This window comes from Babylonia areolata, chromosome 25 (genome assembly GCF_041734735.1).
Source record: "Babylonia areolata isolate BAREFJ2019XMU chromosome 25, ASM4173473v1, whole genome shotgun sequence".
In the NCBI taxonomy this organism is placed as follows: domain Eukaryota; kingdom Metazoa; phylum Mollusca; class Gastropoda; order Neogastropoda; family Buccinidae; genus Babylonia; species Babylonia areolata.
In genome coordinates, this window is record NC_134900.1 from 28,254,413 (window position 1) to 28,326,014 (window position 71,602).

Sequence of the window (71,602 nt, forward strand, 5' to 3'; positions counted from 1 at the left end):
ATGCACGCACGCATGTATGATAGAAAAGCTTCACTGAGAGCCCAACATAAGCTACCGAGAGCCCAGCATAAGCTACAGACGCAGGTTCAGGAGATGACTGGCTGTTTCAGCCCAAGTCCCCGGACCTGGCAGTGCTGACCCAGGCCAACTCCACCTTCCAGATGAAGCACGGCAACAGCCAGGTGGCTGCCCAGATGTTGGAGGACCAGAGGAAGTGGGTACCGCACAGTGACGCTTATCGGAATGCGAATGCAAATGTTGGAAAGCACTTTCATTTGTCTCTGCACAAGATTCAGGGGAGAAAAACAGGGCACTAGTCAGGGTGGCAAAGGGGAGGTTACCTACTTCCGGGAGGTTATCGGCCGTAGCTACTGTCGTTTTCTCCGCATAGGCAGATAGTAGTTTGCACAGGACAGGAATGTCAGACCCCTGCTGGAGTCTGCACTAGTGGGTCACGGTAAGTGTGTTAGATAAACGTAATTTTAGGAAGAAAATTTCCTTTATTATTATTGTTATTCTTTTGTTCAGAATTGTTATTATTATTATTTTGTTCAGAATAGGCTTATGGTGTTTTTAGAGACTTGAAAGTGAACTTAAGAGTCGTATGTGCCAGACTTATGGAGAGAAAGAGTGTGAATACTGCTTTTGGAATGCGAGCAAAAGTGTGTGTATGTGAGAGAGAATATGTTTATATATATGTGGAGTTGTAGTGTGTGGAAAGTTTTGAAATGTTTGTGTGTGTGTCTTGCATGCACGCAAGTGTGCATATATATCAGTGTGCGGCTGTGTGTGTCTGAGAAGTTCATACTCATCATTTTCTCTAAACAGTTGCAGCTATCAATGTTTGTCCTTTGTAATTCTGGCCCATGGAAACTGCAAAATACCATTCACTGGAAGTCATTTGTCCATGTCTTAACAAAGGAAAGTTTCTGGTCTTTTATTGTTCAGCAGAGATTGGCACATTTCTGATGAAAGTGTGTGAAAATTTCTTGTATGTATATTAACAGCACGTCATTTGAGTCATTCAGATTGTAAATTCATTGTTTGTTCAGTTCAGTTCATTGTTTGTGATTTGTGTTGTTAAGATTTTTGTGTTGTTTGAATGTGTATTTTAATATTATTGTGTTGTCTGAATGTGTGTCTCTCTCTATATTTTTTAATCTGATGTGTATTTGTGGTTTTGCAGACGTAATCCCAAAGATCCACTGATATTGGCCCAGCTCATTTCTGCATATTCCCAGTTTGACACTGCCAAGGCGAAAGAGTATCCTTGAAGATAACTGCTGTTGCATCTGTGTGTGTGTGTGTGTGTGTATGTGTGTGTGTGTGTATGTGTGTGCGTGTGTGTGTGTGTGTGCCTTAGTGTACAGTCTTATTGTGTGTATATGTTTTTTTAAACATTGTGCTGTCAAGACACGCTCTTCAGTTCAGCGGCCTCTGGATCTGAGCCACAAACTTTTCAGTGTTAACAACAACAACAAAAAAAACCAACCCATTCAGGCATCAATGTATGAGTGGATGTTAGCTCTCCTTGACTGTGACCACTCAGGCATCAATGTATGAGTGGATGTTAGCTCTCCTAGAGTCTGTGACCACTCAGGCATCAGTGTATGAGTGGATGTTAGCTCTCCTTGACAGACCACTCAGGCATCAGTGTATGAGTGGGTGTTAGCTCTCCTAGTGTCTGTGACCACTCAGACATCAATGTATGAGTGGATGTTAGCTCTCCTAGTGTCTGTGACCACTCAGACATTAATGTATGAGTGGATGTTAGCTCTCCTAGTGTCTGTGACCACTCAGGCATCAATGTATGAGTGGATGTTAGCTCTCCTAGACTGTGACCACTCAGGCATCAATGTATGAGTGGATGTTAGCTCTCCTTGACTGTGACCACTCAGGCATCAATGTATGAGTGGATGTTAGCTCTCCTAGTGTCTGTGACCACTCAGACATCAATTTATGAGTGGATGTTAGCTCTCCTAGTGTCTGTGACCACTCAGACATCAATGTATGAGTGGATGTTAGCTCTCCTTGACTGTGACCAGTCAGACATTAATGTATGAGTGGATGTTAGCTCTCCTTGACTGTGACCACTCAGGCATCAGTGTATGAGTGGATGTTAGCTCTCCTAGTGTCTGTGACCACTCAGACATCAATGTATGAGTGGATGTTAGCTCTCCTAGTGTCTGTGACCACTCAGACATCAATGTATGAGTGGATGTTAGCTCTCCTAGACTGTGACCACTCAGACATCAATGTATGAGTGGATGTTAGCTCTCCTAGTGTCTGTGACCACTCAGACATCAATGTATGAGTGGATGTTAGCTCTCCTAGACTGTGACCACTCAGACATCAATGTAGGAGTGGATGTTAGCTCTCTGTTTAGTTGAAGTTTCAGTTTCTCAAGGAGGCGTCACTGCATTCGCACAAATCCACACACATTACACCACATCTACAAAACAGATGGCTGACCGCCAGCATAACCCAGTGCAGTGTGTCAGTCTGTCAGTATGCATTGATATTTGAGTGGATGTTAGCTGTCCTTGACACTGTGCCCAGAATCAGCAAGGACCTGCCGCCAGTGTCTGAGATAGCTCAGGGGGTGGACGTGGACAGCCTGGAGAGCACCTTCAGCACCCTGGGCCCCAAGTACATGAAGAAGACTCAGAAAGGGGAGGCCTCCCCAGGACCGTCAGTATTTTTGTCCAGTTTTGTTTTATTGTTATTTTTATTTACATGTGTGACACTTCTGATAAAAAAAGATAGAAAAATGAAAAGAAACAAAAGATAAGATTTTACTCAGACACAGAGAAGAAGAAAAAGGAACTGAAATGCTCTGTCAGTATTCATTCCTTGAAATCGGAGCTGTGCAAGTGTATATGCAAAAAAAAGTTTTGGTGTCATATACTGTACCATGTCAAAGTGATGCAAACTAGGCCTATCAGTTTGCTCTGCTTGGCCAAATTTCACGTGGCTATTTGTTAGATGTTTTTATTTATACATATTAATGTGCAGCAATTTATTGTCTTTAAGTGTGTGTGTGTGTGTCTGTGTTGTATGTGTGTCTGTGTCTGTGTGTGTCTGTGGCTTGTTTTAGTCTGTAGACAGTTGTTGTGAATGTTCCTTTTTTTCTTATAATCTCTATTGATTGTGTGCTTGATCAGATTTTGTTTGAGTTTATGATGAGCCAGTCATTGCACAAATTAATTTCCATGTGGATTAGTAAAGTGTTTTTGTCTGATTGAAGATATTGCAAGGGGAGAAGGGGAGTGGGTGGGGAAGAAGTGAGGGGACTAGTGCAGATTATGAGCCATGGTGTGTGACATTTGTGGTGAAATGGGTTTTCAGCTCTGGAGATGTTCCACTCAAGAAGAAGAAGAAGAAGGGTGAGTTTGACACATTTTCTGTTTTTTTTCTTCTGGCATATACATTCAAGATATATATATATATATATACAGCAAGTTTTCTTAGCCAGAATGTTTCTCTAGAAACAAAAAAGATCTTTTGATACTAACAAGCACCAAAGCATAAATTCATTGTTGCATTCAACCTATAAGTGAAGACAAGATACCAGTGTGTTAGATACATAGAAAAAAAAAAAGAGAAGAAAAAAACAAAACTTGCCAATTCAGTATTCTCTGCAGCTTGTTCTTCTTTAGGACATCAGTTTGAAGCTTGTGTACATGGCAGGTAAACTTCCCAAGAGCAACATTGAAGTCGGGGATTTGGATCCTGAGAGATGGCTGCCACGGAGAGAAAGGTCCTATTTCCGTGGGAAGCGGAAAGACAAGAGGAAAGATATTGGTAAGTTGTTTCCTGGGCATTTTGTCAACCAGGGCATCATTCTGAAGTTAAGGTTATAGTGAATCCATTTCACAACAACATTCATATTTTTCTTGAATTTATATGTGGTTCAAAGTATTTCTTTATTGTGTGTGTTTCTTTAATTATTGTTTAACTTTTGATAAAGTAATGAACTGTTTTTGGTGAATGAACTTATTATCATTTACAGTTTAGACTATAAAAAGATCCTTTCTTTTTTGGCAAGAATAAGAGAGAGAAAAAAGCATTAGCACACAAATACACATGGGCACAGATATACCTGCCTATCCAAAAATGCGGGATGAATAACCGAGGACCTCAAAACTAAAACATCGCTCTGCATGAAAAACAGAAACGTGTTGTTTCCAAACACCCTGCATTGTATGGACCCTACTCATGATAGTTCTACACATGGTAGAAGTGTGTACTATTCTTTGAAAATACAGTGTGAGAACAGAAGAGAGTTTTTCAAAATTAAACCTCAACAAGTATGTAACATGTATTTATTTCTTCTGGTTTTATTTGCAGGCAAAGGCACCCAAGGATCAGGAATGGTGTCGGCTGATCTGTAAGTTGTATTTAAAACAAACATACAGTCATACACCAATCATACAGTAAAACACTAACAACAGCGGCAGTGCCCCATGCTGAACAATCATGAAATACATCAAACTAAAGAGTGTCTTGCTAGCCTTTGTGGAGCTTTATGCAGAGACTGGCATTCTCTGTTCTGTTTTCTTCTCCAGGCATATAATTTCAGTGGGGTGTTGGTCTTGATCCTGGTCTTGGTTTGTCAAATAAAACTGGTAAAAAGATGCCCCAGACTGATGAGTTTGAATGGTTATCCATGTGCAATCATAGTCTTGAATGTTTAAGGGAAATAATTCTTTTTTTCTCAAATAATGATCTTGGGTTATGTAATGACAGCGGAAAATATGTTGATGAATATTGAATTGCGGGTACATCTGCCTGTCAAACTGTTTAAATTAAGAGGCCGTGCTTGCTGAAACAACTGAAAAGTGAATGATAAAGGTATGTAGCTAGACTTCCTTGGTATGTTTTTATTTTTTGTTGCTTGCCACATGTTCATGAGAAAGATGGGAAACAAAGACGTTAATGTTTGAAGTTACTGTTTGCAAATAAAAATGATATTCCTGACTACTTTTTTAGTCAGTGTGTGTCAACATGTCAGTTTAAAATGCTAAGTATTGAGTGGAAAAAAAAAAAGTAACAGTAAAATGAAAAGAAAAAAAAGCAAAAAGACGTTAACACATGCATTGCTCTGTTTCCCCCACAGCGACGCCAGCAAACCGTCGCCAGGGGGTGGTGGCGGCAGCGACACCTCCTCTCCCCGGCCAGGCTCGGCCACCTCCTCCACCTCCACCCCCTCTGCCGCAGCTGCGGCGGCTGCCTCGACGTCCCCTCAGGCCGCGGGCCCACGCCAGCAGAAACCGGCACAGGCGCAGAAAAAGAAGAAAAAGAAGGGGTCCAAGTGGTAGTGGACTCCCCGATTTTCAAGGACACGTCACGGGTGTCAGGGGAGCTAAGCAGGGTGTTTGGGGGAGGGAGGGGCTAGGGGGGGAGGGAGGAGGGAGCAGGGAGAGAGCTAGTTTTGTTGTTATTCTGAATCTGTCATGTTGAATGAGAGGAAGAGTTGGGGTTTTTTTGTTTTGTTTTTTGATTAAATGTTATCAAGTCAGAAAATGTGTTGCAATAGTGGAGAAAGGAGAAGAGAAAGATTTATTGATAATTTTTTTATCAGTTCAAAGTGAACAGGTTTTTTTATATATATTCTGATTCTGTCGAGGAGAGAGGGAGAGATTAGGTTTTATTTATTTATTTTTTTAACTGATTAAATGTTATCGAGTCAGAGAATGTGTTGTAATCGTGAAGAAGCAGAAAAATACATGTTTATTAAATTTTACCTTCGAAAGATTTGTTGCAGTTCAGGATCATTTTTGATTGTTTATTTGTTTTGTTTTTTGTGTATGTTATTTTTTCTTTTTTTCCCCTTTATTTTGATTAAAGTTTGTTTTCTCTGACTACTCGAGAGGAGTATTTTGACTGAAAGTTTTTCACAGAAATCAAAAGATGCTGCCTTTTTGTTCTGTCTGAATTTTTTGAAAATTTGAAATTAGTTTTCTGTTAGTTATATGTAAGATCAGATAAAATGTGCTGTAATGTTTTTAGAAATAAGTGGAAATTTTGGTCCAGACTTGTTTGATACAGCATAGCTGACAGTTTCTGAGTTTGTGAATTTGGACCACACGTTGGTTGTCACATTAGCTGTGAAAACAAGGCTTATTTGGCAAGGAACAAGAAAGCAAAATTTTTAAAATTGTATCAAACTAGCAACATGTCACTGGGGTATGTTGAGTGTATGTTGTAATTTTTTTTCCTGTTTTTCCTCTTCCATTTAGATGAAATCACTTTAAAAGAAAAAAGTAAAAGGCCTCTTGATAGTAGTTAGTAATCATTTTCTGATTTTTGTGGCAATAACACCAGTGATGTATGTCAGTTTTGTAATGTGAGTTGAAAACAGATACTGTTGAGGATGTGGGTTTTTATTAAGTTATGTCATGTGATATATTGACTGCAATTAAAATGTGGTGATGTGTTTACTCTTGGTTTTTGTGTTGTTTACTTGGTTAAAGAGGGTGATTGGTGTTCTTTGAGTGATCGTGTTAGTCATGAGATTCTCCACCCAAAATACTCTGAACAGTAAGTTTGATCACAAATAATATATTCTGTATCTGGATCTTAAAGTGTGTGTGTGTGTGTGTGTGTGTGTGAGAGAGAGAGAGAGAGAGATTAACATCTGACATAAAACGTTTCTCTCCACATTGGATTATAATATATTCTTCCAGAAATTTTGTGATGTTTTCAATATAGAAATTTTAATGACAAAATTAGTATGCCTCAAAGGTGTCCAGATTGTAGTATTATCACCTGTCAGACATTGTGACATTTCAGCTGCACGTTTTCTTGACAAAATGTTAACACTGACTCATGTCAGTCTTTGTGATAATTTATTTGTCAGATAAAGGCTTCAAGCCAAAATATTGGAATTTAAAAATATATATTGTATGCCTTGTCAAAGGTATCATTGGACTTTAAATGTTTTGTATAAATGCAGGTTGATAAAAAATTTTTTACAAATTATAATAATAATGCAGTTTGGTGTCATATACTGTACCATGTCATACTGATGCAAACCAGGCCTATCTGTTTGCTCTTCTCAGCCAAAATTTATTGCGGCAACTCAGTGATAAACATCTCACCATTAGACCGCCGTCTGCTAGCCAGTGAAATGCCGTTTCCGGCAGTAGGTAAACAATCATTCTCAGTGGCCGCCATTTTTCAAATAAGTGACATCATCGATTTGCTTTGACTTTGCCAACCTTTTATGCATTAGAAATGTTATTTTCATGCATGTTTGTTGTTTGTTGTGGCTTTCCGGGACGTTTTTGTCTCTGGGTTCATGTATCTTACATCGTTTGTGTCTGTTTGTGACATTTTATTTGATGTTTTGTGAACTTGTCTTGCTCTCTGGGGGGGGGGGGGTGGGGGGGGGACAAATACACATACACACTCACACACACACTCTTAACAAAGACTTAACAAAGGATTAAACAGATTCAGGTAAAGTAGAATAGTCAACAGTGGTTTAATTCACAGTCACATGCAGAAGTTACTCTCCATTCCAAGCATTTAGCAACACAAATTTGCCTCAGTGAACACAGGGGGAATTACAAATGTAGCATGCAAAATAAGCTGCTTGGATTGCTAGCAAATAATCACAGAGAAATGTCTGGAGGCCTATGCTTTACCTCAAGGCTTCATAACATAATTAAGTTGCTGCATCATGAAAGTCGTCGGTTAAAGGTCCCATAGCCTTTTTACAGCGAATTCATAATCCACTGTGCCTGGGGCTCAGCATTGGAACATGGCACCCAGTCATTTTCATCCACTGTTTTAGCCTTCCCCAACTTAAGTCGGGTACCCATTCACACCTGGGTGGAGTGAGGAAAATCAGAGAAAAGTGCCTTTCCCAAGGACACAACACCATACCAAAATGGGGGACTCAAACCCTGAACAGAGGTGAACACTGGATCAGAAGACCAATGTGTCTGATTCTGCCACAGGGCCTCTTTCAAGAAATAATAATAAATAATAATTATATTTATATAGCGCTGAATCTTGTGCAGAGACAAATCAAAGCGCTTCCGCACCAGTCATTCACACGCATGCGCAACTCTAAAACTGGAAAAACTGAAGACAATGCACAATGAAGAGGCAGGGAAGAGAGGCTATTTTGGGAAGAGGTGGGCTTTGAGACCAGTCTGGGATCAGAAAAAAAGAATATGCAAGGGGACACCCAAATACAAAAAGCTAGTACTTGTTCCACCAGCCTTGTTTTAACAAACATACCAAAAAAAGTACTGTTATCCATAATAAGATTAACACTACTCATTTGTTGTTTAATATTGGCCAGGGGAGTGCTTAGCCTAGGGAGTACTTAGCCAGGGGAGTGCTTATTCAGGAGAGTACCTTGCCAGGGGAGCACTTAGCCAGGTGAGTGCTTTGCCAGGGGAGCGCCTAGGGGGGTTCTTAGCCAGGAGAGTACTTTGCCAGGGGAGCACTTAGCTTGTGGAGCGATTTGCCAGTATAAATCTTGGCCAGTGCAGTGATTTGCCACTGGAGCGCTTTGCTAGTGGACAACTTTGTCAGTGAAGTGTCAGTGAGTGTACCTCTCAGCCTCGTACATTGCAAGAACACCCTGCACCTTCCTCTCTTCCACTGTGACTGCTGTGTACTGGTTTCAGTATTGTATGCATATCATCAGTCTTACACTTCGTTTTGGCAGCCATATTGTGTTTTGGGGGGAACAATGTATGTCAGGCATGCTTGTGTTTTCTGACTGAACACTGAAATTCATTTTCTGAATTTAAAAAAAAATGCATAAAGCTGGTTGCAATTCCACTTAGCCAATTCTTGTTGCACAGTTTCTAAAGCATGACACCCTCTCCCAAAATTTCTTTTAGCATTTTGAATTAAGGGATTTATTTATTTATTATTTTTTTAAAGGAAGATTCAGGAATAATTTTCATAACTGGTAAGCCCCCATGCACTGAAGAGAGCTGGCAGTTATATAAATTGTTAACATTTTTGGGCTTTTGTAGATTTTTCAAATGAATGATTCATAACATAACTTTTAACTTGTATGGTACCCTTGGTTGTTTTGTGTTACTTAGGTTGATTGCTATTTGCATTAAGGACATGCAAACAATTTACGCTGGCTCCCTAAACACCAGGTTCTGAAAGTGCATGAGCTCTACTTTATTAAATAAGCCCATCATATTATTCCGACACCTTCTTGCCACCATTGTTTTACACTTGTATAATTTGCTGGCTTTGATCCACTAAAGTTGTAGACATATAATCGGACAGGATCAGATGCCTGTGGCAAGCAGTGAGTGAAAAAAAAACCCCAGTGTTTATGGCAGTATTGTCAGGATTTTCCTAAGGGCACCTCTTCCCTAAGCATCAGAATAATTGTGAACAGATTATTAACAATGGTGATGATGATGATTATGATGATGATAATAATATTATTAATCAACAATAATATCAGTAATAATCAGATGCTTAATAATGCCCGTAATAATGGTGATGATGATGATTACGATGATCATAATATTATATATCAACAATAATATCAGTAGTTGTAACAATAATTTATTAATAAAAGCATGTACCAGAAATACCTGTACACTTAACAATTAAAAGCAGCACTTCATCAATCTTCTTGTGCATCATTTACACAGATACATACATCAGTGGCATAACAGTTTCACAACCAAATCAACTTCCAAATAACATAATATATAAATACACACAGATGCACACACCACCAGCAACAAACCAATACAACATCTGCATAATTTTACAGTAAAATGTAAAGAAAATAAATATCGTCAAGACTGCCAGGGCCTTAGTTGCACACACCCTTTTCACTTTCCGAATGTGATCCATACTGCGGACATTTCGCATGTCGGATGCTTCTTTCTTTCTTCAATGACTGATCTCTTGTGCTTGACTTCTTTGTTTTTGCTAATTCTTAATTTGTGGCCCATACTTTGTGTCAGTTTTTATCAAACCTCGCTGACACTGCCCTGAATTGAAGGCCTGATGACCTGTATCCAGTTAACACTGGTATCATTTTCTTTAAGAATTTGGTCAGACTGCAGATGACTAAAAAGACTGCAACTAATCTGTCCACTGAATTCTATGACGCGTGCAAACGCTACAGCACACAAAGAGAACAAATACTGTTTTTAAGAGGTAAAACCATGAGATTTGAACTTGGTGAAGTATATAAAATGAAATCAATTACAGTCTAGCATGCTTTGCTATAATATGGAAAATCATGTTTTCAAGCACACATTGCTGTGCAGTTAAGTTATGAAGGAATGAGGGAAGAATGCCCAAGCCATGGAAATATATACACAAAACACATTTCTTCGATACTGTCCACATGATGCATGCAAAATTGTAAATAAAATAAAACATGCCTACCAGCCGCCGTGGCGAAGTGGTTAGCGTCGCGGACTGACGGCTGGGAGGACGCGGGTTCGAATCCCAGCGGAGGTGGGTTTTTCGGCCCGTGGCCGGCTCCTACCCAGAGTTGAGTGTGCTGTGGGCTTAAATGGGGAGACTGGGACCACACAGTCGAGTGTCATCCACTTCAAGGATGCGTCTTTGGGTGTGTTGCTCTAATTACCTGACCAACACTGCAAGTGTCTGTATCTCTCGGGCCTGGTTAACGCCGGGATATCATTATGACAGGAAGCGTAGAGTACAGTCTTGTCACGTAGTCCCAAACCAAAATGGACCTCCATAGCAACATCGTCATCCTCCTTCTCCTTCATCGTCATCAATATAAACAAAATAGTCTCAAAGTCTGTGGCCTTTCATGCCCTGCTCTCATGGTGACCTCAGTTTCGATACCCCTCCACTTCTGTGCTTGGGGTGAGTCCTGTTAATGTCGTCAGTGTCGGCAAATTCATGGGGGGGCTGTTGTTTGAGGGACGTGGTGGCGGTCTCCACTCTGGGAGAGACGCTCACTCAGTCTGGCTCCGCGACTAAGCCATTATTGTCGTTAGTAGGGGGCTTAGTAGGTGGTGTCCTAAGTACGTTAAAACAGAACAGGCACCACTGAACACCACCGAAGTGACTCAGCAGCAGTGCAGGGTCTCCTCTGGTGTGTGGCCTCCAGGCGACCTAACATCGATGGTTCCCTGTGGACTGCCGACGCTGGAACTGCGACGGACGAACCCGGGTGTGGCCGTGTATGGGGGAATCTAAATGAGCGGCGTGGGAGTAATGCCACTGAAACGGCGCAGATTATGGGGCAGCAAAAAAAAAATAAAAAAAAAAAAAAATAAAAAAATAAAACATGCCTCTTCAACTGAGTACAATCATGCAATTCAGTGGATTCATAAGTTTCACAAATTGCAGCATCACTAAATGGAATGGAAAACATTTAAACTCTGCTTCCCTGTAGCAAATTTTTTCCCCAAAGGTCACAATCACAGCAAAATCAGTTTCAGTAATTCCTATTGGAATCATTCAACATGTAAATTTACCCTTGTATGGTTAAATCTGTTGGCATACATACTCCAAGATGTATTTAAGAATAAAAAATGATAAAGTCATACACACACACACACACATAAAAGTTCAAAAGTAAATGCAGACATCTGTTTGCTGCAATAATAATAATAATAACAACAACACTAACTAATTCAATAATCAAGTCGTATACTTTCTTTTCAGTTAAAAACCAAGCAAAGAATATCTGTTGACTGCTGTGAATAACACCATGATATCATAAGATAGACTTTTAAGATAAGAATCAAGATAAACACTTTTAAGATACGACTTTTCTTTCCAGTTTGAAGGTAAAAACAGAATATCTTTTTTTTTTTTACTGCTCAGTTTAAACATAACAATAAAGAAAGTGAAGCCACATCATTTTTTTTTTTTAGTTTGAAATTAAACACAGAATATTAGCAGCTATAACAACAGTGTCAGTCTACAAGTGATCGTCAGTTCTTGGAAGGTAATTTCTGAAACACCTTGGTAAATGTTCTCAATAATGTATGAATTTGTGACAAGGAAATGTTATCGATAATGTATAACTTTTGTGACAAGGAAAACAATTCTCTGACCCATCTGTGCGACCAGCAAAGCCAGAACAATACGCAGACAACCACTGACCAGAATATCCTCTGTTAGTGCTACCTTTTCCTTTGACTGGCATTGCCATTCATCATTTCTTTTTTTTTTCTTTTTTTCTTAGCAATTAATAATATGACATCACACTGACTTTCACCAAAGTCTGTTTCTAATTTCAACACCATGCTGAAGCAGGGCCTGAAACCCTGATTACACTGGATCAGAAGTCACCTAACCGAATCTGTCATAGCTCATAAAAACACAACAAAAAAACTTCTCTTTTTTTTAAAACAGCTGTTCTTATTGTGTTTGCATGATGATCTTTAACCACAATCAATGTCAAAATGCCATTTTCAATAGATTTCCAAATTTGTACTGCAGTTACTGGTCCCACGAAATTAGAAATCGTTTCATAATTTGCACAGAATTTTCAATGAAAGAAGGGGTACAGGGTGAAACGAGACTTGCTGCCTAGTGTATTTATCATTTTCTCCCCTTAAAAAAAAAAAAGAAGGGAAAAACAAGGAAACTATATTACTAATTCAAGAAATAAACAAGACTTATTTCTTTAATCCTGAATTCACACCATCCGTGAGGTTTGGAAAAGTCTTGGGAAAATGACATGACAACTCTCATTACAGGAAATGTCTTGGGAATAGCATTTCCAGAACCTGGAAAAGTCTTGGGGGAGTGGGTGGGGTGTGTGTGGGGGGTGGGGTGGGGGGTTGGGGGGATGCAGGGGCAAGGGGGGAGTTTTGCCCTAAAGATGTCTGATGAAATCTTAGAATTTTCATTAAACCATTGACCAATCCTATTCTGTAACATTTTCTTAATGTATTGAAGAAAGCGCTCATAACAGAAGAGAGATCACAAATATCAATGCAAAGTTTAAAGGTTACAATGAAATATAGCACCACAATTGAAAAACTGGTCTGCTAGTCAAGCTTATAGTTAACCCACAACAAGTATAAATACTGACTGCAGTGTGTTTTGATGGGATTCGAATGTGGAGCATGTTTTGATACATGCTCACGTTGATTAATCCTGATGGAATATTCTCTCTTACTTCATTCTCTCTTTCTCGCTGTATAAAACCATAGATGGGACAGTGCTTAAGTTTTAAGATGTCTTAGATTTCAAACAATGAACATTCAGGGTTATAGTAGTTAATCTGGTCATAATGGAAGGTGTTTGCTTTTTGAAGTATTATGCATCATGATGCACGGTTCTGTAGTGACTAAGTACACATGCATGCACATGTGTGTGTGTGTGTGTGTGTGTGTGTGTGTGTGTGTGTGTGTGTGTGTGTGAGAGAGACAGGCATTTAATAGTAATAATACTATCATACAATAACAGTAATAACCCATAATCATAATCAACTGATGGGTATGTATGAGTGTATAACTGTGGTTCAGGGACAGAAAAAAAGATGTGGCCAGGCCTTTTTTTTCTGTCATTGTAACTGTTAAACTTGTTCTCGGAATGTAATGATTAAAGAGTAATTATGATGATTGGTTTGTTTCGGTGGGATTTTTTTTGTTGTTGTTATTTTTTGTTTTTGGTGGGTGGGTAGGTTTGATTTTTGTTTCATGTTTTTAACTCAAAACTTCTGGTAACTATATGTATATCAACTAATTTTTCCTAAATTACAAGATCATTAAGTTTCACTACACTCTCCACAATGTTCTAGACATGAAAGGCTAAGCTGCTAACAATATCTTTATTGTTTAATCATTTTAAAACTGAAAAGAATAAAATTTTAAAAAAAACGTGTAAAACTCTGTTCAACATTTTAAGAGACGTTGAAATCTCCAAATTAGTACTTAAAAACAAACAAAGAGGCAATATTGGAAAACTCCATTTAAAAAATCACATGCAGTTGTAGGAAAATAAGGGCAACAATGAATTATGCAGCAGGTGCATAAAAACAAAAAAATCCTTTCAAGAATCATGTGCTGTAATACAAAAGCATATATAATGTATTCATCATGTCATGTACGAAACTAAATCATTCAAGAATCCCATGCAAAAACAAAAATAATATAATAATAACAATCATGCATAATATTTTCAAAACAATCAAACGAACAAATACTCAGGAATTGCATACAAAAAACAGAATGACAATGACAACAACCATGTACAGACCTTGTAACCTTCAAGAGAAGTGACATATCCAGAGCAGTCATCACCCATTCACTTTCACATCATTGTTTTTTTGTTTTTCTAGCTGTTCTTGGTGTTTTTTGCTATTACTTTTCATGTCTTACTGTTCTTTGTTATCTCTGAGTGTATGTGTCTGCTTGAACTTCACTGATGCTCATCTGTACAGGCTGCTTATAATTCTGGATCCCTGCTGTCCTGAGCGTGAGTGCACTGTGCTGATGTTTCAAATCCACTGTACAAGCTTCCTTCTTCACCACCAGTGCTGTGTTCAGCCATTTCATCGTTTTCCTTCTCCTCCATCATCTGCGCTTCGAGAAGAAGTGACAGCAGCGTCTCGTCAGCATCGCCACCATCTTCCGGTCCTTTCTCTTCAGAAGAACTTGGGTGGCTTTGAGTCTGAAGTGTGTGCTTTGTTGGAGAGTTGGGGATGGAACTGCCGCTGGTGTTCTCCAAACTGTCGTCACTGATGGAAAGGATGCTCGCTGATTCCAGGTTTGATGACACACCTTCCACCAGTGCTGCAGAGAAGGGCTGCTCTGTGTCTGGCGTAGCTTCTGCCTGGCTGTCCATGTGAGCCGTGTGCAACGCCTTCCAGATGTTTGGAGGAGGAGGAGAAGGAGAGGAAAGAGAAAACAAAACTTTTTCATCATCAGCGGTGTCTAACTCAAGTTCCGGTCTTGTATGTGTCAAAGCGTATTGAGATGTGGGTGCTGTGGTAGTGTAAGAGGGAAAGTCATGATTGCCAGCTATTGGAGCATCTTGAGCGCTTGTGCCGGTGGTGGAGTTTTGTGATGAAGAACTTTCAAAGCCTGAAGATGAGGAGGACTTGTGTGACCCAGACACCGTGAAGGCTTTGGCAGCAAGAGGAAGAAAGGGCGGCATAAGTGGAAAAGAGGGAGACAACCCCTGGAACAGCGCCTGCGTCAGATCTTCCTTATCTCCCTCTTCTGCAGCCTGGAAAGGAATCTGTGTGACCTCCGCTGTGAGGTCACCCATCGGTGACACGTCAGAGGATTTCCTTTCTTCTGCATTGTTGTTGAAACCTTCCTTTGTCCAGCGCCGTTTCACTACAGGGACTGTCTGCAGCACACTTGGTAAACCTTCCTTGCCAGACTCTGACTGAGGAGAAGTGACAGCGTAGAGAGGACTGTTGTCACGACTGGGCACGTCGGACAATGCTTCCTCAGACTTTGCAGACACTGACGATGGACTGGCCATTTGCGGCAGAAAAAGTCTATGGTCTGCTTCTTGTTCCTCAGCATTGCGAAGCTTCTTCAAAAGGGGCTGGCTGCTTTTCGGCGCAGTTTTAAAGGAAGAATCCAGAAAAGACAAAGTAAAATCCATCTGTTCTGGTAATTTCTTAACAGACAAAGAAGTAAGGTTCAAATCTAAAGAAGCCAACCTGAGCAGTTCCGACAGTCGGATGTGGTGGTGGTATGGAGTGGTGTGGTCACATTTACCTAGCAAGTCCCTTGCCCAAGCCAGCACGGCAGCCTTGTCCAAAACGCCTCTCAGCAGTAAGGCTTGCACACACAGCACCACTTCATTCTTCAGTTCCACTGCCGGGTTATCACAGGTTAGCAACAATATGCATGCTGCCAAAAACTTCTCTGCTGGAAAAGACTTACACCCGGGCAGAGAAACGAACCTCAACATGTGGAAACTAAACTTGACCGAAGGATCGCTTTTGCCTTCACAGTTGATGATGTTGTCCACCATAGTTGTAAACAGCAGGTCTGGAAACTGAGGCCAGCAAGAGTCCTGAGACGTTTTCAGAAAGAAACTCAGCATGCTGTCCACGATGGAAGAAAGCCGCGCTTGATCCAAGCGCCACGATAGGAGGGGGAAAATGGTGCGGAGGTACCAGTCAGGGTCAGTGTTCAGCCGATGACTGATGTCGACCACCATGTCAATGACATCTGCCTCGTTGCTCAGGTTGCCTTGCTGGAGATGCTTGAGCATGGTGGCACACACAGCCTTGAAGTTGTCCGGCACGGCCATGCGGTGCAGCAAGCTGAGCGTCTGTCTGCGAACAATGAGGTCAGGGTCATTGAGGCAGGTCACAACCTTGTCCCTGTGAGGCACAGCCAGCTCCACGCTGACGGACACCAGCTGGGTCAGGACCTTGACCCCGATGTAGCGCAGGTTGGGCAGGTCCGCTCCCAGGAAGCTGGCAACGCACCTGGACGTGTCTTCCAGCAACGGCTTCCACTGGGACATCCTCCGATCACTGTCTTCTGCGCATTTCCTTCTCCGTTCATCCTTCTCTGCCTTGCCCCATGCTGAATTGTCCTCACCAAAACCATGATACAGATCACCAGATGCGTCCTCTTCTCGTGACGGGCTGCTATCACTGGAAGGAGGCTGCACCTTTGCTGATGCTTCGCTCCCTTCTTTCTCGGCACCCTGTTGCCTTGCTTCCCTCCCTTCTTTCTCTGTGCCCTGAGGCTCTTTGGGATTTCCCGCTGCTCTGGCCAAGGCAGCAATGGTCATGAGGCATTCCTCCAGAATGGCCAGAGACATCATCTCTTTGCCCACTGTGTCTCTGAGGACAAGGGAAAGGAGAGGGATGACGGCAGAGGTCATGCTGTCGTCCAGGGGGGCAAGGTAGGTCAGAATCTTCAGCAATTTGACCTGCAGCCATGGTAACGGTAACCCGTGGTAACAGAAGTGAGCGGGGAACTTGTAAGCTCGTATCTGTAAACAAAAACATATCCACATGATATTACATTATGAGCTTGCAAGCCCATACCTGTTGGAAAAATCCAGCGATAATACATTGAGAAATACAATCCAATCCTAAATGGAAAAAAAAAGACGTGATTTTCAACAAAATATATCAGTTTGTTGGATTTTTTGTTTAATTTTCATATGAACAATTATTATGATAAAAAACTGTGGTGTAGTTTTTGTCCATCTGAGCATGACAAGGAGGTAAGACAAGACAAGGCAAGGCAAGGCAAGGGAAGGCAATGTTGCCTGTCCTGCTGTGCTCTTTACACTGTATTCAAAACTGTTAAGTTGAAAATTCACTTCACAGTGATGCAAGCACATGTGCATCTTGAATGGCACATACTGATTAAGTGACCAAAAAGAAACCACAGAAAGATGATTTGAATCAGCAAAATTACAATATCTAAAACTCACACTGTGGCATGATTCTAGTTATTGAAATACAATTTACTACATAATACTTAAATAATTTGTTTACTTCAAAATAACAAAAATAACTATCATACTTTTGCCCCCCACCCCCACCCCCCCCAGACCCCCCCAAAAAAAAAAGAAAAAAAGAAAGACTGCCATTCTTTCCCTGATTATCAGAACTGGTTCATGCGTGCGTGCCTGCATAATGACCTTGGAACTGCTGATCCTATGGCTCGAGCGCCGTGCGAGCAGAGAGAGAGAAAGAGAGAGAGAACGAAGCAGCAGCAGAATTTCGTACTTTGATACACGTGCTTTAACACGAAGAGACTGAACACTAAATTGTTGCGTTCGTGTCCATTTGTTGAACGCTGCAGGTCACTTAACTCATAGTGCATTTATTTATTCACTTGTTTTTGTTGTATATTTGATAGATACTTTTGACTTCATGCACCCCCTTGGCATTAGAACTTTGAAGTTAATGTCAATAAAATGTCAAAGTGTCAAAAAGTGCTTGTAAGAATTTCATTACATTTAGGTTAAATACAAACAGGTGCCAATGTAAGATCATGAGACTGTCAATAACCACAGTAAATACCATAGGGTCTGTTATTCTAAACAACATTTCAGTACAAGTACTTTAAACAGCTTGGTAAAACAATTGCTCTGTACAAATTATCAGGATGAAAACTTTGTTCAACTTAACCAATACTTGGGTTTTGATACTGAAGAAAATTCTTATGACAAACAATAAGAATAAGATATCATTAGTAGTAACAACTGGGTTTTGACACCAAAGGGCATACAAATGATTCACTAGGAAATCACAAAAATACTGTCAACCCCACAAAGATACTGTCAACCCCACAAAGATACTGTCAACTCCTACCTGCTGCAGTATGCTGATCAGAGCAGGGCCCAGAGCCAAGAACTCCTCTCTGCTTCGCTCCACCAAAGACTCCACAGTCGTCACCACGGCCATGAGCACCCCGGGGTCCCGGTCTCCCAGCATGCCCTTGACTTCCGGCACGTGGTTCTGCATCATGGCCGGGGCTCGGCGGAAGAAAGCGTGCATGCAGTGGACTGCTCTGGCTCTCACCATGGCTTGACGGTGCCGCAGAAGCTTCACAACAGGGGGCAGCACTGCAGAAATGATGCAAAACATTCATGACACACAACTCTTTCCGCAGCAAGAAATGAAGCATTTGTTACACATTTTGTACATGACATGTGGAGGTGCTGTTACAGAAGAATCATTTAGATGCTGGACTTGTGATCCAGCGTTCACCAGTGTTAAGGTTCATGGCCCTTTGAGGTGTTGGACTTGTGATCCAGCATTTACCAGTGTTCAAGGTTTAAGGCCCTTTGAGGTGTTGGACTTTTGATCCTGTGTTCACCAGTGTTCAAGGTTTGAGGCCCTTTGAGGTGTTGGACTTTTGATCCTGTGTTCAAGGTTTGAGGCCCTTTGAGGTGTTGGACTTGTGATCCTGTGTTCACCAGTGTTCAAGGTTCGAGGCCCTAGACATGTTGTGTCCTTGGGGAAATGCACTTTACTCCGAGTTGCCTCACTGCACCCAGGTGTGAGTGGGTACCTGATTTCTGTTGCGGGACATTTAAATGGCTGAAGGAGAGGATTGGGCCCCACCTTCCCATGCCCATCCCTAGACACAAAGGATAATGAATTCACAACCCCAGTGGCTGTAAAAGGCAATGGGACTAAAATGATAATACAGTTAATGCTCACTTTTAAAATGATGAAACAGTTAAGGCTTGCTTTTAAAATGATAATACAGTTAAGGCTTTCTACATTGCATGGCTCTGTTTTTAGCACTTTGGGGTTATTGTGTGCAAAGGGAAAGATCAAGAAGGAAAACAGTGCACTAACAGCATGAAGAAAAAAACAGGAGAAACACTATGAAGTGAGTCTGAATAAGAAATGCTGCTTTAGAAGTACCCAAAGGTATGAAAATAGGAGAAAAAGGGTGGGGGAAAAAAAAAAGGGACGACAAACAAAAGAATATTTTCCTCAGAATCAAAAAAGGGACGACAAATAACAGAATATTTTCCTCATAATTCATGACAGGCTAGGTCAGACTCTGTACCCCGAGTACTGATTTGTCGGTAACAAGATGCTTCCCTTGGACCAAGCACGGGTATTTCCATTCTGCAGTGGGCATGATCAGTTTTGCTTTCTTAATCAGCTCCATTCTCACAGTGTTTTTAGCTTGTTGGCTTCAGCCTCTATTTTCCCAGTGTTTTCAAGGTAACTGAGCATGTTTTTGATGACTTGCACATTCTTTGCATGAAGTATGGCTTTGTCAGTGCACTCAGCTGTTTGCAAGGCTGATCCACAGAAACTGCAGTGCAGCTGCACTGATGAGGTACAGAGTGTTTAAGCAAGAAAAAACACGGAGAAAAAAATGACAGAAAGAAGTTTCAGTTTCAAAGAGGTGTCCAAGCATGCAGATTGATCTATATTTTTGCTACAACACATCTGCTGTTAAAAAAAGAAAGAAAAAAAGCTGATGTCTAATCTTCATATAAATCCAGCTCACTTATCAGGCCATGAGAGCTTGAGAGAAAGAAGAAAAGATTGAACTCACTCATTGGAATATGCTCTGTTGCAATCAGTTCTGAGGCTGTGCTCAGGGCCATGAGGTTGTCCATCATGTTACTGCTCATTAGATCTCTGTGCAGGGTCCCTGTTGACAGAACAATGACCATGCCACTGCTGCTGGCACCATTCCTGTTATACATTTTGATGGGCGCAATAGCCGAGTGGTTAAAGCATTGGACTTTCAATCAGAGGGTCCCAGATTTGAATCTTGGTAACAGCACCTGGTGGGTAAAGTGGACATTTTTCTGATCTCCCATGCCAACATATGTGCAGACCTGCTTGTGCCTGAACCCCCTTCGTGTGTACATACACACAGAAGATCAAATACGCAAGTTAAAGATCCTGTAATCCATGTCAGCGTTTGGTGGATTATGGAAGCAAGAACATACCCAGCATGCACACCCCTGAAAACAAAGTATGGCTGCCTACATGGCGGGGTAAATAAACAAAACAGTCATACACATAAAACGTTACATGTCTGTCTGAGTGTGTATGTGTGCGTGCCTGAAATATGATTGAATGACACAGGAAATGAATGATGAGCACCCAATGGCAGCCATCAGTCAGCTCTACCCAGGTAGGCAGCCTGTTGTTCAAATGACCCCAAGTTTGTAAAGCGCTTCGAGCTTGGTCTGCAACCGAGGATATATGAGTATCCATATCATATCATATCATTTTTAGACTACTATCTCTTGTACTGAATTCTATATTGGTTACGGGAATGATGTTTTTGTTTTCATGCCGTGTGGGCAGGAATAATCATAGTAATCATCGTAATAATGATAACAATATTATTATTATTATCAATCAGCACTTACGTGGCACAAACTCCCAATATAATGGGCTTTAAGCACCTAACAGACTAACACTCAACAATAGATAGACAGTTTTGTTTATCAATCTATAATTCAAATTCCACCATTTGGTAAGACATTGTGACTTCATTGTTTAGTCAAAAGCATGATTAAACATTTAAAATTTTTTACACATACCAATATACATATATATTTCAGAATACATCAGTGGTTGTGGATGCAAAAAGATAAAGTTGATGGCAAGAGACAAAGTGATAAAAAAATTGTTGGATTTGAACTAAAAAATCAACTCGGACATGATCATATGTGTGCAGTATGGATGAGGCTGCACCCGCAATGTAAAGCAAAAGTTATCACATATGCCATGACACGGATATTCCAATAATTCAAAGTAAATAATCACCTGCCATATACATTAGAACACAAGCAGCAGCACACTGGAGCAATAATAAAGCCAGACTAATGTACACAGTCGTCAAAATTTCTTAGAACGCACGCAGCAAGACACAATGGGGCAATGGCTGCTCAGCCAGATAACAGGCAATGAGGGAAAGGTATGAGTAAATGTGCATGTGTTCATGAAAGATTAATATGGTACTGGAAAAAAAAGAAGAAAAAAAAGATATGGTACTGAAAAAAAAAAAAAAATCAAAGTAGAAACGAAAACAAACAGCAAAAGTCATTGCACATGCCATAAACAGTCATTGCACATGCCATGACACAGTATATTCCAATAATTCAAAATAGAAATAAGAAAAGAAACATGTCTGGGTACCTGTGATCAAGATGGCAATTTCGCAGGTAGGGTCCAGCAGTAAGCTGGCAGCCAGGTAGCCCACTCTCTTCTGTCCTCCCTTGCCATGTGCTGCCAGTTTCATCGCATAAATGTGACAGAAAGACACATCATAACCCAAGATGGAGCAGAAGATTATTTCTGGGAAGGATTCGCACCATTTGGCCACAGAAGCGTCTGGCTGTTCAAACTGCTGTTTGATCCGAGACAGCTCACTGTGCACCTGGAAACACAATTTCAGTTTCAGTTTCTCAAGGAGGTGTCACTGCAATCAAACAAATGCATTTTTTTCATTACATTGAAAAGAAAATAGCACTGCTTGATTCACAACAGTCAGAACATGAACAAAGTAAGTTCAACGAGGAAAAAACAATATATATCAATGTAAGTTTGTTGGTTTTTTATTTGTTTTTGTTTTTAATAATGTATATCTCACATTATTTCATTGCATTATCACCACATTTCACACACTTAAGACATTCTAAAACGAAAATGAGATTAAATTTTGTCTTACCCTATACATGAAATATCTCTCGGAATTTATTCCACCCAGTGAGAAATACACATCTCGGCAAGCCTTTTCATTGCCAACATATTTTGCTCCAGTGTATACTGAGACAATTTCCAGAAAAACAGAAGAAAAAGCTTGTGGTTGTAATTTCAGTTCAGTCATATAGATGTCCTAAACTACTGAAGATGATTGCATAAAAGTGTTCATCACCATGCCAGTTTAAATAATCTTTAATTGTTCAACAGTTCACATGATTACATTGCAAACAAAGGCAAAAGAGCATCAACAAGCTTAAAACTTATACTGTGCTGTGCTACATTCCTGAGACACATTCGGTATGGAAAAAGGAAACAAGTATTCATAACATTATTTTCTGCTTTGTTGAAGAGATTACTATCAGTACTGTCAGAAAGAATAATCTTTGAAACACACACACACACACACACTTGATCACAACGTATTCCCATAAATTTATTCACAACACACACACACACACACACACACACATACACAGAGAGAGAGAGAACAGGTCACAGTGCACCTTGTTCCTTTTGCTCAATCACTGTCATACACCCACACATACTTCACCACCTTTCAACACACAGAAGATCAAGGGAGTAAATTCTTGTCTTGCAGATGATTTTTCCGCTGCACTGAATGAAACAAAATATGTGGTATTTCAGTGTACTGGTGCATGTCAGCACACAAGCGATAAGCTTATAGGGGGAAAAAAAAAAAAAAAAATTTTTGCCAGGGCATAAACAACCGAAGACCGCAATGAATATGTGAACAATATGAAACAGACAGAAGTTGGAAACAGGGGCGTGCTCAAAGAACCCAGTAAAATCATTGCTAACAATATCACTGGTATTATAAGTATGAACAACCTCTAGTGCAGTCAACATGCGATACGATTCAGTTATTTTTAAACACAAACATCATTCATCCAACTGAAAAGACCAGCATAAATGGCATTCCTCCACCCTCACCAAAGCTGCTTGCTCTGAGTGTCCACGAGCACTGTCAACATTTCTGAGGAAATTCTGAAAGCTCTGCGAGGGCTGTGACTTTCTCGGAGTCTGCCCCCCTCTCCCTCCTCCCAGCAGAGTTGAGGACAGGAGGCGGGGAATGGAGGCCAGCGTCCGCTCCATGACATCACTCATGGCTGTCGGAGAGCGGGCATCACGCCACGTGGTGAGCTTCTCCCATGGTCATTACTTTAAAAAAAAGAAAAAAGAAAAATGAAAACTAAATACCCATCATGTCAGTGATTAAAGGTTAAAGGTCCCACTTTTTTACAGCCTTTAGGGCAGTGAATTCATATCCACAGTGTCCATGGCTTGGCATAAAAAGGAGGGGGCCAATCCTTTGATGTTAGTGATGATCTCCTCCAAAATTCTTCAACTTAAAATGTCTCTAATATCCTAAGGTCAGTATTCAAACTTTACAATACCAAGAATCAAGTAGTCTCAATGCTGAGGATCTGATGTATCATGGCAAAATCAGCAAGGCACTGCACTTCTGATCAAATCTTCACCAGTTATCAGGATTCACTGGACCATCAGATCTTTTTTGTTTGTTTGTTTGTATTTTGTATATATATTAGCACATGCTCATCTTCAGTTAAAAAGAAATATTATGACTTTAATGTTAGTCACTTAGTGTGTAGATGCTATCCACATGAACTGTAATTATCCTATCCTGACAAAAAACACTCACAAATAAACACACACACTAACACACAGCATGCTGCAGTAGATGTATACTCTGACACTGCATGGTACATTCTGTCCACGCAGTGTGACCACGCTGTCTTGTGTCCGATTTAACACATATTTTTTCATTTGTGATCCACAATAATTACGATAATGTTCACAATTATTGCTTTATAAGCTTTCACATCTCTTGTATCTTTTTACTGCTGATGTGATCACGGGCTGGTGTAAATCTAGAATTGATACAAACCTTGCACATCATAATGACTGCCTCGGATTGTTGGCCCATCGATTGACATTTTCTGGGTGAAGTTTTTGACAGTGGCCTCCCCTTGTACTTTCACTGTCGAAAATGTCTCGTGTCGTCTGCGACAACAATTCATTCAAAGAGTTTCGTAAGTTGTAACATCGTTGTTTTCAAAGGTAACCGAATGAATTTGTTTCATAGAATGTGAATCAACTGGGAACTGAACATGAAAGACAAGAGGTGAAAACCATTTTTGAAGAGGCAGTTTTCTCGTTTTTGCATCCAATGCACGACACCAGGTCCTGTTCAACAAACTGATATCAGCATCACGATGATTGAATGTATATTCTTCAGTGAATTCCATCACACAGCGGGGCCGAAAATAACTTGTCAGGTAAGCAAAATTGACAATGATAAGTTAATTCGGGGGTAGGTGACACTAGAAAATATGTACTGCTGTTTTATTCAGAAATAAAGAATAGTGTCCATTCCGTGTGTGTGTGTGTCATAATGTTTATGTGTACATATTCATGCATGCGCGTATGAGTGTATTGTGATAACATTCAGTTTATCAGAGTGTGTTTTTACAAAACCCTCTTGTATCATTTCACATCAGTGGATAGCAGCACTGTATTATTCCGGCTTTAAAAACAGCGAACTTCGTTTTCTGCCAGAGGTATGGAACCGCTCATTCTCGTGCTCACCGAGATTCTCCGTTATGTTTTGATTGGGGGGGAATGGCTGAGAACGCCAAAAAAGAGGCTTGAATAGAATTGCCCTTGACCTTTAAAATCTATTCCTGGGCCATGATAAAGTTGTATATATTTAGCAGAAAACTGGCTTGCGCCAGTTGGGGAACCTACGACGCCCAGAATGATCAGTCATTATCAGGAATCGTGCAGTCTTCCGTCTGCTGGGCGAGTAAAGTGTGATGTGGTCAGTGTCACGAACGTATAGGCCTACTTTTATTTTGTGAATCTGAGCAACTTGAGAAATCCTGTCAAGATGAAACGAGTGACAGTGTTTAGAAACGGTCGAACTGAAGGAGGGAGAATTATAGGCGTAAAGGATACTTTTTCGCTCTCAGATGTGTTATCTGAAGCAAGTAAAAAACTGATTTGTGAAGCGACAGAACTGTACACCTCAACAGGGGGGCTCGTTGATGAAGTGGATTTGATCAAAGATGATGAAGTTTTGTATGCATCATGTGGGGAGCCGTTTTTAAAGCCACAGCTGAAGCCAGTAGCCAGGCCAGTCGTAGCTAAAAGTTATGCAGAAGAACCTGCAGATCAGCAAATGCATGTCAGTCATCAGCAGGTGTGCACTCAGTCCGAATGGGTTCACCTGAATGTGGGAGGCAAACTGTTCACCACTACTGTCAGCACTCTGACAAGGACAGATGGTCACAGTATGTTGGCACGCATGTTCACCCATGGCGATGTGGAGTGGCAGAGTGCCGTTGATGAAACAGGGTGCATATCTCATTGACCGTAGCCCCCTTTATTTTGAACCCATATTGAACTACCTGCGCCATGGACAGCTTGTGTTGGACAAGTCTGTGAATCCTGAAGGGGTCCTGGAGGAAGCAAAGTTTTTTGGTATGACTTCGTTGATTGAACAGCTGGAAGATGTGATTGAGCGTGAACAGCCACCAGATGACAGTACACCCATAACACGACGTGAGCTTGTTATGGCTTTGATGGTGACGCCGACTAATAAAGAGCTTAGATGTCAGGTGGGTGCATCTAACTTTCCTTTGGGCCTAACATTCAGAGAATTATAAATAAAGCTAACCAAATGATTGGAATTATAAAGAGAGTTTTTACTTTTAAAAGATAAGGTTACCCATTTGAAATTATATAAGGCTTTTGTTAGACATCATTTGGAATATATGGGAATGTTGTGTGGTATCCTACATGGAAATATCAATCAATAGCTATTGAAAATGTTACAGGAGAGCTGCTAAAATGTTGGAGGAATGCCAGAATATGACATATGGAGAAAGACTAAAGTATTTAAATTTGCGCTCTCTGACGGGATGAAGGATTAGGGGAGATTTGATACAGGCTTACAAAATTATTAATAACATTGAGGACATTGATACTAACAAATTTTTTACTCTTCACCAATCAAGCAGAACAAGAAATTCTGAAGGAAAAATACTTGTTCAACCATTTTGCACTAACAAAAGAAAATATAACTTTCTATTCTTGTTGTAAACATGTGGAACTCACTACCACCTCTGTTAATTTTGCATAAGATACTAACAGTTTTAAGAACTTTCTGAACTGCGATCCAAAATTGGTAATAATTATGTTTTATGAATTGATGAATAATTGCATTGATATATCTAAAATTAAGCATGCAATGCAGACCAAAAAGAATCAAGATACTAATATTAATAGCAATACTAATAGACTAATACAAAGTGGGGGCGTTTATAGGACACGAGGCCTAAAGGCAAAAATGCCAGTCCCTATGACTACTACATCTAATTCATTATTTTGAGTGAACTGTTGTTTAGCTTGTTATTAAAATGTTAATTATATATTTAATGTATGTTTTACTTTCATACATGTATCTTTAGAAAGAAAGCAAATAACAGTAGATATCAGTCTATTTTCCTTACTTGTCCATGTCATGTCTCACATATGTGTGGGTATGGGCATGCCTGTATTACTGCCTTTTCACAGTATGTTTATGCAGATATGTGTGTCCTTGTTAAACTTTACCATCTGTTTCAGTGTTTGTGTTTTGTCAGGAAGTTCCTCTGTGTCAGTAAATAAAATTGTAGAGTTCTAAGTAAGTTTGGCAAGTTGACCAGTACATTGGCAGGTTACTGGTAAAGCCTTTTCGCATTAATCTAGCTCGGGTCATCACCTTCATGGAGACATCTGCAGTTCAAGCTATAATCAAGACCAAGGTCATAGTGGCATTGTACTATAAACTTAAATTTAGAAACATTGTACTTGTAGACTACATGATAGAGCTCAAGTCTTGCAGGTCATCAGGCTTGACACAGTGGTAGGCTCTTGTGAAAGTAAAAGCCCCATGGAAATTCAAGGGAAATGTCAAGGTCACATTGTAGTCTATTCGAAAAAGCTTGTCAAAAACAGAGTATGATAAGATTACTCAGGTTTTATATATCCAGTTTTTATCAATCTTTGTCAGTCACTCGGTCATTGCTTATCTTCAGGCCCTTTTTTTTTTTGGTTACTCCTCTTTCCCATACAACTTTTAAAATAGGTAGTGCGTGTACTTAAGTAGAAACTCACTTTGTACACATTCTATCATGCATTATTATAATTAAATTAATGATACTGTAATTTGTATGAGTATGAACATGGATCTGTAGGCTTAGGTCAACTACTACTGAACTACTCGTGTACTTATGAATGTATAGAGATTTATAAAAACAACATTGTTTGAAATGAAAGAAATACTTGTGTGAACACACATGTACAAAATAATGCTACAGTATATTTTTATGCAACTGTGCACTTTTATAGTATTATTGCAATTAAAACCAGTTGTCTGCACGAACTGTTCCTTCACCTTTACTGGCTATCTAGAAAGGGCAGGCTACAGGATTTTAGTTTAATAAATAAAAACAAACAAAAAAACCTATTATAATTAACTTTGGGGGAGTGGAGGAGGGTGGATTTCTTACTGAGTTGTTTCTTTATTTCATAACATAGCCAGTAATTGAAATGTACCCAGATTGTAGTACTAGTAGCATGGAAACATGAAATGTTCTTAAGTACATTAATGCAGGAGCAGGATCAGGATTTCTCAAGGCGTTGGTTACTGGCATAGGGCTGATTAATCAAACTTAAGTCTGAAATGACCCATTTTCTACAAGTACAAGACTCTAAAATCAGTGTATACTGTGTGCAAGATCTTGGATCTACTATCATCTAGGATGTCGGTCTCAGATCTGAGTGATAAAATTAATGTGAAATGTCTTTTTCTCCAGACTGGCATTTTTTTCTCCACACATTATGTGGTCAGATATGGTGGTGACTGTAAATTTATAGACATTTTGATAGTCACAGATTGCTTGCTTGATTGATATGGAAGGTTTTGTTTTGCTTTTTCTTGGACAGAAACCAGGCTCAAGCGTTTTATGAATGCGGAGCTTAAAGAAACATTTGGATTTCTTTTTTTCTGTTTTTTCTTCTTGATTTCGTATGCAAGCAAATTTAGCATTATTGTTTGATATACACAAATTACTGGGTTTTTTTATATTTTCATGGAAATTATGTAGCTAAGTTATGTAGTTACAACAGTGATTGTACATTGCTTGTACATGGTAACTCTTCATAATTACCTAAATTATATATAGTAACAGCGATTGTACATTTCTTGTACTTAATCAACAGCTCTGAATTATATATATGGTATGTCTTCTGCAGGGAGTCAACTTTTCTGGAGCCAACCTGTCCAAGCTGGACCTGCGCTACATCAACTTCAAGTATGCCATCCTGCGCAAGGCCAACCTTTCGGGCGCCAACCTCTCCTACTGCAACTTTGAGCGTGCCGACCTCTGCAGCGCCACGCTGGACTCAGCCAACCTGCTGGGGGTCAAGGTCCTCTGCGCGAACATGGAGGGTGCGTCCATGCGGGGCTGCAACTTCGAGGACCCCGCAGGCAGCCGGGCGAACATGGAGGGGGCGCTGATGAAGAATGTGGACCTGGAGGGTAGCCACATGGCTGGGGTCAACCTGAGGGTGGCCACCCTGAAGAACGCCAACCTGCAGAACTGCGACCTTCGCGGTGCGGTGCTGGCTGGGGCCGACCTTGAGAACTGTGACCTGTCGGGCTGTGACCTGCAGGAGGCCAACCTGAGGGGTGCCAACCTGAAAGGGGCCACCTTTGAGCTGATGCTGAACCCTCTCCACATGGCTCAGGCTGTGCGCTAGATAGTCGCCGCTGCTTGCGCAGAAAAGCTTGTTTATGTGGTTTCAGTTTCAGGTTCAGTTTCAAAGAGGCTTTGGAGCATGCAGACTGAGAGAGCTCTCGCTAATCCATATCTGCGGTTTAAAAAAAAAAAAAAAAAAAAAAAAATCCAGTCCTTCGCAATGAATCACAAACTCATGGTGCTGATCAAGCCTTGAGAGTCTATCCTAGGTTTGTGTAAAGCATTTGCATAAGAATTGATTAGAATAATAGGACAAAATAAATGATGAATAAGTTTATATATAAACTAAATGATATATATGTAAAAATAGTGGTGATGTGCACAGCGTCTGATTACTGTGCAAGTTGAAAATCATGAATATGATTTCTCACAAATGAAAAAATAAGTAACTCAAATACTATTTCGTACAAAGGAAAAAATAGGTAACTTTGAAAAATAATTTACTCCTTCAGGAGTGGATGAATGATAATGAGTTTTGTTGTAACATGTTTTATGAAAGTATTGAAATGAATTTGCTAGGGTTGAACTGGAATGTATACAAATATATTCGTTTGTGTATAAGCACATGGTAAGTGTGGGCATCTTTATTCTACATGTGTATGTAGACACATGCTTGCTGTGGGCAACTGTATGAATGTAGACATATTGTAATTTGAAATAGATGAGTTCAGGTTACTATCAGTTATATATTAATGTATTGCTTAACAGTGAAATAGAAAAAAAAAAAACCCAAAAAACACAATAAAACATTTTTTATATCTTTCTTAGATGTAAGATTTAAATACTGAACTTCATATATTTGGCTGAACATAACAGTTAAAAACCAGCCAAAAACAAAAAAACTAAATAAAAACAAACAAAACAGACTTCTTCTCTCCCCTTTCTTCTCTTTCCAGATGAGAATCATTATTTTTTTCCAACACCTGCCAAACCACTAAGAGCCACTCTCTTCTGAGTTGTGTGTTGATGTATGTGGTTATTTGTGTACAGTTTATTTTGTATAATTAGTAATTCCATGCATAGTTTTAATGCTCTTTTCTGCTTCCTCTTTTTTTCTTATCATTTATTTTGATGCGGTGTTTATGATAGATTTGATAGTGATAACATTGATAATAATGATCACAAGTTTACTTTCCGCCAAATCTAATGATTATGCTTCAAGGGCTTTACAACAGTTCCAATAAAATATTATCCATCAAAACACATTCTAAGTCAGCAAACACATGTGTATGCCTTCACACATATAATGATAAAAATGATAATGACTTAATCCATACATTTTCTATATATATGTATACAAAACATACTCAGCTGCACTGCACAACGTAAAGATCAACATGCAAAAGATGCATTCATACACCAAAACAACAATAAATAAAACCTTGCACAGACGTCAAAACCAAACACCAACAGTAATCTATACATGGACACGCACAAAAACATCACACACAACTGAAAACAACAACAACAACAATAACATATTAAACGAATTCAGAATTGTTAAGAATTGTTGAAGACATAAACAGACAACCGTCTCTTGTGAATCTCTCCAGACTAAGAAAGGTCAGGGTTTATTTTAGTTTATTGTAATTTATTTTCTTCCAGTTTTCTTTTTCTTGGATGTCATTCTGAGAATGCTGTATACTTCACAGATTTTCTTTCAGAATGGTGTGCATTACATTGGTTACTTTCATGCCATGCAAAAAAACAGCAACAAAAAACGAGTTCACATTGTACTTCACTACTTGTAAAGTTGTATTTCTCAGAATAGTGTCATGTATCACTCAGTAATAGTAATACTATAGAAAATTGCTATGCCAGTAATAGTTTGTTATTCATTCATTGTGTATGTGTATTATTAGTTTATAACTGTGTCCTTATAAGGACATATAGTTGGACTGCAATGCTTCCATCAGGTCCAGAATAGATAGCTCTGAATCCACATGTGATACTTTATGTGTTTTCATCATTATGGATGGAATAATTATAACAGCAACAACTATTGGTTAATGTTTTGTTTTGTTTTGAAAAAAATCTTTGATATTTTGTTGTATTACAAAACATTATTGATCTCATTATCATCCATTCAACAATAAATTGCTCTGTGAAAGATCTCACGGTGTGCTGTCTGATATCTTCAATAGAATGCTTCTTGTTGAGAGCATCACTAGAATTATCTTAGAGAGTGTAAGCCCTCTAGATTATGGAGGGCAAATGAAATCTTTAGTGGTGATTAATATTAATCCTGTAGTCTTTGAGTTTGATGAAGTCTTTTTCTGCCCGGTTGTACACTATGCATGTGCATTGGCTTTTAGTTTTACTGAGTATATGTTCGTTTTATCTACTGTTCCAGCTGCTGTCATATGCTTTGTTTTCAAGGATAGTGCATGAAGGATGATTTTTGTGTGACCCACTTAACATGCATTGGAGACTCTTGAATGTGCATATTTTTATCACTTGTTGAAGCACTGGCAGACTGACATGAAAGATGAGAAGAATCTCACCTCTCAGACCAGGTGGTGTCACCAGTGTCAGGGTTCACAATGAACACCTTCAGATTTGAAGTCAGATAACATGTGTGCTATCATTCCAGATGTGTAGTGCAGCGCAGCAGCGCAGGCTTAGCATATTTATAAGAACAAACCTCATTGTGCATAAGTTACGAACATCTAGGGAACAAGGATCTAGGGAGCTCATCCTTGTTTAATGCATGTGTGGTCTTTTTTTAACTGGATGAAATTATGCAGAAAAGGATGTGTGTGTAAAATGATAGGAGGAAAATAAAATAAGGTAGGAGAGGGGGGGGGGGGGGGGGGGGGGGGGTTGTGCCATGCACAAATAAATCTCCCACTCCAAATTGTTTGTTCTTTATGTAGATTTACACCTTTCACTGTAAAGTAAGAGTAACCAAATAGTACAAAAAGAAAGTTGTTTGATTTTTATAAAGCGATGAACTATTCTGTAACAGCACAGTGCAATATAAATATATTTTGGTTTTTGGTTCAATCGAGTGCAGTGCACTATGCTGCATTTGAATCTTGATACAAAACTGTACATAGCTGTCAATAGTGTGCACTTAATTTCAGTTCCTGGATAATGAAAATGAACGAAAAAAGTTGGACAGAGATGAATGAGGTTTAGTTGTTGGGTTTTTTTTTGTGTTTGTGCGTGTGTGTGTGCGTGCGTGTGTTATAAAAGGCAATTTGTTGGCAGTGCAGACTGACTTAGTTTCAGTTGTTTTGTTTCTCATAGATTTATTTTTATATTTCTCCTTCACAGCATCTTAAGTTTGTGCAGAAAAGGTCACTTTTTTGTGTTGTTATGATATATACAGAATTGTAACATTCCCCAAAGAGCAATTTTCAGGGCTTTGTTAATCATTAATGGAGGTTTTCTTTGTTGTTATGTTTGAACCAATGTACAGACTGATAACTGTGATCCATTGAATGGGAACAGTTTTGTTTGTATGTGTGTGTTTGTGTTTAAGACAATGATACATAGAGCTCTGGAAACTGATTTTATCAGGTCAATGTATGTGGGTTTTTTGTTTTTTTGGTGCATACATGTGTGTGTGTGTGTGTGTGTGTGAGAAAATAATTTCTTGAGCTCTGGAAACTGACTGTATCTGGATAATATTTGTGTCTATACTATATCTGTTGACAGTTCATATCTGGAAATTGACAATAAATAATACCTGAACATTCTCTCTTTCTCTCAATTCAATTCAAAATACTTTATTATCTGCTTCAACCAAAAACAGAAAATGTTCTTTAGGCTCACTTAAAATAAAATGCCCGTCAGCAAAAAAAAAACCAAACAAAAAACAAAAAAACAACAACTGACACACCCTTCACTTATCACCATGTACACATCAATTATTATGTAAAAAGTAAAACATGTGGGTAAGATACTATTACATTCAGAGTGCAACAACTGTGTGTGTGTTGCGTGTGTGCCCGCTCTCCTTCCCTTTCCCTTCCCATTCACCTGACACAGATGTCTGCTTTTTCCCCCCACATAAAATGATAACAAAACGTGTGCCAAGAGAGACTGTAAATCTCATTCAGACCTCAGGTTCAGGGGTGTACCCTTGGGGTGTGACCATTGTATATCCCCACTAAATTGATAGATCCAGTTTTCTGCCCTTCCTGATTCTGGAAAAGTTTTTCATTGCAGTGTGTGAGATAAATTGCGACATACTCTTTATCCTCTCCAACCTTCCTCTCCCTCCTCCTCCCCGCAAATGGTTACAACATGCAGAAAAGATGTAAGAAGACAGTGAAGACTAGCATTCCAGAGGTCTGAATCACAGTTGGAGAATAAAGGCCCTCCCAAGACTGACATTCCACAGCTGCAGAATAAGGACTGTCCCACATCCCTATTGAGAAATACTGTAACCGCATTTCTCCCTCTCCCTTCTCCCCTCTCTCTTTCTTTCTGTCCAGAAATATTTCTCTTTTCCTAATCTTCTCTCGTGTCCTCAGTTCCTCATTTACCATTACTTTGTTAATGGGTTTGTATACGATTATGATTATGGAGACAATACTTGAAGAAAGAGGAGAAAGGCACTTCTGTGTGGTATGACGACATGCGTGCAATGTTGACATGATTTATTCAGTTTGTTGTGCTGTGTGTTCATTGTGATGATAGAAAGCATGAGTTCGTGTTGTGTTGATTTTTGTTTTAATGTTGTTGAATTTGATATGTTAAAGCAACTATGCTGATTATCATTCAGGAAATCTTTGTATTGGAGTTCAGAAAGGTCATCTTCAGTGTTACATAGATTTTTGAAAAGCTTTTATCAGCTGTGCCAAATATTTTGATGTTCATGTATATAATTAGTTTGGGCCGTTGTGTGTGAGCAAAATAAATGTCAGTCATCGTTCTTACTTCAAAAATCCGTTTTGCACACTGGCCACATATATATGGCCATCACCGGAGATCTTAACTGCTGCTTGTCTTGTGCTGTCTTAGCTTTCCCCAGGTACAGCCATTCTCCTTCAGTTCTTTTTCAGCTGTTGGTTGGGGTGAGTTGAGATTTGTGACAAATATTTCCCTTTTATTATTTTACCTTTGTCCGAAAGATGTCTGAAATGGTGAGAAGCTAGTTTATTCACATTTATTTTTGAACACCAACTTTTGAATGGTCTTTAGCAGAGCATCCACCACCTCCACCCTCCACAAAATAAAAACAAAATAAGAAAGAAAAAAAAAGCTGTTTTTCTGAGTTTGCTGTCTGATTGTTTGGTTACACTAGATTCTGTTTGTACAGGAATAAAACAGGATTAGAATCATGTTTATTGATGATTTTGCAGGCCTTTGTCATGTTCCTCTGAATTGTTGGACTTCATGACTTGATTGAGAGATAAAAGTAAAACCTTTTATTAAAAGTTAAAAGTTTTAACCTTTTACTGGTACTTATGATAATCAGAGGTCAATCAATCAATCAGTCAGTCAGTCTATCTATCTATCAGTCTATCTCTCAGTCTCTCTCTCTATCTGTACGATAATTAAGTGTTTGTGTGTGTGTGTGTGTGAGAGAGAGAGAGAGAAAGTATTTTTAAATTTTCTATTTGGGATATGATTTTTTTTTCCCGTTGAAACTTATAGCAGTGTCAGTATGTGGCACATATCTGTGAAGATTTTGGTTATCTTCTGTGGTTTGATTAATGTTAAAAAAAAAAATTCATGGTCTGATGAATTTAGCATGAGTGGAAGCAAATGTAACAACACACACAAAAATTATGTAACATCAGATTTGTAACAGTAGAAGTTAAAAAGGATTTATGCATTCATGTGCACATATACATATGAACTTGGGCACATGCAGTGTATGCACACATATGCATGTGCGCACGCATTCACACACACACACACACACACACACACACACTTATATACACACACAGAAGTGTGCATGCAAATGCATAGAAACATACTGTTATTCTCATAATGTTCTTTGTTAAAATTTTTGTTTCTTTCATCATAAAACTTAGGCTTAAGTGTACTAAATATTAAACTTTGGCTTTAGTGTACCAAACATCTGTCAATTTCATCACCCCCCCCTCCCTCCCCCCCACCTCTCCCCCAATATCTGAATACACACTCTTTGTCACAGATGTTAATTTGGACTAACGATACACACCAACACTGATGTTTTGTCTCGAAAAAAAAAAGGGATGTTGTTGGACTTTCAGATTCATGGAATTTTCTGGTTTTGTAATGTTAAAATAGTTCCAAACAAACTTTGAGAAGAAAATATAACAAATATTTTGTTAAACAATTTATTTGCACCACAGTTGTTTATCCATTGTTATAACCATATGAACTGAAACTGAAACTTAACCATATGAGTTGGGCTTGTTAGGCTTTTTGACTTTAGGCTTTCAAAGTTCAGATGATCAGATTTATATTTAATAAACTATATACACTATACGTCAGTCCTCAGAACATGTTCTTTGACACTAATTAGTACCTTTGTTGACTTGTGAGTGACATTGGTTGTTTTGTTGTTGTTGTTTTTGCCAGCATCATGTGATTAAAGGTACAAATCATGTGGTTCTTGAGTTTATCATTGTATGTGTTTTGTATATATATGCTCACATGTGGGAGTACTCAGTAGGAATCATGTGGTTCTTGAGTTTGTCAGTGTATATGTTCTGTATATATGCTCATATGTGGGAGCTTGAATGAGTATATGTGAAAATCTACTTGTGCAGTTCAATAAATCGGCTTATTGTATTGATGACTGTTGTAGTGGTTTATTCAGTATGTTTGAATCATGAATGCCAGCATGCAGCATGCATGACATGAATGAGGATGCACACAAATGATGATAATGATAATTATATTTAATTTATATCGCCCTGAATCTTGTGCAAAGACAAATCAAAGCGCTTTAACACTTCTTTTATTTTTGTGCGCGCATGCACACACACACACACACACACAGAATGCATGCAAGTTCACTCAATGAATGTTAATCTTTCTCCTTCTCTATCACTTGTGTATTTATATCATTATATAAATTATTATTCATATATAATATTCCTGCTATTTGACACAACAATCATGTTGCTGTTTTTTTCCTTTTGAGGGTTGGATGAAAAGAAAGCATTGTCTTCCTTACTCTTTTACCCTCAGAAAATAAAATCTTTTCAGTTCAGTTTCAGTTTCATATATTCATTAGATCTGAGCATGCATGACATGGACAACAATGATGGGAAGACACCCCAGTGCATTCCAAAGAAAATCCATGAAAAAGTCATGGATCAGTTATGAATTGGAGCTCACTCAATGAGCTTCATATCACATTCAAAGATTGATTTAAAATGAAGCCAGTTATAGAAGAAAGTTTCCTTTACTCAGAATCAGAAGTTTGAATGGTGTACTTAAGTGGTTTCTCACCACCTGTATTACCGGTAGTTTTTCTGAGGAAGATGGTGTCAGGAACCATCAAAAAATACAAGTAAAGTAAGTTCAAACTGTCCATTATATGTAAAGAAAGCTTTCTTCTGTATGTATTGACTGGTGCAACAGCCGAATGGTTAAAGCACTGGACTTTCAATCGGAGAGTCCCGGGTTCAAATCCTGGTCACGGCGCCTGGTGGGTAAAGGGTGGACATTTTTTCAGTCTCCCAGGTCAACAGATTTTCAGACCTGCCAGTGTTTGCGCCCCCTTTGTGTGTATACATATGCAGAAGATAAATATGCACGTCCTGTAATCCATGTCACTATTCGTTGAGTTATGGAAACAAGATTAATGAAACAGTGTAAAAAAACAAGACAAACAAACAAGCATGAATTTACACACCCTGTGTACTGAAAACAAAAGTATACTCTTATGTAAACATCTGTTTTTGTGTGTGTTTTTTTAGCAAGTACTTGCTGGAAAACATGATCTGTGAGTCATTGTTTTCAGTCATTACCATCTGTTTAGATTTGTCAGCCCTCAAACACACACACGCACACACACACACACACACACACATTGCAGATACAACTGATCAAGAGCACAAACAGTGTATTGCATGTTGCTCAAAAGCAGTGGGTGGAGGTGTGTGTTTGCATGCATGCATAGGGTCAGGTATTTATGTGCATGCTCACACACTTAAGCGTGTGTTTTAAGGTTATGTGTGTGTATGCGTGCGCTGTGCGGATGCAACATTCCTGTATTTTAAAAAAAAGCACATAAGCGCAACTTGGCAGCAAACTGAGCCAGTTTAGTCAGCTGCATAAGAATTCTTGTAAAACAGAATTATTTGATTTGACTGCCACATTTGATTCCATCCATGGTACTTTGGCACAACACAACAAAGCGATAAGCATACCAGTGACTTATAGTTCATTAATCCTCTTTGAGCCCCGTGTCACACAGGGCCACTACTTGAAATCTCTACTCCTGCCCATCATGTGCTGTCCTGACTACCTTCTCGTGTGTAGCCCTTCTCCTTCGGTTCTGTTCAGTTCAGTTTCTCAAGGAGGGTTTACTGATGATAAATCCATACACAGTACACCACATCTGCTAAGCACATGGCTGTTCAGCAGCTTTATCCAACACACATTGGCCTTAAAATAAAGAAGGTAATTATAATAATGATAGATATAATATTTTCTGCGCCTCCCTTCATCTTCTTCACACTCTTTTTTTTTCTATCAGATGTCCAGTGAAGAGATATCCTTGGAACATGTAAATGTAATGCATTCAAAAATAGATATGTGCTCTTATAGATGAATTTTTTTTTTTTTTTTTTTTTAAGGGGGAGAGTACACACCCACAATATATGTTAAGACTTCAAATGGATCAATCCTGTACAAAAGGTATGGGTGAATGAACAACCATGATGTGTATTGTGCAAAGGTTGATGCATATAACAGGAAAATATTCTGTTGATCAATATCTACATATTATTTAAAGAAGTGTGATTTCTTTTGCTTTCATTTTTACATACATAACATGCATTAATCATTTCAGACACCTGATGATTTCCTGTCGAAAGAATCATTTGATGCAATACAGAACTTCATCATAACCAAGAGAGAGCTAGAGAGTCGTCTGATTACTGTGTAAGTATGATTATGAATGAAATATGTTTGGTTTTCTTTCAACACTTTTCTAGGGAGGGTTAATTGCTGCATTGTAGCTTATTCGGTTCTTTTTCGTTTCTGTGTGTCATTATTGTCTGTGTGTGTGTGTGTAGGTCTGGATGTCCATTTGCATGTCTTTCTCCTTTTTTTTTCTTCATCATTTGCCTTGTGTGTGTGTGTGTGGTGTGTGTGTGTGTGTGTGTGTGTGTGTGTGTGTGTGTGTGAATTTTAACATTGACATTTTCTGTTACTACAAATAGAATATGCCAATCAAATGCCTTTGGATGGTAGTTACAACTAAGACATTTCTGACATTGTGATGATGAGGTAAGCAGATAAGTCAATGGTTAAGGTCAACACTCAATAAAGAAGTGAAAAAAGTTTGATAGAAGTCATATCTTACATCCACTTGTCAGAAAAATTGGTAAAGTGACTTGCTAAATGACAACATTGTTTCCATTGTAATTCAAGGTCAAGAATACAGCACAGCTTAGAAAAAGCCTGAAGATATCAGAGAAAGGTTTTCCATCCAGTCTGAATCAAACATGGCACAGTTTTATTGGAACAAAATCATTCTTTTTTTTTTTTAACCTAGGTAAGGGCAAGGGTCAGAGTTGAAGCACACAACATGAAATAACAGGGGTGGGGGATTGGGAAAGGGTAGTATGATAAAGCTTGGATTTTTCATCCAGTTTTCATCAAACGTGGTGTTGTGAATGGTTATGGCCAGAACAGGAATTTGTTCTAAAGTCCAGGGCCAGATTGCTGTAGGCGATCTTTGCTGCGCTAAGTTTGCTTAGAGTTAAGAATGTTCTGAAGTATATGGAATTACTATGGAGTTAAGGACGTTCTTACTACTAAGCTAACTTACCGCTGCTAAGTTCTCTCATGCAACCCGTCCCCGGGTAAAAATCAAAGGCGAGGCTCACTACAGTGTGATTTAAAGTTGGTGAGATGGACTGTTTTGCAGTGCCCCTTTAGTTTTTTTTCTTTTTAATGTTTCCTGTGTTGATTGAGTTCACATCACATGTGAGCCTTGAAGACCTTGCCTCTCTTTGCGGCTGTGGTTCTTTCATTTAATGATACTCATGAACATGTAGGGTAGGCTTTCATGCCCTGACCAGTGCTTTGGGTTTATGCTAAGGTCAGGCATCTGTCCAGTTTTTTTCTTTCTTCAAAGATAAGGATCAGTCCGCACATTTTGACGCCAGAAATTGAAACTTGAGCATGTACATGGAATTTAGGCTTTAGTGTATCAAACTGACATGTCCAATTTGAGATAAGTATGTATGTGTTTTTATGTGTGTGTATATATATAATTATGTGTGTATATATATGTGTGTGTGTGTGCGTGCGCGCGTGCATGAGTGTGTGTGTGTGTGTGTGTGTGTGTGTGTGTGTGTGTGTGTGTACATGTCTCTCTCTCCCTCTCTCTCTTCAGCACTGCCTTTGGGAAGAAGTTTGTTGGGTGTCCGGTGTTCATCGATGATGCAAAGTATGAGCGGAATGCACTGATCTTCAACGTGTGCTTTGTATTTAATGAAGACGTGAACACGGGCAGCTATGGTCCAGTGGTCAAGAAACTGGCACACTACATGGTTCAGCTGGAGGTAATCACACACACACACACACACACACATAAATGCACATGCACATGCACACACACACACATACACACACACACACACGCATACACACACACATGCGTGTATGCATGCACATTCACATGCATGCTCATGGACACACACATGCATAGACTCACATGCACACACATACATACTTGGACACACACACACACACATGCATCAGGCACACACAAACACACACACACACACACACACACACACACACACACATATGGACGCACACACACATGCACGCAGGCACACATGCCTGCACGCACAAACACACGCATACACGCACACACTCACACTCACACACACACACACACACACATGGTCAGAGTTACAAATTTAAGATGTTTGGAAATTTTGTGTTGATGGATGTAGATATAGCATTAAAGGAAACCTTCTGTATTTTAGACACAAATTTGAAACGCAAGTATTAGAATGGCAGGGATGAGTGGGAGGGAACAAAATATTGACATTCATTGCAAGGGTCAGTGGGCATGGTAGCTGAGAAGTTGGAGCATTGCACTTCCACACCAAGTTCATTGAGGTTCTTACCAAGGGTCAGTGAGGTTCTGCAGTGAGGTCAATCCGGTTCTTTCTGAGGGTCATTCAAGTTCCACACTGAGGGTCTTGAGGTTCTTACTGAGGGTCATTGAGGTTCTTACTGAGGGTCATTGACTGATTGAGGTTCTTACTGATGGTCATTGAGGTTCTGCACCCAGGGTAATTGAGGTTCTGCACTGAGGGTCATTGAGATTCTGCACCGAGGGTCATTGGGGTTCCGCACTGAGGGTCATTGAGGTTCTTACTGAGTGTCATTGAGGTTCTCAACTGATGGTCATTGAGGTTTTTACTGAGTGTCGTTGAGGTTCTGCACTGAGGGTCATTGAGGTTTTTACTGAGTGTCATTGAGGTTCTCGACTGAGTGTCATTAAGGTTCTTACTGAGTGTCATTGAGGTTCTGCACTGAGGGTCATTGAGGTTTTTACTGAGGGTCATTGAGGTTCTGCACTGAGGGTCATTGAGGTTCTGCACTGAGGGTCATTGAGGTTTTTACTGAGTGTCATTGAGGTTCTGCACTGAGGGTCATTGAGGTTTTTACTGAGTGTCATTGAGGTTCTGCACTGAGGGTCAATGAGGTGGCACACCAAGGGTCACTGAGGTTCATGGTAGGAATCTTGGCAGTGCAAAATGGTTTGAGGATAGATATATTTTTCCAACCTGAAAGGTCAGCAGGTTTGCTGACTTCTTGTGTCTTGATCCGTGTTGTGTATGTATAATTGCAAGCACAAGATCTGGTTTAACCCCTTGGTTGCTGTTAACAAGCATGCTAGTCAGTAAATGGCTGTCACCTCAGTGAGATACGACAGCGCTTGCAGGTCAGGGTGTCAGTTACCTGTTTTTATCTGGACTTCTTCCTTTTTGGGGATGGCATTAATTTTGATCAACAAAATTAATGATGTTATTGATGAATACACAAAAAAGTAGTAACTGCTCTTCAAACTTGTGCCACACTGATCTCATTTCACCAAGGTTCAGCAGTGAAGGGGTTGGAAACACACGCTCTGTGTCAGCGACGTGTATGAGGTATGCATATGGAACATGCACTGTGTGTATTCATTCACCCCCCCAGAAGTGGAAAACAGCTGTCGAAATGGCTTGCTACAAGTTGTCAAGCAAGGCAGAAATGGACCATGTGTGCAGAAGAGGAAGAACTCATTACAAGCCGTGCAGAATCAGGACCCTGGACCTGTTTGTGGAACCTCTCTCAGAAAGACCTGCAAGATTTTGATGCTCATTATCAAAACTTTGTTAATGTAAACTTACGCTTGTATCATTCTCTCTTTCTATCATTTTTTGTTTCTTTCTCCTTTCTGTGTGCCTTCATTTTATGTTTTTAATTTGCATGAGTTTGTGTGTGTGTGTGTGTGTGTGTGTGTGTGTGTGTGTGTGTGTGTGTGTGTGTGTGCCTTCATTTTATATTTTTAATTTGTATGAGTTTGTGTGTATGTGTGTGTGTGCCTTAATTTTATATTTTTAATTCATATGAGTTTTGTGTGCATGTGTGTGTGTGTGTGTGTGTGTGTGTGTGTGTGTGTGTGACAGACGGGCTGCCAGTTCTTGTCTAGCAAGGACAAAGAGCCTCAGATTCTGCAGTTCTTGGAGCAAGTCAGGGATCGATTGAACCGACATGGCACCTGTCACCTTGATATGGGTAAGATATCAGTTTGTCTGATCAGCGTTTGCTGTCTGTTCTGATATTGCGCGACTGTTGGTATTTGTATTTTTCAAGTTTGAATGGGGAAATGATGGGGCACCTTAAGCAAGTGGTTTTAGAGCACTGGACTTGCAATCTGCGGAGTCTTGAGTTTTGATCCGAGCATTGGCACCTGGTGGATTAAGGGGTCAATGCAAGTTGCGACCTGCCAGTTCCTTAAAGTCAATCCTGTCTTCATACACTTACAAAAGATTGTATGTTACAATTGCAATGTAAAATACATTGCCCTGAAGTTTGGGTCATGGTGTAATGGACTTTGCCCTGAAGTTTGGGTCACGTTGTGAAAGACATTGCGCAGTCATTGGAGTCATTTTGTAAAATCTCGCGGTCATTTGGATGGTACAATAAACTGAGGTTCCATTTGTGGCATACACTTAGTGCACAGAAAAGAACCCATGGCACCAAGAGAATTGTGCCTCGTAAAATGTCATTATAAAATCTTCTCTAAAATACATGTGTGTGTGTGTGTGTGTGTGTGTACTGAACAACACAGGTTATGAACGATGAGTGCCTAAAGGCATCTCTCAGTCAGCTCTACCCAGATACACAGCCTGTATTGCAAAAAGACTCTCTGTTTGTAAAACGCTTGGAGCTTGGTCTTGTACCTAGATAGATGTTATATAAGCATCCATATCAGTCCATCAATAGACATTGCCCTGAATAGTAGATAATGGTGTGCAGGGTGTGTGGTGTTCGGGGGGTTCATGCATGGTGCACAGTGAATTGTGGGTGATGGTGTGCACTGTGCACAGTGAATTGTGGGTGATGGTGTGCATGGTGCACAGTGAATTGTGGCTGATGGTGTGCATGGTGCACAGTGAATTGTGGATGATGGTGTGCACAGTGAATTGTGGGTGATGATGTGCACAGTGAATTGTGGGTGATGGTGTGCATGGTGCACAGTGAATTGTGGATGATGGTGTGCACAGTGAATTGTGGGTGATGATGTGCACAGTGAATTGTGGGTGATGGTGTGCATACTGCACAGTGAATTGTGGATGATGGTGTGCACGGTGCACAGTGAATTGTGGATGATGATGTGCACAGTGAATTATGGGTGATGGTGTGCATACTGCACAGTGAATTGTGGATGATGGTGTGCACGGTGCACAGTGAATTGTGGATGATGATGTGCACAGTGAATTGTGGGTGATGGTGTGCATACTGCACAGTGAATTGTGGATGATGGTGTGCACAGTGCACAGTGAATTGTGGATGATGGTGTGCATAGTGCACAGTGAATTGTGGATGTTGGTGTGCATGGTGCACAGTGAATTGTGGATGATGGTGTGCATTGCGCACAGTGAATTGTGGATGGTGTGCATGGTGCACAGTGAATTGTGGATGATGGTGTGCATGGTGCACAGTGAATTGTGGATGTTGGTGTGCATGGTGCACAGTGAATTGTGGATGATGGTGTGCATTGTGCACAGTGAATTGTGGATGGTGTGCATGGTGCACAGTGAATTGTGGATGATGGTGTGCATAGTGCACAGTGAATTGTGGATGTTGGTGTGCATGGTGCACAGTGAATTGTGGATGGTGTGCATGGTGCACAGTGAATTGTGGATGATGGTGTGCATTGTGCACAGTGAATTGTGGATGGTGTGCATGGTGCACAGTGAATTGTGGATGATGGTGTGCATAGTGCACAGTGAATTGTGTGTGGTTGTGTGCATGGTGCACAATGAATTATGGGTGATGGTGCACAGTGAATTGTGGATGATGGTGTGCATGGTGCACAATGAATTGTGGGTGATGGTGTGCATGTTGCACAGTGAATTGTGGGTGATGGTGTGCATGTTGCACAGTGAATTGTGGATGATGGTGTGCATGGTGCACAGTGAATTGTGGATGATGGTGTGCATGGTGCACAATGAATTGTGGGTGATGGTGTGCATGTTGCACAGTGAATTGTGGGTGATGGTGTGCATGTTGCACAGTGAATTGTGGGTGATGGTGTGCATGTTGCACAGTGAATTGTGGGTGATGGTGTGCATGTTGCACAATGAATTGTGGGTGATGGTGTGCATGTTGCACAGTGAATTGTGGGTGATGGTGTGCATGGTAAATTGTGGGTGATGGTGTGCATGGTAAATTGTGGGTGATGGTGTGCACGGTGCACAGTGCATTGTGGGTGATAGTGTGTATGGTGTGTGGTGTTCAGGGGACTGGTGCACAGTGAATTGTGGGTGATGGTGTGCATGGTGCACAGTGAATTGTGGATGATGGTGTGCATGGTGCACAGTGAATTGTGGGTGATGGTGTGCATAGTGCACAGTGAATTGGATGATGGTGTGTGGTGTTCAGGGGACTCGTGCACGGTGCACCTGAAGGTGACGCCTCAGGAGGGGCAGCACGTCAGTGTGGAGGACTACGACGTTCCCATCCTTATCTTCCCACGGGAAACTGTCCTGCACCACCCATGGGACCTCACCACACAGCAGGTGATTGTACATGCATGCCTGTGCAGATGTACACACATGTGTGCATGCCTACGTTTGCACAAATGTGGGAGCTCACAAAGACCATGTGTGTGTTTATTTGTCTGTATGTGTGTGTGTGTGTGTTGTGTGTGTGTGTGTGTGTGAGTGTGTGTGTGTGTGTGTGCACGCACTCGTGTGTGTGTGTGTGAGTGTGTCTATGTTTGTCCATAGTAAACTTAAACAATGGAATTTTATCGGAAACTACAATATTTGATGAAACAAAACATGGCATAACAATAGATATATGTTGAAGCATGCATTAAATGAACCAGCCATGAATTCAGCTCGCATTACCAAAGCAGTAATTTCTTGGGACTTGACATAATGAAAAAGACAGTCATTCTCCTTGTCCACTTTCCTGAGTCATTCTAGTTGTATCAGTGTGGAATTAGATATTATATCTCCTCCAACTGTTTCAGAATGATTATATCCCAGTCATCTCAGTCAAAGTGAGTTGGAGTCTGGCTGAAAAAAAATGTGTCTGTCTGCAGATTCTTCATCATGTGGATGGAACTGCTCACGTGGTGAAAATTGCCGCAAAAGCTGATGTCGACATAAACCTGGTCAAAGCCTGTCTCCAGAATCTGTTGTGAGTCCTTTTGATAAGCAGTTGTTTTGGTGCAGCTGAGCAGAGAGAGAGAGAGAGAGAGAGAGAGAGTATGTTTGTGTGTCTGTTTTGTGTGTGTGTGTGTGTGTGAGAAAAAGAGAGAGAGAGAGAGAATGTGAGAGTTAGTGTGAGAATGAGTGTGTGAGTGAGGTACTGTACTTTATTGTTTTTTGACTTACAGTGCATTGTGTGTGTGTGTGTGTGTGTGTGTGTGTGTGTGTGTGTGTGTGTGTGCTTTGTTGTTTTCTGACTGATGTTTTCCTTTTATGTTGTTCTTGTGTCTGAATACCTTCTAAAAGAAAAGGTTATTTACACAGTGTTTAATCTTGTTGCAATTTATGTATTACTTTATTTATGTTTTTGATATTACAGGTGTTTATTTGTTATTTTATTTTTCAATGGGGAGAAGAGGAATGAAAGGCACAGGCTATGTGAAGAATAGTACATATCTTCAATCCACAGCAATGAATTCTGACAGCCCACTTTGAGAGAAAAGTGTTTCAGTTTTTGTTTTGGTTTGCCATCTTAGTTGGTGGATTGAAGCAGAATGTGTCAGATCATCAGACATTCAGAAACAACACACATATTTAGTGTGATTAATTTTTCTGCTTCATGTCTGTTTGCAAGAAGGATATTGTACAGAATGACTGGCCACGTGTTTAATTGTTCAACAGTTGTGTCATGATCTTGATGCTTTGCTTTGATGCTTCTTTTGTAATTTACTCAAGTATGTGAAAATAACAACAGCAACAATAATGATAATAATGGTAATGATAGTGTGCATTTTTATAGTGCCCTTTCTGTCCAGGAGCTCAGAGCTTTACAGTAAAGAAAAAGTTACAAATTACATGCCCTCTCTCATGCCTCATAGGTGCAACATGAGTTGGCAGGTATGGAGTGTGATGCTGGGGAAGTAAGAGACTGAGAACGCTTACAGATAGGCTTTGAAAAGATGGGTTTTTAGTGAGGAGTGGAAGGCAGAGATGGGGTCAGATGAACGGATATGATGTTGGAAAACTGTTCCAGATACGTATTTGAATTCACATATTTAATCACCCCTGAAAATGGAGTATGGCTGCCTACACAGCAGGGTAAAGTTGGTCATACACTTAAAAGCCCACTCATACGTACGAGTGAATGCATGAATTGCAGCCCACGAAGGTGAACATTTTATTTGAACTTAAAAGAAACAGGAAATTAGACTAAACTTAGTCTATAAACTATTGATAGTTATATAGATTTTGATTGTAAAAAGAACAATATGCAATGCACAGTTGTTGATGCTGTGAATGTTACAGAAGCAAAGTGTTTACTTTCATTGTTGAAAATTCCAGGTTCTTCAATGTTATACAGATGGTGTCAGTATTCCAGGTTAGTTTTAGTTTTTTTGTTTCTTTGAAGTGTGTGCGTGTGTGTGTGTGTGTGTGTGTGTGTGTGTGTGTGTGTGAATCATTGCTTGATAAAGAGAGGAGAGAGAGAGTTACACATCTGTACAAATGAATTCATTTTGTATATGTTGTATATCTGTGTGTGAGAGAGAGACAGACAGAGAGTGTGTGTGTGTATACTATATACATATATGTGAGTGTGTGTGTTAATCATTTCATGAGGAGGGGAGCAAAGAGACAGTGTACATGTCTGTACCAATAAATTCATTCTGTGTGTGTGTGTGTGTGTGTGTATGTGTGTGTGTTTAAGTTTAGGCGGATGTATGTGTAAAAATGAAATCATCTCTTGAAAATAACAGAGCGAGAAAGAAAGTTAGAATATCTGTACACAATGGAATCACCCATTTAAACATTTCATTATCTTCTTTTAATTATGTATTTTTCTTTGCTGTTGTTGTCAGTACTGCAATGTGTACACCTGCACTCCTGACATCCACAAACTGTTTGCCAGCAAGGGACTGCAGGAGGAATGTGTGCAGTATGTGGCCAGAAATAGTAGGTTGCCTCATTGTTTTTGTTTTTGAAACATTCTTTTTCTTAAATTCTGTGTCTGCATTATCATTTATATTATTATTCTTGTTGTTGGTAATGATGATGATGATATATATGTAGTGTATATCTTTGGCCTGTTATTATGCTGTTTGTACATTTTGTTTTTAGCGCCTATCTTTGAATGATTTACAAAGTCATTTGTACACCAGACTGCCAACCTGGGTATAGTGGACTGACAGCTGCCTTAATCATTATCATTCTTCTTCTTATTATTATTATTGATTCTTACATAGCTTCTATCTTTAATTAGAGACCACACTTTAAGTGCTTTACAAACACAGTCCTTTGCTTATTAGGTTGCCTTTATGGGTAGAATCGACCAACAGCTGTCTTAAAGTGCGTACATTCATTTTCTGTGTTATTTGATCATAGAGTAGGTTTTACCACAGAGACGGAGTTAAACACACATAATTATCACATTAGTTTCTGACAAGAATCTTGCTACTCATTTTTTTCATGTTCAGTTTGCATGGTTGCTGATGCATGGTTTCCATGGAATTAATTTTTACAACTGCTTAGCACACCAATAGAAAGAAGGGCATGGCACATGCAGACACAACTATATACATGCATACATGCCTGCCTGATCTTTTAAAACCTTTTTCTTCCTCTTTGCTCATGTTGCTGTGAAAAACAAAATCAGCATTGCCATACCTAGCACTTAAAAACAAGAAAAATTAATATATTTCCCTCTTCATTGGTCCCTGTTACAGCTCAGACTTAGGTGAGAAAAAAAAAAAAAACAGAAAGAAAAAAGGTTGAGTCTCACAGGCTAAAAACTGAGGTAGTTTTGCATGAGGGTGAAAGTCTTTAACCTTTCTTTCACATCATGGATATTCAGGGAATTATTCTCATTTAGCCCCCACACCCCTTCAGGCCCCATTTCTTCAATCACAATCCATCCACACACTCTTCCATTAATGATAAACCCTCCCTCACTTCCCTTGCTCTTTTTCTTTCTATTTTTCTCCATACCCTGCATGATCCTACCCCAACTGCCATCCCTACCCACTCCTCGATTATCTCCAACCCCCTCTGTCTTCCCTGTCTACCAGTCCCCATTCCCAGTATCCAGGCTAACAAGCTGTCCAGTTGTCCAATGAACTACTCAGTGGATTAGCTAAGTACCGATTGTTCAGCAAACTACTCAATGAATCAAAGAAGTACTGATTGTCCATTGATCTACTCAATGAATCAGCAAAGTTCTGATTGTCCAATGAACTACTCAATGAATCAAAAAAGTACTGATTAACCAATGAACTACTCAGTGAATCAAGAAAGTACCAATTATCCAATGAATTAGTCAGTGCATTAACAAAGGTTTTTTGTCTTCTTCTTTAGACCATTCCCTGCCAGCCTTCAGAGATGTGTTCATGCTGTACTGCAGCTTAACGCCGGGAACAACTTTCAAAGACATCTGTGTGCGCTTCAGCCCACATAATCTGAAGATCGATGAAAAGTAAGGCTCAAGATCAATGCAAATAGTTTGGCTTAATAGTGAAGACATTTGGTTCAATATTAATACAAGTAGTCTGAAGTAATATTGAGGACATCTGGTTCAAGATTGACACAAGTTGACTGGCTTAACTCTCTCCATACGAACGGCGAAAGAGACGACGTTAAAAGCGTTTCAGCCCAATTACCATCATCAAAATATTGCAAGCGGAAGGCACTTATACTGAAGAGGTGAATGTTGACAAAGAATACCACAGTTCTGACAATGGAAGCTAAAGGTTGGGTCATTCACAGACACCCACTGGACATCCAAGGGGTCTGAGGACTGAGGTCTGAGGAGAAGAGAGGACTGGCCATACTGAGTGAGTTAACACTGAGGACACTTGGCACAAGATCAGATTGATACAAGTAGTCTGAGGTAATATTAAGGACACTTTGCTCAGTATTGATGCAAGTAGTTTGATGTAATATTGAGGATACTTGGCTCAATATTGGTTTGAGTATGCTGGTGTTGTACTGAGGACACATTAGGGCTGATAACAAAGCACAGACAGAACCCATAACTTTCAGATTGAAATTGCTATATTTACTTAGTGGAGTAATTGAAATTTCCTTAATTTTTTAGCTCATAATTTTCAGTTAAAGTCAAAATTTGGGCCATACTTCTTGGATGTTCTTTCTTTCTTTTTCATCTTGTATGTTAGTCTGATTAAAAAAAAAGAATCTTTTGCTGACGACAATGTTCAGCATGATTGTACCATTGCTTTCAGCAAAAGCTACCATGATTTTTAGCATGAAAGTATCAGTATTACAGGCCCATGGAGTTTAAGAAATAATAATAATAATAATAATGGATACTTATATAGCACACTATCCAGAAATCTGCTCTAGGTGCTTTACAAAAACGCTTTTGATAACATAAAACATTATATCTATGTTACATACACACACCAAAATGTGACCACACACACACACACACACACGCACGCACGCACGTACGTGCACACACACACGCACGCACGCACACACACACACACACTGCATACATACATTTTAACATACATGTGTATCTAACAGCTACCCTAACAAATACGCACACATAGGCAGGCACAAACTTACATAAACACACGCACACACAATACACATTGATATACATGCATGTAGTTGTGGACCTGCCACAATTGAACTTATTGCTGAGGGAAAAGGTGAGTTTTGAGACGAGATTTAAAAGATGCGAGGGAATGAGAGTGACGGAGGTTATCAGGGAGCTTGTTCCACGTCTTTGGCGATTGAAAAGAAAACGATCTGTGTCCATAGGTCTTACTTCTGACGTGAGGTATCCTGAGAAGTCGAGTATCAGAGGAAGAACGGAGCTGGCGAGACGGGGTATAGATATGGATGAGTTCAGAAAGATACTTGGGGCCAGATCCGTTGACTGCAGAAAAGGTCAGAGTGGATAGCTTATAGTCTATTCGATCAGAAACAGGCAACCAGTGGAGAGACTGAAGGAGAGGAGAAACATGGTCAAATTTAGAAGCTCTGCAAATGAGTCTGGCAGCGTTATTCTGAATTCGTTGGAGTCTGTCTAACAGGTATTTGGGAAGGCCGGCCAAAAGAGAGTTGCAGTAATCCAATCTTGAGAGAACCAGAGAGCATACAAGTGTCTTGGTTGCATCGGTTGAGAGATAGTGGCGGATAGAGCTGATTCTACGCAGTTCCAAATAGGCAACTTTACAGATATTCGAAATGTGCTGTTGGAAGGAAAGAGACTGGTCCAGGATTACACCAAGACTGCGAACAGAGGGAGAAATACTACATCTCTCTATGACTTTTCAGTTTTCTGCTGCATATTTGTTTTTTTGTATGCTAAAACAACAGAATAAAACTAAACAAAAAGTTGAAGATTGCGGTTTTGTTCTTTTGAGATAACACATGTTGTACTCCACTGTGTATATTACACAAAATGCTACCTCTGACCCATGCAGTTTCATTGATTTTTCATTGACATGAATAAAACTAAATTGAAATTTAAAAAGATAGCATAGAAAGTCAGTACAAACATGAAAATAGTAAAGTAGTGTGTATATATGTGCGCGTGTGTGTGTGTCTGTGCATGTGTGTGTGTGTGTGTGTGCATGCATGTGTGTGTGTGTATTTGTACATGTGTGTGTGCATGCTTGCATGCATGTGTGTGTGTGTGTGTCTCTCTCTCTCTTTAACTTCTCCCCTCCTCCTCTCTCTCAGGCGTCTGATCCAGTTTGGCCTTCTGAAGGGCTTGATTCGTCGGATGCAAAAGTACCCAGTGAAGTTGCCCAGTGAGAGTGCAGACATGTCACCTCGACTGCAGCCCATTGTCAAGTGGCTGGGAGGAAACCACAGTTATGACGAAATTTCATGCAAAACAGGTGAGTGTATCTGACCTCTCACCTCACTGTGGATTTGCTTGTTCTTTGTTGGAAGTGACGTAAAAAAAAAATTTAAAAAAAAGAACAAGAGGCAAAGCCTTCAAGACTCACTTGTGCTTCACGCTTTATCCTGTAAAGGAATCATAGGAGGAAAAAAAAGAGATTTTAAAAATGGTTGAAAAGTGCTCTGTATTAAATATGATGGATAAGCTTGGGAGAAGAAAAAAGAAAAGAAAAGAAGAAAAATGTAATGTTTAAGATGAGAAAGATCAGTTTAAAGCAAATTAAGTCCCCTAGCATTAATTTCCCTTCCTTACTCTCTCCACCAAAACGTTTGCAAAATAAATAAAACTTCCATGCGTAGCAAAAGAAGTTCCGGTTTGAACAAAAATTGATAATAATGACTGCTATTGTTGTTGTGTCAGAATATCAGATCAAAGTGCCAAGTTTAGAGAATACAAAAAATATAAATATAACAGTAAATGCAGTTTGCATATAATTAGGCTTCATTTTAATTTTTTTGTGCCCATCCCACAGGTGCAATATTGTTTTAAACAAGATGACTGGAAAGAATTGAATTTTTCCTATTTTTATGCCTAATTTGGTGTCAACTGACAAAGTATTTGCAGAGAAAATGTCAATGTTAAAGTTTACCACGGACACTTGTTTACACAAGTGAGTCAAAATTAAATAAAATGAATAGACGCTCTTAAGTTTTGAGAATGCTTGAAGGCGCATTGAAATGGTGGCCCTGTGGTAATGCGCCCGACTAGGAAGCAATTGTCCATGGGTTCAAGTCCCATACACAGACCAGGATTTTTGCTCCCCCCCACCCCCTCCGTCCCCCACTCCACTAGACCTTCAGTTGATTGGTGGTCTGGGTTCTGGTCATAAATAGAATTGCGCGATCAACAACCATCTACCTGAAGATCTAGTCATCAACCCCATCCACATGTAATATGCAGCTTCTGTTCAAATGTGTGTGTGTGTGTGTGAGAGAGAGAGAGAGAGAGAGAGAGAGAGAGTTTGTGTGTGTGTGTGCATGTGTGTGTGTGTTTGTGTGCAGTGCGTGCATGTGTGAGTATGCACAAGTTTTTATATTGATATGCTCTTGTATGTATCCTAATTTCTACTGTATCTGTGTTTGTGTATGATTTTGGATTTATGTTCCTGTCTTGTTATGTACTGTCCCCCCCAATATTCCTTGTGACCCCAGTACACTTGGTAATAAAGACATATTCTGTTCTGTTCTATTCGGATGAGATGATAAACCAAGTTTCTCATGTGCAGTATGTACTTAGTGCATACAAAATCACCCAGCAATAGTTGTGTGGTTTTTTGCCTGCATAAATTCTGTAGAAAAGTCCGCTTTGATAGTAAAACAAATACACTTGCATACAGACAAGAAAAGAAAAGATAAAAAGGGTTGTGGTGCACTGTGGTGACACGCTCTCACTGGAGAAAGATACCTGAATTTTACTTTGAGAAATCTGTTGTGACAAAAAGTTATGGAAAAAAAAAAACAAAAAACAAACAAAACAAAAAATCCCCAATTTCTGTGCTGGTTTTGAAACAGTCTCCGTGTTTGTCGCTTTTTCAGTGGTGGTATCTCATGTACGACTGAATGATATCAGCTGTTTTTGCTTCACACTAAACTTGAGATAATTCATGGTAGGGTTTGGATGAATTATTGACATGTATAAACAAACTGGTATTATTTGTTTAATTTATGATTCTACACATGCCAAAAAAAAAAAAAAAAAAAAAAAAAAGAGTTAGCAATGACATCTGTTGAATTGACAGGTGGGTTTTTTGGGGTTTTTTTTTTGGGGGGGGGGTGGGGTTATTGATTTTCTTTTTTAATATGTAAAGAGATCGGTAATGTTATTTGCTTAATTGACTTATTTCTGCATATTTTAACAGACTGGTAATTATGTTTGTTTAATTGACATGTTTCTCTTGATTTGTGTATTAAATTTTAGTCTTGCAGTAGTTAGTACTGTTTTGTCATGAACATGTTTTCTTGCATTTTTACATATTTTGTTTTTCTTGCGGTTAGGTTTGAAAGCTTGGAAAAGTCCATTATAAATTTGTAACTTTAGAAAGAGTCAGCAAAGAGCTATATGATGCTGATTTTTGTTTTTGTTTTGTTTTTATCTTTCCAAACAGGCCTGGGTTATCAGGAACTGGAAGATTTGATAGAGAAGGATCCCACCTGCGTTGTTTGCTGGAAGTGACAAGTGACACTTGACTTTACGAAACAAAACCAACAAAATATATTGGGTGGGGTGGGGGGCATTTAAAGGAATTAGTTTTGATTTCTGTATACTTCACTTCAAGGAAGACTTGTGTCTTGCTGAAGAAAGACTGTATACTGCCCTGAAATGCCTGTATGTGGTGTGCCATTTTATACAGCTCACTGAAAGCCATTGAAAGAGTTTTGGTCGTTTATAAATGAATCATACCAGTTTGGGAGAATTGCTTGGAAAAAAGAAAGAGAGAGAGAGAGAGAGAGAAAGTTTTTACCTGAGATGGGTAGAAAAATTATCTCCAGGAATGCGTTTAGGTAGATGTTGCGATACAGCTAATGATTGAAGTGTGTACAGAGACCAGGTTTTTATGATGAAAAGTTGTGGGTGTGTAAAATTTTGATTGTTTTTTTATATGTTATTTTGATAGTCTGAAACATACTGGGTGAAAAAATGAGAGGAGTAAAATGATTGTCAGTGATTGCTTGGTGGGTTCATGTGTGTATGTGTTCATGTATGTGTGTGTCTGTGTGTGTGTGTATGTGTATGTATGTTGATGTATGTGTGTGCGTGCGTTGATTGTCCATGTGTGTGTGTTTGTTGATTGTGTGTTGATGTGTGTGTGTATGTGCGTTGATGTATGTATGCATGTACAATGATTGCCTATATGTGTGAACATGTGTTGTTGTGTGTGTGTGTTGATATGTGTATTTTGTTGTGTGTGTGTGTGTATGTGTTTGAAGAATGTGTGTGTTGATGTGTGTGTGTGTTTCAAGCGTAGAAAATAGCTGAATCATTATCACATGCACAGTTGTGATAACTGACTTGATAAAAATGTTGCAATACAGAGCTGGTTTGATCAAAGTCATCCATACCAGTATGTGGATAAACAAGCAGATGACATTCAGTCTTTGCATGGCCAGTGTTTCCCAGTGAAAACAGTGCCAGTTTTGTGTGTGTGTTCAGTTGTGGTGGGTGTGTGAAATTTGGCTTGGATCTGTGTTTTCAAGTGCAGTCAGTTTGACATTGGGAAAGAGGTAGGAGAAAGATGATCGGACACTGACTACTTGGTGGAGGAGGGAGGAAAGGGGGTTCAGTCTTTAACTTGTGTTCACTGTGAGTGGTGTTAGAGGTGTGGGCTTGTGTGTGTGTGTGTGTGCATGTACGTGTGTGTGCGTGTTTGTGCGTGTGTGTGTTTTTGTGTTTGTCTCTGTGTGTGTGTGTGTGTGTGTGTATTTGTGCGTGTATGTGTGTGTTTGAATCAGGTGTGGAAGATAGTGAAGTAATGTTATCACATTTTTAGCAGTGATAACTGCCAGGTTAATAAGGTCACACTGTATTTCTGTCTGCTTTGGCTGAAACAGTCAATGAAGTAGAAGAGATATATGAAAGGAGCTGTGTTATAGAGCATGATAGTTTTGAGTAAATGTGAATGACACTCAATTTGGTGTGTGTGTTTGTTTAGTTATACTTGAATATATATATGTGTGTGTGTGTGTGTGTGTGATAGGGAATCCTCCAAAGATTTAATGACTGTGTGTTTGTGTATCAGAGAGAGAGAAGAAAAGGAGGGGTGGTGTACAGAGACAGAGGGAGGGAAGAGAAAAAAAGGAAGAGTAGAGAAGGAGAGGAAAGAGATAATCAGAAAACAAATAAGACAGACAGATGGCTACAAAATTGGAATGGTGAAAAAGCATTATCATTTAACTCTTTCATGACCGAGTTTCTGTGTGAAAAATGCTCCCGAGCACCAACTATTCTAAATATTTTTTTATGATGCTCTCAGTCACAGTCTTCGGTTCATATCAGAACAACACAGCGGACTCATTTACTTCAAACTGGGTCAGGGAGCAAAGTTTAGTAAATGTTCTATTGGTGGAGAAACTGGCTGCAGGTGTCAAGCTTTGTTACAATATGAAAAATGGTCTAGTTAACATGACCCTTGATGTAAACAAAAAGTCACTGATAGTGGTGAAAGAGGTACTGCTTTTTTTTTGCTTTTTTTTCAATCCATATTGAACATATTTTTCTCCATGACTACAAATGTAAAGTATTGGTCTTGTCTGACCCCTGAGTCTGGGAAGGGCTATTTAGTGTCTGTACTGTATTTCCAGTTTGCAAAATGCTTATTTTTCAACCCACAAAACCTATGCCAAAATCTATGCTCAGAGTGAAGGTTAGTTCAGACTGTGTTCCTATTCCTGGAAGTAACATTGGTTTGTTCATCAGTATTGTTAAGCAGCTATTTTAACTCTGTGGTAATTGAACTAGCTGTCAGTGTGTGTGTGTGTGTGTGTGTGTGTGTGATTTATGAAAAAAAAAAAAAAAAAAATCTGTACAAAAGAATCCAGCAGGTAAGTTCAAACGCAGCATTTTGACTGGAAATAACAATGAAAGAAAAGAAAACGGAGCACGCCTAAAAATAAAATGTTTGTACCAAGATCCGGAATGTCAGCTGTCAGTTTCTCACTGAACAATTTGCACACAGTCACGCACACACTAATATCTGACTGCATGTAAACCAGTTCAGATGGGTCAGTTACCTTGTTTAGAAATGATAGCTGAGAGCTGTGATCTTTGTTCATGTAGATAAAACAGACAATGCAAGAGAGCCTTCACCTTGACGGAAGGTGGATCAAAGTCTCTGTCAATACTGACCAGGTTGGTGGACACAACAAGATAAGCAGTCAGACAGACAGTCGGCATGAACCTTATCAGCAGTGTCATGTTCAAGTTCAATGGTGATGCTCAATCTTTACATAAGAGGTTGCTGCCCTACTTGTCAGAATTCACAATGGCCAATAAGCAAGTACAAAACAGAGATTGTACATACCTTGACATTGAGGTCAAGGCAAATAGGGACATGAATGGACACATGGGAATTGACCATGGTTGAACTTAACCTCCGTATTGCCTAGTGTCTGAGCGTCTTTTGGGGGTCAGGAGGTAAATCTCTTCAGTACTCTCAAATTAGGGACACTTAAAACACACACACAATTTCCTTTGTCTCCTAACACTGAAATGAAAACCATTGAGAAAAGTTTCACCAAATTTAGTATGTAATATTTGCAACATTTCAGCAGATTTCACCAAGTAGCTTTGTACAGAAAAGAAGGTACAGCAAAAGAAATTTGTGTCATGTCTTTAGTATATCTAGCTACAGTTCTTTGTCAGCTGACCCAGAAGCAACATTATTTGATTACTTTTTTATTTTATTTAGCAATACTTTTCAGGTGAGTGCTTTTTCATAATGAAGTGGAGAGAGAGTGAGAGAAAGGGCAGGGAAGAGAAGCAGAGAAAAGAGACAGGTAGAATGGCTACAATCAACGTAACAGAAGGGTCAGATATCACCGTAGTTTTATTAGGGAGAATGGAAAAAAGCACAGGAATTAACTGATGAACAAGAAAGTGGATTGACTGTTTCTCCTCTGCCATTTCCATGGGTTGTGTATCCGAGCAGATTCATTCAGGCTACTATAGGATCAGGAGGGAATCCTTCCATCTCTTTGTGATGTATTTACCCAAGCCAAAATGTTGGTGTCAGTTTCCTGGTCTTCCTCTCCTTTCCAGACTGCTCAAGTATTTGTCCTTTTGCATGAGAACGTGAAACAGAAAGATGCACAGTTCATCCTCCTACGTTCATGGGCTGCTGCTTACATATTCACTCATATTACTAAGACTGGGCGTTTGTGTGTGTGATCAATTTTCAACCCGCTAATCAGGAAGCTGTACTCTGTTTTCAGGGACGTGCTTGCTGGGTGTTTTTGTTTCCATATTCCACCAGACACTTGACATACCTTATGGGGTCTTCGTTGTGTGTAATTTAATGTTCTTCAAGGCTGACCCATGTTCTGTCTGACCCATTCACATGTGTCCTCACAGACAATATTTGTTCTGTAGCATCAGGGTTCCCTCAGATGTGACCTAGCAAAATTCCATACTTTTTTTCAGACCATACTGAACATTTTCCATACCAAAAACAGTCATACTGAATTTAAAAAATACAAAAAACAAACAAACAAAACAACAACAGCCCAAAACCAGCAAACAAAAAACAAACAACAACAACCAAAAAAAATGACAAAAAACTGTAACACTGTTAATGAAGAAGACTGGTGGATATCCTGGTACAAGTGTTCAGTTTTCATCACTGTATTTCTTGTTGATGTTTTATTAATGCATTGAGCATTTTGTCAAATGGGTTGGCCAAGGGTTTTATTTAATATTCCAATATTTCTAAACTAGAAGAACAAACACACACTTATCAAAGACTTTTCCAGCCCTTGCAATGTCTCTCTTATTCCCCAACACCCCTTTTTTTTCTAGACTTCCGTCACTGATGGTCACACTGTAAAACATTGAACAAAAAAAACCCAAACCAACCAACCACCCCCCCCCCCCCCCCCAAAAAAAAAACCACCAAAAAACAAAACAAGAAACAAAAAACAAAACAACCGCCACCCACCCAACACACACACACTGTTTTAGATACCTACTTCTTTCCCCACAAGAAAAGGCTTTTCAGTCATGAAGTCTCTTTTCATGATGGATTCTCCACTTATCTCCCTTGAATCTAGTTTCAGGACAGTTTCTTTTTGAGGGTGGATGTGAGGGGGAGAGGATTGCTGTTTTTATCTTGGTCGCTTTCTTTACTTTATTTTATTTATCTGTTTGTTTATACATTATAATTGGGGAGGGGGTTAGTGGTAAATTATACAGGATGGAGAAGGGTGGTAATGGAGAGTTTTATACTTTTTCATTTCCCAGCTCTGTCACTGACATTGTGATGTCACTGCATACTGGCTGATCATCATTTGGACTTGTTCAAATTTATGACATTTATCAATGTGTGTCTTTATAAACATTAAAGGTCATGGATAGAAACGTTTCTATCAAACATCTACCATCATGCCCAGCTTTGTTTCTTTACTACTCGCAGTTGCTAAGAAAACATCAGTATTAAACACACATGGACAACTGTATTTGATTTAATGCGGAGACTGATTTTGTGTAGTCATGTATGTCAATAACAGAATAAGGTGGAGACTGAAAGGGATAGGAAGCAGCACTTGGCATTCTCTTGTGTTTGTAAAACCAATGTAGTGATTAAGTTTGTACAGCTCCCTCACTTCACTGTTAACATCATGTCATTGTAAACATCACTTCACTGATAATGTCATGTCACTGTAACCATCAGTTTGACATGGTACAGTATATGACACCAAACTTGTGTTCTTCAGATGTGCCTATTCTGTATTCACAGTGTGATATTAATCCAGTTTGCTACAATACACCTAGAAGGGTATGGAAACGAAGTGAGGAATAATGATAGAAAAGACTTCAATGTTTTCTTTTTCTTTTCTTTTTGTATATATATTATATATTTTCATAACCTCATCCAAACCTCAAGGGAATTTCACTGTTGACAAGCTGTGTGTGTTTCTGTATCAGTGCACAGGCATGCTTGTATGTGTAGAACATTTGTAACTTTCCACTGTGTTGTGAATATACCTCCTACTGTTAATAATTATGCTTTATAAATTAATTCATTCATCCAGTCACATAAAGTGTTTGAACTCTCATTCAAATTGATAAAACTCATTGAAGTGCAACTGTTTACACAATATACTGTATAATATCAATGTAAGATAAAAATCCTAACAACAAGACTATCACAACAAAATTTATCTGCCAACATGATTTCAATAATATTGTTGTTGTTTTTGACACAACATTAAACATGCCAGTTTGTATGACCTAGTTTTGATCTTTGTTCACAATCTCACCTGAAAAAAAGTTTATTATGCTGTATATCACATTCACATTCCTCTTTAGCATAGAGAAGACGGCGCAGCCTTTCGTATTAGGTTATGTTGTAAAATTCCAAAACGACACTGCTGTATACCTATTTAGGTTGTAGTTTTCACAAGATCAGAATAAAACACCATTCATGTGTCAATTTTTACAAGCTTAATTACTGGCATGAGAAATCTTGCTTCCACTTTGATTCTGAATATGTGGCTGGATTTTGGGCAAGATAAGGCTCATAGCATTGATCTGCATGAGGCTTAAAAAAACACCTAACTTTACAATACTAATAAATATTACTAGTAATGGAATGTGAATACAGAACTAAACAAGAGGAGAGAAAGTCTGTTAAGAACAACTGCAACAACTATAGTGACATCACTGATCAATAACAAAGGCACTAAATTAAATCTCAACACAATCAAAAATTGCATCTTCATTGTTGAAGGTCAAATCAACTAGAAACAACATGATAACCACACTTACAAAATAAAACAACAACAACAAATCCCTAAACAAAACAACAATAAATCCACACTTAGAAAAACGAAAAGAGAAAATGCGCACTGTTATGAGAAAAACAACAACAAAAAAAACTTCAATAACAGTGAAACTAATACAAAGAAAAATATTTAAAAAAACCACTCCCTGATGATAAAAGAACATGGTGCATTGCAGCATGCATAGACGCTCAAATGAAGAACAAAATCAGAAACACCAATGACACTGATAAACAGAAAAACCTCCGTCTGGTTACCTTCACAAGATATTCAGCATCCATCCTGCAATCGATATGATTACGTTCAGACAGATACATCATGAGACCAATCAGGTAATCTGTTCAAATCAGATCAGTGGAATTACTTGATTTTTAAAAAAAAACACCCAGAGATAACAGATTTTTGAGCAACAAAGAAACAGCAAGTAGTTCTTTTTCTCATGGATGGTGGATATAACTGTTAAAGTAGACATAATAATCTATTCCATTACTATCAGGAACATCTTAAATACTGGCTTTTCAGTATTTTCATTAAAAAAAAAAGTAAAAAAGGCAACAATCTGAATCTTTTAACTTTTAGCAAAAATTGTTTCAGGTTAAAATACCACGGTGTTTTCTTTTCGTGCAGGAATTGTAAAGAGTTCAAATCATAAGGCAGGATCATGGGTCAAGATCATGTTAATGATATGTTATGATGTAACTCTTGAACAAAGAAAGCACTTGCTCATGTTTTGGTTTGTTCTCCCACATCCTCTTGAGGCATCCACTGTTTACAGGATGGGTTATCCTTCTTGTCACTATCATTGTCAGTCTGTATGGTTAACCAAAAATATTACAGAGTCATAGCTGATACCACAAAACCACTGTTTCACCTTCAAACCTGTCCAAAAGTAATTACAATAAGTGGGGACAAAAAACAAAAACCCTGCATGTGTACAAAATTTTCCACGTTAACTATCTTTCTACATTAACATTATCTGCATCCATGAGTGAAGCTACTGTCAGGAAGAGCCAACACATGCCTTCTCTTCGTATGGTGGTGGAGCGTCCATGGTGGAAACTATGCCTGAAAAAGAAGACAAAACGGTTCATGTTCAAATATAATACGTAGTTTAGTCAGCGATCTTTAAGTAGCACAAACATATCTGTCATACCGCTTGCTCATGCATACTGTGAAAAAAGAGAAAAGGTTTATGCTCAAATATAAAGCAATCTTAAAGTAAATAATACATACATATGTATCATACTACATGCTCATGCATCACCAGACTTGTAAACCCCACAGTCAGGAACCCACAAGAACTGAGTGTCTAAAAATCAAGGAATAGTCAACTCTAAATGGTCACCACGATTCATCAGCTATCATGCCACTGTGATTAAAATACATTCACCCCCCTGGATGTGTTTATTTCAAATCCCATTAACTGTCTACAATGTGAATTTTCAACTCTGGTAGTTGTTTAGAATGGATGCACTGTGAACTTGGTTCAGTTTGGCTTAGAGCTAGGCTAACTGCACAGGATTACAAAATGGATTCACGTAATAAAAGAAAAAAAGAAAGAAAAAAAGTTTGGTTCAATTTGGCCCATAGATCAGCTAACTGAACAGGATTATAAAATGGATTCAAGCAAGAAGACTGTCATCTAACAGTAACAGTTCAGTATTTTCTCCATTGTGCCACAAAGAACAATGTTCATTTTTTTTTCCTGACCAACACTCACTTGTCTATCTCTCAGGCATAGCTGAGGAGACAGCAGGGTACATTTCTGACACTGACAGGATGCATGATGGTGAGAGTCTAGCCTCGAATCATGATCTCGCCCTTCTCTCAAGTTTGACAGGAAAATCATATTGAGCATCTAGTCATTCGGATGAGATGGTTTACAAACGTCCCGTGTGCAGCATGCATTTGGTGCACTGAAAAAGAACCCATGGTTACAAAAGTGTTCTTCTCTGGCAAAATTCTGTACAAGAAATCCACTCTGATAGATACACAAATATATGCATGCACTCAAAGCCTGACTAGCTAATGTGGTGCAGCATATAGATTACTCCAAACAGGTACACAAATATATGTATGCACTCAGAGCGGGACTAGGTAATGTGGCGCAGCATGTATATACAGATTAGTCCAAATGCAGTGACGCCTTCTTGAGGAACAAACTGTACTGATTTCTTTGGCTGACCATTGTCATGCTCTTGTGGTGTCATCTGTTCCTAATTTCCATCAGCTTCCAGGTTCCATTTGTGTGTTGTAATTTGTGATGACTGGACTGGGGGTAACAGTACTAGTAGTAAAAGTACTGAAAAAGTATGGACAATGGGGCAACCCTCAACCCCCACCAAACACAACAACAGAAACAAACCCTTTATCTTTTCACTTTCACAGATCACATGCTCAAATTTATAATGCAAAAACATATGGTGTATGTTTCCCATTAACTTGACAGTTAATAACAAGACTATTTACTCATGATCTTTTTTGTTTTTATTACAAATCTGAATTATAACAACAATAATCATATGAAACAATTTTCTCCAGTAATTAGTGCCAAGATAACATTTTAAAATCTGTAAAATGATTTTCCTCACAAAGTAAATTTAACATAAGAACACTGAGAAGAAAAAATAGAAGAGTTTTCAGATGTTTTCCTCATAATTATAAAAACACTTTCACATCTGCACAAAGATGAAATATACCCACCGCCCTTCACATCTTGCTTCGGTTTCTTCTGCTTGCCACGGCTCAGCACACACTGACCATTGGCCACTTTCTTCTCCTCCTCCTCATCATTGCCTCGCCGGAACGCGGACGAAATTTTACGCCCAACATACTGGCAGGCTGAATGATTGAACAAAATATAATCAGAACCTGAAGGCACACAGTTTCAGGTAATAACATCAGTTGCCCTGAAGATACTATTTTTTACTATTTACATATCTTCTTTTCTCCCTTTCCAGTTTTCTTTCATGTTGAATTTTTCTTTGTGACTTCTTATTTAACTGTTCCACATTGAACCACTTCTTAATTTAAAAAGAAAATCTTCTTCTTCTCATTTGCTAGTGCCGTGTGTGTAGTGGCAAACAATATTAACAATAAGTAACCTTGCTGCAAGCATATATAATATCATACGCTGTGTACTTCAGTCATAATAAATTACTTTAACACTTTTTTTCAAGGCTGGTTTCAATTCAGCAGAGACAGAAACAACGAAAGCACGTATCACCTCATATTCGCAATATTGATGTATGACTGTTAAAGTATTTGAGATGTCACTGAAGTCAAAACCACCATTCTCCCCACAGGATGGACAATCCTTTGTAACCACAATCTTTACACAAAGTAAGATCACAAACACAAAGGCATACATTCCCCTTCCCCTCTCTCCCATAATTAAGTGATCTTGGTTTTTCAAATTTATTTCAGGCCTGGTTCTGTGTTTGCCTGTTTCAGGATCAGCTTGTCTGTTTGGGCAAGAAGCAAAATGTAGTAACCTGCTGATAAATATCACAGTCGTAGGTATTTTTCTTTCAGGCAAATGACTAACACAAGCCCATGAAATGGCAGAGTAATCATCATATATAAATATATACATATATATTATATATATATATATATATATATATAGAGAGAGAGAGAGAGAGAGAGAGAGAGAGAGCACATGAATCTTTAAAAACGCATTCTGCTGAGGCCAATCTGGTAATGTTACTTTGTACTCCTGTTACGTTTTGTGGCGTTTGACCGAAATAACTAGATTCTGCACCGTCATTCCCATGATGGTCAGAAGTCATGGAGTGTCCAAGTTGTACAGTTGTTCCACTTATAACATGATAATTCGTCTTAGATGAGATAATCTGCATATGTTTTTGTTAAAATACGCACCATTGATTATCAGTCAGACCATGTTGAAGGTAAGAATGAATACTGTCAGTAGAACCTCCGGAGGAAAGAACTTGATATATTTGTCAGTCTTACTCGAGAACTACACGGATACAAAGTGTTGCGTAAACGGCATAGCGACGTCACGATTTGTTTACTTCCGTTTCAAACTGAACGAGATACAGAAAAATAAAAACAAGAAAATTTGTTCCCTTGAAACTAAGCTTAACAACCTGAGGTCTCGAGAGATAATTTCCACGTGGAACGTGTACAATTTTAACGTCTACATTTACCAAGTAATTTTATTGCTGAATTGTGATTTGCCTGCGAAATCTGATTTTGTTACATTTGCAAATGGATCGATCAGACTGAGAATGAGAAAGTGTCGAATGACAATGACGCCAGTCAGCTGGAGTTTAGTGTCTTCGTCTGTAGCAGAAATGAGGTTGTGGTGAACTCGTACATATTACACTTAAATAATGTAACAGTGTGTGGGAGTTATGTTATTTTAAAATAATTTTTTGAAAACATTTTAATGATTTTTTTGCACAAAATGTTTCATTACTTGGAAGGAGGCGGTATTTCATTTTTGACGGTTGAGGAAATAAGAACACGTTAACATCACTTTCCAAGTACACACATTGCATTGCTCTGGACCATTATGATTAAGCATGGAATGTAATGTTAGTTTCATAGACATGATTCATTACAAATGATAAAACCGAGTAACTCGCTTCTTCAGCACCCATGCTCGGGATGCAAACATCAAATTGTGTCTTTTAGTGATTTACCCAACACCCACTAGATCTGAAATAGTGGTCTGGGTGCTAGTCTTTAGTACGATACAAAACGCCGAGGTCTTGTGTGCAGCATCTACTTTGTGCACATAAAAGAACCCATGGTCACAAATGGGTTGCCCCTGGCTAAATTCTGTAGAAAAAAACCTTTTATTTTCAAAGTAAAACAAATTACTTTTATAGTAAAACAAATACACCTGCAGACAGTGAATAAAAAGCAGATGGTGATGCACTGTAGAAATGTGCTGTCCCCAGCAGAGCAGCCCAGATTTCACACAGAAAATCTTCAGTGACAAAAAAAGCAAAACAGCACAGTACAGTTACTGATTGACAGGAAAGAAAAAGGTATTGTTCATATTAACTTATATAAATGTGTGCATCATGGATTTTTACCAACTTCTTTTCACAGATTCCTTTTTGGCTGGCCTTGACTCACTGGGGCTTGCAGATGTAAAGTGTAGATTATATCACCTGTTCACTGAGCAGCACTGAGAGATCAGCAAGATGAGTTTAGCACGTACCTTGAGGCAGCGCTTCCGGACAGACAGCAAAGCGGAAGGTCCGGAACATACAGGAGAAGACACAAGAGCATGTGCAAGTGGTGACGAGGTGTGCCCTGTTGTTTTTTTTTTACTTTTTTTGCCTATTTGTGTGTGGCCACTGTTGCTTATTTGGTTGGTTTGTGTATTTACGGCTCTGAAGTTGAAGGATAATTGATTATCTTATTGATGTAATTGAATATGTGTGTGTGTGTGTGTGTGTGTGTGTGTGTGTAAATTTTGTTTAGAATTTTATGCTGTGTGGTTTTCAATTTTTCTTTAAATTCTGAAATAGATTTTATCGATGAACTTGATTTGGTTTAGATGTTTTCAGAGCTTTTCAGCTAAGAGAATTCAACTGTCGATTATTGAAGTTTAAATGTTTTATAACACTGTTCATACTGAATGTTTGAAATATTGAGCTGTTGTTGTGTTAAATTTTGGTTAATTTATGTCTGCTGTGCCAATGAGCGCATACTAGTCATAGACAGTCTTATTTTTTCTTTCTCTTTTTATGTCTACTACTACTGTATACACATATTGACATAGACACACTACAGTCACACATATGAGAAAATTATTATTTTAAAAACATACATATGGATATAAACAAAAGAACACAGAGCAGTACACTATTGAAGTTTTCGCCTTTGTATAACTGATTGATGGTGGTGTGTAACTTAAACCCAAATCAGAGCAAGGAATTTCCTCACTTTTGCCCTCCTTTTATGTTACAGTTTGAAGTTGTGACGCCGACTGCAGAAAAAGAGGAGACCATGGAAAAAATGACGTGGAACAGTGCCATGGAGGGACCAACACTGGAGGAAGGCTTCAAAGATGGTGACGAGAAAGCAGTGTATGAAACGCAGCTGACGCAGCTTCATGAGCAACTGGTGGCCACCATGATTGAAAACCAGAGCCTGCGTAAGATTGATTTGTGTGTGTGTGTGTGTGTGTGTGTGAGCGTGTGTGTGTGTGAGACTGTGAGATTGATCACACTCTGGTGTATTCAAGTTATTGACCGATTTGTGTGTGTGTGTGTGACTGTGAGATTGATGATGCTTTGCTGCATTCAAGTTATTGACTGATTTGTGTGTGTGTATGTGACTGTGAGATTGATCATGCTCTGCTGCATTCAAGTGACTGATTGATTGATTTGTGTGTGAGTTGTGTGTGAGAGTGTGTGTGGCTGTGAGATTGATCACTCTTAAGAAGTGAAGTGCATTCGGGTTACTGAATCAGAAATAGTTACTGAATCAGAAGAAAGTGATTGGAATAAACTGACAGTTTTCATAACCTTTGTGGAGGGAGGCGGGTTGAAGAATGAAGGAAGGCAGCAGAATGGTTAAGACGCTTATCTGCCAGTGCAGTGTCTGTGAGGGTCTTGGTTTGAATCTTGGTGGTTTTGTCATTTTGGATCATTCGATAAACTGAGGTCCCATGTGCAGCAGGCACTCAGAGCACTAAGAAAATAAGAACAAATGAACCCATAGTAACAGAAGGGTTGTCCTCTGGCACAGTTCTGTAGAAGAAATCTACTCTGATAGGTACACATAGATGCATGCACTCATGGCATGACAAGGCACATGGTGTTATGTTGCTGGTCAGCATCTGCCTGGCAGACATGGTGGATTTGTCTGAACGTTGTGAATCCTTGAAAAACTGAAACTGAAGGAAAATGAGTGGAGCAAGCTGGCAGTTTCACAAGCTTTGTGGATTTTGATCCTGAAGGGAGTCCAGTCACTGACAGGTCTTCACGTAGATAAAATCATAAAATGATCAAAAATCTAATTTGTGTGTCCAATTTCGTATGACATGTATGATGAAATTGAAGTAAGATTTCCAGTTTTCAGTACAGATTTGCCTATTTCCTTTTATTCACTGAACAAAACACCATTCTGATGTGAACATGTCTTCAAACACTTCTTTTTAACAGTAAAGTTTCATACACTGTTAATAACTTTACTACCATAATGAATTTTTAATTGATTTTTTCATGACTGAAAATGTATTTTAAAATATGTAAACTAATTCTGTGAAGACAATCAGTAAAATCCTTTGAAACAGAAAAAGGAAAAACTGATAAAGTGATATAAAATGAAAACATGGATTTTTGAAACATGCAGCAAGTTCATAACTTCACAACAATACATCTTTACCCTCATTTTCAAAATCTGTCAACAGTAAGGAATAGACCAGATATGTGTCATTATTGCTTCATCCATGTAAAGCATGCATCAAAAAGCCTGCAAGTTTCTAACTCTAAGACAGAAATGAAGTTGCAAACTTATTAGGAAAACATGTGACCAGAGAGGGAAAACAGTTTTCAACAAATTTGTCGAAAGAATATTGCAGGTATGAACGATTATGTAAAAAATCCTTAATTTAGAATAACCACAGATTATGAAAATACCTGTCTTGTCATTGTAAAATGATCATAATCTGGAAAAAAAACAACAACCCACATACAAAGTCTTAATCATGTCATTGCATTGAATGGAAAAGTAAAAAACAACAACCCCAAAACCCCTTTATTTCTCTGTTCTCAATTTTATGAATATGTAATGCAAAATTTTATTGTATCTCCAAAAGTAAAGTTAAAAAATCCAGACAGATTTAGATAACTCCAATAATAAACAATTACTGCATTTAAAAAGAAAAAAAAGAAAAAAAAAAGAATGTGACAGAAAACAGTTGCCAAATCACCTGGTTCATGATAATTCAGTTTCAAGTAAGTGTCAAAGCCCTTCATCGGCCTGGATGTGAAAGAAGTATGCAACATCTGCTTTCATAAAGCAGCAGATGGTGACAGATTATTTGGATGTTGAGAGGAAGGCTTTATTACTGCTTGTCGTTCTGTCTATGAAACAACCATATCGAGTTTCACTTTCAGTAACATCTGTGAAGGTGAGCTTGACAGACGAATACCAGACTGTACAATTGTTATCAAATTTATCACTTGCCTGGTTGGCCATTTCTGGCATTGATTTGATCTGCTTGACTTAATCATAAAGACCAGTTTGCCCTGGATAATCATTTGTTATTATTATTATTATTATTATTCATTATTATTGATCCTTGCACCCTCTCTCCTTACTTTCATTGTTCCCGATGGAGTCTTTCTCTCATTATTTAATTTTATTGCATTCTCTTAGTCTTCCTTAAATACTGTTTTCAGAGCAACAGATCAAACAGCTTGAAGATCGCCTTGATCGGGATAAGACACTGGCTTTGCTGGAGTATGAGAGACACAGAGCGAACTTGCTGGAAGAGAAATGTACACGGCTTGAAAAGCAGAAGAGGTAAGAAAGTCAAGCTGTATTTTGAAAATTATATGCTTTTATTTATGTTGTATTTATTTTTTCATATATTTCATCGTTTGAATAATTGCTTTAGGTTTTATATCTTTTTAAGTGACAATCATACTAAGTTAGTTCTTGTTTTTCTCTTGGCATTGATTACTGTTTTTTTGTGATTTAGAGTGGGAAAATCTTGGAATTTAATTTAAAATGATAGTGATTTAGTTAAGAAGTATGTGTGTTTCATTGTATGCGTGTTTATTTACAGTTAGTCATTAGCATTACCATATATACTTGCTTAAAATGTTTTATGATTGATTCCTGTTGGATATTTCAAAAAGAACCAAAAGGACAAGTTTAATTACACATACTTAACCGTGACCCACTAGTGCAGACTCTGGCAAGGGTCTGATTCCTGTCCTGTGCAAACTACTACCCGAGTTTGTGCTTGGTGTCAATTAAGCAGACCAAGTTGAAAGCCACAGAGCTAGTTTTCTTGACTAAGTCTGTAAACAAAGTGAGTCAGTGCAATAATACAATTTGAGTGTATGTAGATGTACATTTGTTATCTGTGCCTGTGTCCATGTTAAATGTGATGTTGATAGCGATTTTAAACATAACTAGCTGGTTGCAAATTGAAAAAAATTCCAAACTAAACAAAACCTGGTAGTCTGATTAGAATGTCACCTGAATGGTTTGTATTGATGTCTGTAATGTGGTTTATTGATTAGTTCCATGGCATATAATGTTTACTTTTTATGTCATGGGCGTTACATATATTGCTCTGGGTGATACATTATTTGTTCCAGAATCTGATTGTGAAGATTGAGTTGATTTTCTTTCTCTCTCTCTCTCCCTGTCTCTCTTTTGAATGAGGATTTCTTTCTACAACATTCAGATTTTATCACCATGCTTTGTATTGTAGTCCTGTAAAAAGTGAGAAAATTTCAGATGTGAACAGATCACACAGGTTTAAAGCTGAAGTCCACAGTTTTAGACTACAGTTCTTACTTTATTATACTATACATGTTACTTTTGAGTTATCACTGTGAAAATAACATAAACGACTCAGACAGTGTTGGCGATGTGCAGACCCCGACGGCCCCAGCGAAGCCGGTCGGATGTGACGGTGCGTCCTCAGCTGGACCTGGACAGAAGTCTGCTGGCTGGGGATGGTACGGATGTGGAAGTGGCCAGTGAGGCTGAGGAAGACTCTCTGTCTGGTGAGAGACTTTTCCTAGCACTGTCATTTCTGTAGCGGAAGTGTCTGGTGAGAGGCTTGTTGCTGTCCTTTGTGTTGTGGAGGAGTCTGTTGAGAGACTTTTGTTGCTGTCCTTTGTGTTGTGGAGGAGTCTGTTGAGAGACTTTTGTTGTTGTCCTTTGTGTAGCAGAGGGGTCTGTTGAGAGACTTTTGTTGCTGTCATTTGTGTAGCGGAGGGGTCTGTTGAGAAACTTTTGTTGCTGTCCTTTGTGTAGCGGAGGGGTCTGTTGAGAGACTTTTGTTGCTGTCCTTTGTTTAGTGGAGGTGTCTGTTGAGAGACTTTTGTTGCTGTCCTTTGTGTAGCGGAGGGGTCTGTTGAGAGACTTTTGTTGCTGTCCTTTGTTTAGTGGAGGTGGCTGTTGAGAGACTTTTGTTGCTGTCCTTTGTGTAGCGGAGGGGTCCGTTGAGAAACTTTTGTTGCTGTCCTTTGTGTATGGGAGGAGTCTGTTGAGAGACTTTTGTTGCTGTCCTTTGTGTAGCGGAGGTGTCTGTTGAGAGACTTTTGTTGCTGTCCTTTGTTTAGTGGAGGAGTCTGTTGAGAGACTTTTGTTGCTGTCATTTGTGTTGTGGAGGTGTCTGTTGAGAGACTTTTGTTGCTGTCCTTTGTGTTGTGGAGGAGTCTGTTGAGAGACTTTTGTTGCTGTCCTTTGTGTAGCGGAGGGGTCTGTTGAGAAACTTTTGTTGCTGTCCTTTGTGTATGGGAGGAGTCTGTTGAGAGACTTTTGTTGCTGTCCTTTGTGTAGCGGAGGTGTCTGTTGAGAGACTTTTGTTGCTGTCCTTTGTTTAGTGGAGGAGTCTGTTGAGAGACTTTTGTTGCTGTCATTTGTGTTGTGGAGGTGTCTGTTGAGAGACTTTTGTTGCTGTCCTTTGTGTTGTGGAGGAGTCTGTTGAGAGACTTTTGTTGCTGTCCTTTGTGTAGCGGAGGGGTCTGTTGAGAGACTTTTGTTGCTGTCATTTGTGTATGGGAGGTGTCTGGTGAGAGACTTTTGCTAGCACCATCATTTGTATAGCGGAGGGGTCTGTTGAGAGACTTTTGTTGCTGTCATTTGTGTATGGGAGGTGTCTGTTGAGAGACTTTTGTTGGTGTCATTTGTGTATGGGAGGTGTCTGGTGAGAGACTTTTGTTGCTGTCTTGTGGAGGGGTCTGGTGAGAGACTTTTAAGCATGCACTCAAGGCCTGACTAAGTGCATTGGATTATGCTGCTGGTCAGGCATCTGCCTAGCAGACGTGTTTTAGCGTAAATATGGATTTGTCTGAATGCAGTGACACCTCCTTGAGAAACTGAAACTGGAAACTGTTCACTGATTCAGACGCAGGGTCAGAGGAGGTGCGGAAGCCATCAGGGCGGCAGTCGTGGAGGTACCAGATGTGGGAGAGAGTGCTGAGCATGGTGTACAGCATCATGGACGACTTCACTGACCTGCCTGCCGAAGAGCCGCAGGGAGACCCTGAGGGCGACCCCCTCACCGTGAAAAAGTGGGTGTCTCCTTGCTGTTCGGTGTGGGGCTTTTGGAGGCTTTGATGTCCTTCTTTTGGGGGCAAAACTAGGGACATCTTTTAGAAATGCCAAGCTTATTCTTTATAGACACTGTTAAAGGCCTTTCTTCTTTCTTTTAATTCATAGAATTTTTTTTTTTTTACACTGAACTCAACTTTATTTATTTATTTTTTTTTTTTAGCAGAAAAAGCAGATTCAGTGTTCTTTTTGTGTTGTTGTTTTTTTTGTTGAAAGGGAGCCACTTGGCCTTTCAACACCAGGAGTGAGAACACACTGTTGCGTGTTCGACACAGCAGTTAGAATAACATGTGGGGGTCACTGAAAGGTCCACAAAAAGTGCTTTGTGGTGGGGAAAAAAAGAAAAAAAAAAGAAAAAAAAAAAAGGGTTTTGAAACACGTGGGAGCATTCCTGTTGGACATATTTTGGTGACTCATGTAATAGATATTTTTACCAAAGTCTACCTTTTAAGTCCCAGTTCTTTAAAGTGATGCGAGCAGACACACACACACACACACGCATATATATATATCCAAAAAGCATTTGTGAAGTGGAACAGGTGTTTTGGGGGAACTTTGAAATCACGGAGTGCTTGCAACAGTTGTTGATGATGGTGATAGCTCAAAATCAAGGATTGCTTGCAACAGCTGTTGATAATAGTGACAGTTGAAAACAGGCTGTCAGTTTAGCTAAATGGACAGGTGGCATCACTTTGAAGTGAAAGAAAAAACAACAACCCCCAAAAACAAAGAAAACTCAATCTGGTTGACAATTAAGAGCAGAAATAAAAGTAATTCAGACACAGAAAAATCAATATTATATATATATATAT

At 39.2% G+C, this 71,602-nt stretch overlaps 5 protein-coding genes and 1 long non-coding RNA gene across 9 annotated transcripts in view; 4 read left to right on the forward strand and 2 right to left on the reverse strand.

Moving 5' to 3' along the window:
* The window catches only part of LOC143299735 (signal recognition particle subunit SRP72-like), a 20,842-nt gene extending 14,399 nt beyond the window's left edge, over nucleotides 1-6,443 (forward strand). Inside the window, exons 13-19 of the mRNA XM_076613118.1 lie at nucleotides 111-214; nucleotides 1,187-1,264; nucleotides 2,560-2,691; nucleotides 3,349-3,386; nucleotides 3,691-3,804; nucleotides 4,351-4,390; nucleotides 5,120-6,443. Of these exons, the coding sequence (XP_076469233.1) occupies nucleotides 111-214; nucleotides 1,187-1,264; nucleotides 2,560-2,691; nucleotides 3,349-3,386; nucleotides 3,691-3,804; nucleotides 4,351-4,390; nucleotides 5,120-5,321 (708 nt within the window). The 3' untranslated portion in view covers nucleotides 5,322-6,443. The remainder of the gene's footprint in view (nucleotides 1-110; nucleotides 215-1,186; nucleotides 1,265-2,559; nucleotides 2,692-3,348; nucleotides 3,387-3,690; nucleotides 3,805-4,350; nucleotides 4,391-5,119) is intronic.
* A 4,826-nt stretch (nucleotides 6,444-11,269) lies between these two features.
* Nucleotides 11,270-24,213, reverse strand: LOC143299398 (uncharacterized). Its single transcript, XM_076612576.1, has 6 exons — nucleotides 24,075-24,213; nucleotides 23,099-23,326; nucleotides 21,581-21,821; nucleotides 19,977-20,075; nucleotides 18,263-18,516; nucleotides 11,270-16,926 (listed from the first exon to the last, which is right to left on the reverse strand). The coding sequence occupies exons 2-6, from the start codon at nucleotides 23,270-23,272 to the stop codon at nucleotides 14,401-14,403; spliced, it is 3,294 nt and encodes a 1,097-aa protein (XP_076468691.1). The 5' UTR covers nucleotides 23,273-23,326; nucleotides 24,075-24,213; the 3' UTR covers nucleotides 11,270-14,400.
* Nucleotides 24,163-53,869, forward strand: LOC143299400 (GATOR1 complex protein NPRL2-like). Its single transcript, XM_076612581.1, has 11 exons — nucleotides 24,163-24,465; nucleotides 37,967-38,058; nucleotides 39,521-39,689; nucleotides 41,817-41,925; nucleotides 44,299-44,435; nucleotides 44,966-45,063; nucleotides 46,416-46,452; nucleotides 46,931-47,024; nucleotides 48,423-48,540; nucleotides 50,781-50,941; nucleotides 53,111-53,869. The coding sequence occupies exons 1-11, from the start codon at nucleotides 24,403-24,405 to the stop codon at nucleotides 53,176-53,178; spliced, it is 1,146 nt and encodes a 381-aa protein (XP_076468696.1). The 5' UTR covers nucleotides 24,163-24,402; the 3' UTR covers nucleotides 53,179-53,869.
* LOC143299946 (BTB/POZ domain-containing protein KCTD9-like) lies at nucleotides 24,874-35,733 on the forward strand. The gene is given in 3 exon segments (XM_076613488.1): nucleotides 24,874-25,538; nucleotides 25,540-25,806; nucleotides 28,487-35,733. Coding segments are annotated over 3 exon segments (1,236 nt in total). The 5' UTR covers nucleotides 24,874-25,076; the 3' UTR covers nucleotides 28,994-35,733.
* A 6,015-nt stretch (nucleotides 53,870-59,884) lies between the features above and the next one.
* Nucleotides 59,885-63,530, reverse strand: LOC143299401 (uncharacterized). Its single transcript, XR_013057531.1, has 3 exons — nucleotides 63,381-63,530; nucleotides 62,202-62,339; nucleotides 59,885-60,563 (listed from the first exon to the last, which is right to left on the reverse strand). It is a non-coding gene; the product is annotated as an uncharacterized LOC143299401 (long non-coding RNA).
* A 144-nt stretch (nucleotides 63,531-63,674) lies between these two features.
* LOC143299399 (GRAM domain-containing protein 4-like) overlaps nucleotides 63,675-71,602 on the forward strand; it is a 36,800-nt gene continuing 28,872 nt past the window's right edge. For all 4 annotated transcript variants that reach the window (XM_076612577.1, XM_076612578.1, XM_076612579.1 and 1 more), the window contains exons 1-6: nucleotides 63,675-63,822; nucleotides 64,584-64,783; nucleotides 65,451-65,637; nucleotides 67,892-68,015; nucleotides 69,105-69,235; nucleotides 70,585-70,750. In XM_076612577.1, the coding sequence (XP_076468692.1) occupies nucleotides 64,679-64,783; nucleotides 65,451-65,637; nucleotides 67,892-68,015; nucleotides 69,105-69,235; nucleotides 70,585-70,750 (713 nt within the window). In that variant the 5' untranslated portion in view covers nucleotides 63,675-63,822; nucleotides 64,584-64,678. The remainder of the gene's footprint in view (nucleotides 63,823-64,583; nucleotides 64,784-65,450; nucleotides 65,638-67,891; nucleotides 68,016-69,104; nucleotides 69,236-70,584; nucleotides 70,751-71,602) is intronic.

Coding starts and splice junctions, on each gene's coding strand:
- LOC143299398 (XM_076612576.1), bottom strand. CDS start 23,272: ATGAGTGATGTCATGGAGCGGACGCTGGCCTCCATTCCCCGCCTCCTG. Junction 21,822..23,098: donor ACTCAGAGCAAGCAGCTTTG/GTGAGGGTGGAG, acceptor TTGTGTTTCCAG/GTGCACAGTGAGCTGTCTCG. Junction 16,927..18,262: donor TGATCAGCATACTGCAGCAG/GTAGGAGTTGAC, acceptor TTTTGTTTACAG/ATACGAGCTTACAAGTTCCC.
- LOC143299400 (XM_076612581.1), top strand. CDS start 24,403: ATGATTGAATGTATATTCTTCAGTGAATTCCATCACACAGCGGGGCCG. Junction 39,690..41,816: donor ACTACATGGTTCAGCTGGAG/GTAATCACACAC, acceptor TGTGTGTGACAG/ACGGGCTGCCAGTTCTTGTC. Junction 44,436..44,965: donor GGGACCTCACCACACAGCAG/GTGATTGTACAT, acceptor GTCTGTCTGCAG/ATTCTTCATCATGTGGATGG.